Source organism: Tamandua tetradactyla, chromosome 14, assembly GCF_023851605.1.
Source record: "Tamandua tetradactyla isolate mTamTet1 chromosome 14, mTamTet1.pri, whole genome shotgun sequence".
NCBI classification, from domain to species: domain Eukaryota; kingdom Metazoa; phylum Chordata; class Mammalia; order Pilosa; family Myrmecophagidae; genus Tamandua; species Tamandua tetradactyla.
In genome coordinates this window covers 86,343,269-86,415,357 of record NC_135340.1, presented here as the reverse complement: position 1 = coordinate 86,415,357, position 72,089 = coordinate 86,343,269, and the positions used below count along the sequence as shown (strand labels likewise).

Here is a 72,089-nt window from a genome sequence, read left to right as displayed (position 1 = left end):
CTTAGCTCCTGTTCACTGTCAAGCTTGGTCTCATCTTGACATTTACACATCCTGACTCAGCAAAGAGGTTTTATGCTTTAGTCCTCTGTTTCTTGGTTTCAGGAGTGGTCAGCTTCTCATTTGGACTCACAGAGATACAGAACAGATCCATGTTTGTTGGGTCATTCTTCTCCTCTAAGAAGAAACCCTGAAGCTCTCACATCCCCATTTCTGCCATCTTCAAGTCTTCCTCATACGATCTCAGGCTACATTTTACATAGGACAGTCCCCTTGAGCCTCCCCCTTTATTCCAGCACAGGACGTATCTAACTGTGGCAGTCTTTAGAAGTTTGTAGTTCACGGAGTTCTGTCAGTCCCTGGTCATCTCTTGAAATTGAGAGTGACACAGCCTGCATCTTCCTGATTCCTGATCAAGCACAGCATCTGGCTGGTGTGGGAGAGTGGGAACCCAGCTCCCTTGTCTCAAGATAAACAAATTGTGGCGTGAGACTGAGACTAGGACCTCACCTGGAATCACACTCTCACTTGGCTTTTTTCCTCCTTGATTTCTCTGGAGCATCTCTATAGTATCACTCATGCACACTTCCTGTTGCAGGACCCACTTCTAGGAAGCCCCACTTAGGGCAGTATGCCACCAGCTGTGATGAATGAATGAGTGTTCATGCTGATAGACATCTTATGATTCAGTGAACAGGAATGCCATGTGTTTCCAGAATGGGCATTTCTGGAGAGGGAGCTTCTTAGCCACCTTTCCTCATTGCACCTTCATGCAAATCCTATTTGATCTCACAAATTCACGTCTCCTGGGAATTTCCTTTAGAAGGGATTCATGTACTTTTTCAGTCCTTGTTTCAGAGATTGGCCCTGGACTACCTTCCCCTTTCTCATGTCATCATCTCACCCTTCTTATACATCAAAACCTCTTGGGGATATGCCTCTTTCTGGAGAGTGGGGTGAAAGAACATTTACTTATGTAGTTCAAGTTTTGGTCTCTCTGCCACTTGGCTTCTTGGACTCCCTAACCACAGTCAAAAGCTCAGTCACTAGTCATGAAATGCAGATGAGTGACCCAATTCTGGACCACACACAATGATCATATTTAAAGACTGCTGTACAGCAGGAAATTTCCCCAGGGTATGTCATCATTCTACAAGTATTTTTTAAGCAATTGCTATGTGCCAGGCACTCTGATTTGTTTGAATTAGACCAATGAGGTCCTCACCCTCTCAGTTCTTACGTTCTACTATAGGGAGGCACTCATTCACTCAACTTGTACACATTAGATGCCTAATGCATTCCAGGTATTCCCCTAGATGCTAGGAACAAAGCAATGCACCAAACAGGAAAACCCCAATGCCCTTAGGGAGCTCATAACTTAGTAAAACATGAAAGAGTAAACGGTAAACAATATGCTTTCACACAGTGATTAATGCTTTAAAGGAAAAGACTGAATAATACTGTGTGGTTTGGGGAGGAAAATTATTAGATGAAGGGACAAAAAGTCCCTGAAGTGGTGTTTCATCTGAGACCTGTATGATATAAAGCTTGAGTCAGGTGAAGTAATGGAGGATATGGGAAGGGGGTGGCATACCCTTTGAGAGGCAAAGAATGGGCATTGGGACTGGAAAAGGGATGAGGAAAGAGGGAAGAAGACAGATTAGAGGGTGTAGAGTCAGATCACAAGAATCTTGTTGACCTTTAAATGACCATGAAGAGAAAAAATTGTGCAGTCTGTATTTTGGATGAAAATCTAGAAAAAAGGTGGGAGGTCACCAGGCAACAATTTGCTGAACTCCAGGCTCCTTCTCAACTTTGTAGGTCATGAATCTCACTTCTCTGCTCAGCAACATTTGCCAGAAATACACCATAAAACCTGTCCTACAAATTTAGAAGGATTCAAGGCATATAAAGTAACATTGAAGAATAGTAAGTACATATTGGTTTGTTATACTAATTGCTCTGATTTTGTGTATACTTGAAAATTACCAAAATAAAAATGGTTGTATATGCAGAATTATCCTACCTAGATCTGCTCATCTCCCTGGGTTTGATCCTAGATTATTGCAGCAATTTCCAGTAGGAGCCCATATCTTGATGGGATTCTCTCTCCTCCCTATACCTGCTCTGGACCAGCCTTGTTGGGGGCTTTCTCCCACCCATACATAGGTCCATATCCTTATTCTGAGAACTTGTGAATTCATTAACTTCCAAGGGACAAGGAAGAAATCTTTGCATATTTGATTTTGTTAAAGATCTTGAGGTGGGGGGGTTACTGAGGTTACCCAGGTGGGCCCAGTGCAATCACTAAGGTCCTTATAAGAGGGAGGGGCTCAGAGTCAGGTTGGGTGGGGAGTATGAGGACAGAAGCAGAGCTTTGTGTCACGTGCATTAAAGATGGGGGAAGGCAGTAACAAATCAAGGAATATGGCACCTCTGCAAAGCTGGAGAAGCAAATACCTGAGGTCTTCACACAAAAATCCAGAGGGAACCAGTTCTGCTGATACCTTGACCTTAGTCCCTTAAGACTCATTTTATACTTCAGACCCCCAGAAATGTAAGAGAATCAATGCAGGTTGTTTTATTTTGTTATTTTTATTTTTTTGCATGGGCAGGATCCAGGAATCGAACCCAGGTCTTCAGCATGGCAGGTAAGAATTTTGCCACAGAGCCACTGTTGTATTGCCCTCACTGTGGGTTGTTTTAACACACATGTATTGTGGTAATTTGTTACAGCAACTTTAAGAAACTAACAGAATAATTTATTAATATCTTATACAGTTTAAATACAAAAATGGATAGTGACAATGGATTCACAACATTATGAATGCAATTATTACCAACAAATTGCACACTTAAAAGTGATTAAAAGCAGAAATGTTGATTTGTACATATATTACCGTAATAAAAGTTACAAAAAAATTCCCCAGGACAACAACGTATCCATCAAGAAAAGGCAGAAGCCTCACTTCTATGATGGGCATAAGAACCACCTCTAATCAAATCCTGAATAACAATGGGCCTCCCTCTCCCAAAAGTAATTTCCAGGAAGCAATTATTAACTAAAGGCACACATATCTTTGGCAGTGTTGAAGACCCTGTGCACATCCAAATCTAAACTCTATCAGGAGTTTGCACAGAGGGAGAACAAGCTATTGGACACCTACATGGTGCAAAACAATAAACTCCATGAGCCATAATAGCAGTCTCAGAAAAAAATGTCCTATCTTAAATGGGCAATTAAAGAAACCATAATTACAATACAAAGAGGAATTTTATGGAAGGCAAAAGAAAAAACATATAATCTTCAGATGAAAAAAATAAGAAGACTTTCAAATGAGCAAAGAATACACACACAAACACACACACACTCATGATGACACCTCCAGGTCTGCCCGGGAGGAAAGCAGTGGAAATGATCCCATACACGGTTACCTTGGGGTGACCAAACATACTCTTTGATAGACACCCTATATTCCACCCGCACACAGACCACAGTCTAGGACATCCTGGCTGAACCAACATTCCATGTCTGTCTTCCTCAGCCTGCCCCTCCACAAACCTCTTCCTGGTAACCCTGGCCCCAACTTGATGTTCAGAAGGGGTTAGAGGTGAGCATGATAACAATGTGTTCAGCCTGCACTGAGCCCGAACAGCAAAGCCTTAGGCTCTGCAGTGCCTGGTTTTGTAGATATTACAAAATATCTACAAAATATTTTTTGGAGGACTGGTACTTGCCCTGATGCCCAAGGCTCATGCAGTATCTCCATTTGTGCTCATAGGGCTTGCCTCCTCGCCTGAATGCTATAGGGATCAGGATGTGTGCTCTCCTTATGGCTTAGTTGATGAAGCTTCTGGGCCACTTCTATCCCATCATTCTCCAATTTTGTGCCATGAAGTAGATACAAATTGCCTGTGCAGTAGGAGGCCTAAGGGATAGATGGGGAAGCAATGAAGTTTGGTCTATGGGCTAGAGTGTGTCAGGTGTGAGTGGAGGGGGTAGCATTTGGAGTCTGGGCAGAAAAGTCTGCAAGTACAGGACTGACCAGCACTAGATTCACACTGTCAACTGAATATTCATTGTGACATGCCGCCAGAACTGGGCAACTAGGGCAGAGCTCTAGTTGAACAAGGCTCGAATTTGAACAAGTCTCAGTGGCTTGGCCTCTTAAAAGACCTTCTTGGAAGGAGTTAAAGCCACCCTGGTGTTACTGGGGCTGGACATGTTGGGGAGTAACTTCTGGGGCCCATTGGTTGGAGGCAGCTTTTCTCCTTTGACAGGGCGATGGGCACTTCCTAAGAACTTTTCAGCAAGCGCTGTTCCCCAAGTGCTAAACCCTGGGAGAGTCTAGCCCCAGGTAGCAGTGCCCTGACCTTTCCCATAGAATCAGAAGGGCAGACAGTGCCCCTGTCCTTCTCACCTGCATCTCTTTACTGTGGGAGAGGGCCATGGGTTGATTCAGTCTTCAGTGGTTCTCTGTGAGGCCTCAGATCCTAAGTCCCACTTGTTCACCAGCTCTTCTTCTCCTAGAGAATTGTCCTAGGAGCAAGGAAGCACAGATGCTGCCCACCATGATGTCATATACCAGGGAAGCAGAACTTCTTCTAAAAAGACAGAGGAAACCCCACCAGCCTCCTTGTTTCCCAAGGGCTTTCAGGTTTTCCAGGCTGACGTGTGCTTTAACACCTCACATGCAGGCAACTCATGCATTTCCTGCAAGGGAAAGGTTGGAGCAGGGGGGCCGGGGTCTTTCTGTCCTCTCTATCCCCCACATTTGCATCTAGCAAGTCTTTCAATTTTTTGTGTAGATGAGTATTGACTTCCTTCTCCAGACAATTGCTAGCACCTTTTATTTTGGAAAGTATAACGTGGAGGAAAAATGATGTCTAGTTGGAGGTGGTACCAGATATCTTTGTTCTTCTCCACAGATATGAGTTTGGAAATGAGGCAAACTCTGGACCATTTCTTTCAGTCAGGTAGTGCCCAGCTGTTTTGAGAGATGCCACATGCAGTAATTGGCTATGTTTGGGAGGCAGAAAAGTCTGGGCTGAAGGATTTCCTGCAGCACAAGGGAGCAGCCAGGAGGAGAAGAAAGTCTATTTTATGTGGAGTGGAGGATGGCAGTCAAATTCCCACAAAGAGTGGCCTTTTAAAGCCATTTGCAAGCACAGACCCAGGTCTAGAAGTAGGCTCCAGGCAGGCTCAGATAAGGCAGAGAGGACCTTACATCTTAAATTCACCTTGTATGGATCTTTTCTTTCCCTGTACTCAAGTTAAATTTCTTTGTTTTTCTCTTCTATTTTGCTCATGACATTGTTCTGGAAGTTTTTCACCAGTTTTTATTTTTTATTAATATACATTATGTTAATCATCCAAAGTGTACAATCAATGGTTCACAATATCATACAGCTGTGCATTTATCATCACAATTGACTTTTTATTTTTTGTTGTAAAAAATAACATATACACAAAAAAGCAATATACTTCAAAGCACATCGCAACTATTGGTTATAGAACAGATTTCAGAACTTGGTAGGGGATAAAATTCTACAATATTATGTTTTTACTTCTAGCTGCTTTAAGGTACTGGAGACTAAAAGAAATAGCAATGTTAGGATTCAGCAGTCAAACTCATATATCAAACCCCAACTTCTCGGCTTAACTCTACCAACACCTTTGATCTTTCTCCCACTCTTTTGGGGTATTTGGGCTATGCCCATTCTAAATCTTTACTGTTAGAAGGGGCTGACAATAATATGGGATACCACAATGGAATTAGTTGATGTTCTGGAAAGGCGGGAGCTTCTTGCATTTCAGGACTTACGTGGTCCAGGGACCCATCTGGAGGTTTCAGGTTTCTGAAAAGTTACCCTAGTTAATGGAACCTTTGTAGAATCTTATACAATGCCCTGGGTATTTTTTAGGATTGGCATGAATGGTTTTGGTTGGGGTTTGGCAAGCTATGACAAGTAGCAATTCCTAACTGAAACTTGCCTAAAATATAGAGGATTAAAGGCCTTCATTCTCATTCTGGGCCCCCTGGGTTTGGATTGTTTGAATGATCTATCCACATGGGTTGAGTTAGATTATGTGCTACAGAAAATTTTGTTCCTGGACAAAATACATCTTTCTTCCTTTGGTCTCAAAGAGTAGATGAAGTTCTAAATTAAAGACAATGTCTTCCTCAGCCTTGTGTTCTGAGTAACCTTAATCCCAACCTGATTGGCTCCATTATTTTTTCTAAATGCCAGCTTATACATATATAAAACAGTCTCTCAAACTTCAAAAATGACAATTACCTGTCTGTTTTAAATATGACTGCTATAAGAGCTTACAATCTAGGCAGCTGTTTCTTCTAAATAGTTTCTAATTGAAACCATACAATATTTGCTCTTTTGTGTCTTACTCATTTTGCCACACCAAATGTCCCACAGGTTATTTCACAATGTAACATACCTCACAAGTTCATTCCTTTTTGTAGCACCACAATAATCAATTATATGAACACAGCATCGTTCACCAATCTACTTCTCAGTCAGTGCATCATTTAGCCACCTCCATTCATTGGGCATCATGTATAATGTTCAAAGTCAACAGTCCATCAACACGCTCAATTTTAGATCATTTCATTGCACCAATAGAAAGATAATCAATAAACATATCTTCCCCAAATAGAAAATACAAACCTCCCCTTAAACCTTGTCCTTCCCCTCATTATTTAACCTTGATGTTGCTGTGATATTGTAGAGGTCTTCCTGTTAAACATAGCCCATAACATGCAATAACAGTTTTCCCCTTATATCCTGAACTTATGCACTTTTTGTACAAGATTCATACCTTTGCAGTAATTCATGCAATAATTTATTACATTTACAGTGTTAATTGGTGGCCCATATGGGTTTATACAACCCGTTTCCATCATGTTCAGCTTCAATATGGTAATATTACCTATAGACCCACTAGAGAACCTCGTTCGCTTCTATCTATTCCCTTATGTTTATCAACTTTGTTAGCTAACAGTTCACCCATCTCTTACTTCTATATATCTCTACATCCTTTATATTCTGTATTATAAATCTCTGATAGTACCTTTGCCAGAATCATACAGTATCTATCCTTCTGTGTCTGGCTTATTTCATTCAGCATTATGCCTTCAAGGCTTATCCATCTTGTTATGGGCTTCAGGATGTCATTTCATCTTACCACTGCATAATATTCCTTTGTGTGTATACACCACATTTTGTCAGTCCACTCACTTGTTGAAGGCCAATTGTTTTGTTTCCACCTTGTGGCAATTGAGAATAATGTTGCTATGAACATCAGTGTGCAAATGTCTAGTTGTGTCATTGCTCTCAACTCTTCTGGGTATATACAGGGTAGTGGTATACTGGCAGGTTTGTATGTTGTAGATTTCTCAGGATTTTCCAAGTATAGTATCATGTCATCTGCAAATAATGAAAGTTTTAGTTCTTCATTTCTGTATGGATGCCTTTTATTTCTTTTTCCTGCATCTTCTAGTTTACTGGCTGCCAGAATGCAACACATCAGAGACAGATTGGCTTTCAATAAAAGGGGGTTTATTTTGTCAACATATAGTTCTTCAGAGGAAAGGCAGCTAACTTTCAACTGAGGTTCTGTCTTATGTGGGAAGGCACAGGGTGATCTCTGCTGGCCTCTCAGGCCTCTGGTTTCCAACACCTTTCCCTGGGGTGATTCCTTTCTGCATCTACAAAGGCCTGGGCTGAGCTGCAAGTGCTGAGATGAGGTATGCTGAGTTGCTTGGGCTGTGCTATGTTGGGCTCGCTCATTTAAGCACCAACCAATTAAATCAAGCATCATTCATTGCAGCAGACATGCCTCCTAGCTGACTGCAGATGTAATCAGCAACAGATGAGGTTCACATACCATTGTCTCATGTCCGCAGCAATAGAACTAGGCACCTTCACCTGGCCAAGTTGAAAACTGAATCTAACTACCACATTGCCTGATTGCTATAGCTAGAACTTCTAGTACAAGCTTGAATAATAGTGGTAACAAATGGAATCCTTGTCTTGTCTCTGAATGTTGGGGAAAGATTTCAATCTCTCTCCACTGAGTATGATGCTGGTTATTGGTTTTTCATATATGCCCTTTATCATATTGAGGAAGTTACCTTTGATTCCTATCTTCAGATTTGTTAATGTGTTGTATTACATTAATTGATTTTCTTGTGTTGAGCCAGCCTCGCATTCCTGGTATATACCCCACTTAGTTATGGTGTATAATTCTTTTAATGTGTTGTTGGATTCAATTTGCTTGTATTTTGTTGAGAATTTTCATGTCTATGTTCATTAGGGAGATTGGCCTGTAATTTTGCTTTTCTATAGCATCTTTAACCAGCTTTGGTATGAAAATGATATTAGCTTCATAACATGAATTAGGTAGTGTTCGTTTTTCCTCAAAGTTCTGGAAAAGTTTGAGCAGGGTTAGTTCTGTTTGGAATGTTTGATATAATTCCTCTGTGAAAGTGTCTGGCCCTAGGCTTTTCTTTGTAGAAAGATTTTTGATGGCTGATTGAATCTCTGTACTTGTGATTGGTTTGTGAGATCTTCTATTTCTACCTGAGGCAGTGTGGCTTGTTTTGCATTTTGGGGATTTTTTCCATTTCATCTAAGTTGTTGGCATACAGTTTTCATAGTTTTCTGTAATGATTTCTTTTATTTCTTGAGGGTTGTGGTAACGCCCCCCCTTTCATTTCTGTTCTTATTTATTTGCATCATCTCTCAGGTTTTTCTTTATCAGTGTTGCTAGTGGTCCATCGATTTTACTGATTTTCTTGAAGAAACAGCGTTTAGTTTTATTGATTCTTTCTACTGTCCTTTTGTGTTCCTATTCATTAACAATAGGAAAGATTAAGATTAAAAAAAATTAAGATTTTCTTTAATCTTTGTTATTTCTCTTCTTTTTTTTTTTGGTTTAGTGTGCTGTTGTTTCTCAGGTTCCTCTAGGGAGCAGTTAAGTCCTTGATTTTTGCTTTTTCTTCTTCTTGTTGTTTTTTAAATAGGCATTTGGGGCAAATAATTTCCCTCTGAGCACAGCCTTTGCCACATCCCATCAGTTCTTATATGTTGTCTTGTTATTTCCATTCATCACCAGATAGCTACTGAATTCCCTAGCAATCTCTTAAACAAACAACTGGTTGTGAGTTTGTTAGTTAATCTCCGTGTATTTGTGAAAGTTTCTTTGATGGTTGTTGAGATCCAGCTTCATTCCATTGTGATCAAGAAAAGTGCTTTGAAAACTTTCTGCTTTTAAATTTACAAAGAGTTGTTTTGTGCTTCAGCATATGATCTATCCTGGAGAATGTTCCGTGAGAAATAGAGAAGAATGCACATCCTGGTGTTTGGGGTGCAATGACCTATATATGGTTGCTAGGTCTAATTCATTTATCAAGTTGTTTAACTTCTCTATTTCCTAAGCTCTTCTGTCTGGTTGTTCTATCTGTACAGTACAGTGGTGTATTGAAGGCTCCTAATATTATTGTTGAAACATCTATCTGCTCCCTTCACTTTTGCCAATGACTGTCTCATGTTCTTTGGAATTTCTTGATTGGGAGGATAAAAGTATATGATTGTTATTTCTTCTTTGTGAATTGTCCCTTTCATTAACATATAGTGTCCTTCTTTATCTTTATGATGTCTTCACAGTTCAAGTGTATTTTGTCTGATATTAGTAAAGCTACTTTTGTTTTCCTTTGGTTACAACTTGGTGGAACATCATTTTCCATCTTTTCACTTTCAATCTATTTGTCTCCCCTTGTCTAAGATGAGTCTCCTTTAAGCAGTAAATGGCTGATTCTATTTCTTAATACGTTCTTCCAATCTGTAACTTTTAATTGGTAAGTTTAGTCCACTAACATTTAAAATTATTACTGAAAAGGTGTTTCTTGTATCCACCATCTCATTTGGGGGATTTATTTGTTGGATCTAAATACTCTTTTTCCTCTTTCCCTTTTTATCCTTTAAGTAACCCTTATTGGTACTCAAAATTCTGTGCCCTCCCGCAGACCTCCCTCTCCTGTCTATTTTTTTCAACTGGCAGAATTCCCTTTAGTATTTCTTGTAGGGTCAGTCTCTTATTGACAAATTCTTTCAGGATTTGTTCGTCTGTGAAAAATTGAATCTCTCCCTCATTTTTGAAGGACAATTTGGCTGGGTACAGAATGCTTGGCTGGTAGTCTTTCTCTTTCAGGATCTTAAATATATCATACCACTACCTTTTTGCCTCCATATGCCAATTAAGTACTCTGAATTCAGTCTTATGTGGTTTCCCTTGAATATAGTAGGTTGTTTTTCTCTTGCTGCTTTCAGAATTTTCTACTTTTGTTCAACATTTGACAAACTGAATAGTATGTGTCTTGGGGAAGGCTTATTTGCGTTTATTCTATTTGGAGTTTGTTGAGCTTTTTTGACTTGTATATTCATATCTTTTATAAAGTTTGGGTAGTTTTCCCCCATTATATCCTCAAAGAATTTTCCTAGCCCTTTGCTCTCCTCTTCTCCTTCTGGAACACCGATGATTCTTATATTTGGTTTGTTGTGTCCAAATGTGGTTTTTTTGTCCATCATTTTGCTGAGATCCAATTCAAATTTTTCCATCTTTTTTGCCATTTGCTGTTTTGAGTGTTTGAAATTTGTTGTCACTTATTGTTTCTTCTGTTTCTTTAAATCTGCTGTTGTGTGTCTCTAGTATGTTTTTTATTTGGTCCACAGCACCTTTAATCTCTATGATGTCTGCTATTTTTCTATTCTTTCAAATTTCTCTTTATGCTCCTCGAGTGTCTTCTTGATTTCCTTTATGTCAGAAACCATCCCATCTATTTTATTTTATTTCATTAAAAACAAGATTTTTTATTATGAAAAATAACATGCATACAAAAAGTAATAAATTTCAACATATATCATAAGAAGTAGTTATAGAATACATTTCAGAGTTTGGTATGGATTACAGTTCCACCATTTCAAATTTTTCCTCCTGGCTGCTGCAAGGTACTGGAGACTAGAAGAAATATCAGTATAATGACTCAGTACTCATACTCATGTGTTAAATACTATGTTCTCTGTTATAACTCCTCCTTCTCCTTTGATCTTTCTCCCACTTTTTAGGGATATTTGGGTTATGCCCATTCTAACTTTTTCAGGTTGGAAAGGGCTGTCGACAATCTGGGATGGAGGATGGAACTAGCTGATGTTTTCAAGAGGCTGGACCCTCTGTGTTTCAGGATTTAACTGACCTAGGAACCATCTGGAGGTTGTAGGTTTCTGGAAAGTGGTCTTAGTGCGTGGAACCTTTGTAGAATCTCAGAAAGGTTGGCAGAAATTGTTTTGATCAGGGTTTGGCAAACCATGGCAGTTAGCAATATCTAGTTGAAGCTTGCATTACAGTAGCCTCCAGAGTAGCCTCTCGACTCTATTTGAACTCTCTTGGTCACTGATACCTTATTTGTTACAATTCTTTCCCCCTTTTGGTCAGGAAGATATTGCTGAGCAAATGGTGAAGCCAGAGTCATCCTTGTGAGTCATCTCCCCTGCCTCTAGGGCAACTTTCACCCCTGGATGTCCTGTCCAACATGGGGGGGGGCAATGATTTCACTTGCAGAGTTGGGCTTAGAGAAGAGACCACATCTTCACAACAAAAGATGTCCTCCAGAAGTAACTCTTCTGCAAATTTATAGGTAGTCTAAGCTTCTTCATTACCTACATAGGCTTCACAAGAGTAAGCCTTGAGATCAAGGACTTTGCCTATTGATTTGGGTGTCCCTAACGTTTCACACAGTATCAGGGTTTCCCCAGTGGTAAAATTTAATAGTTTCATATTTTTTCTCCCATCCCTGAGGGGACTTTGTTGATACTTTTTTCTTTCTCATGCAAAAACATTTATTCATTTGTACATTTATTCATTATCAGTGTACACTGTAAGTATTCCTAGATTATACCATCTCAGTCTTTATTATCTATCTTTCCTGCTTGTTTTATATGTGCCCCCAGCCCTCCTCCCTCTACCCTTCTCACATTCAGCTTATTTCAGGGTATTAACATTATTGTGCTACAATTACAAAGTATTGTGCTATCCATTCTGAATTTTTATAATCAGCCCTGTTTCACAATCATTATCCCTTCAACTCCAATTACCCAATATCTACCATATTTCTATCTCTTGATGGCCTCTGTTCTTAACTGAAATTCTCCAAGTTCATTCATTAATGTTACTTCATATCAGTGAGATCATACAGTACTTGTCCTTTTGTCTCTGGCTAATCTCACTCAGCATAATGTCCTCAAGGTCCATCCATGTTGTTACCTGCTTCATGACTTTATTCTGCCTTACAGTTCTGTAATATTCCATCATAAATGTATAGCCACTCATCTGTTGATGAACATTTGGGCTGATTTCGTCTCTTGGCAATTGTAAATAATGTTGCTATAAACATTGGTGTGCAAATGTCCATTTGTGTCTTTGCCCTCATGTCCTCTCAGTAGATACTGAGCAATGGTATTGTTGGATCATATGACAATTCTATAATTAGCTTCCTGAGGAACTGTCAAACTGCCTTCCATAGGGATTGTACTATTTTACATTCCCACCAACAGTGAATAAGTGTTCCTCTTTCTCCAAATTCTCTCCAGTACTTGCAATTTTCTGTTTTATTGATAATGGCCATTCTGGTGGGTGTGAGATGATATCTCATTGTGGCTTTGGTTTGCATTTTCCTGATAGCCAGAAAAGTTGAACATCTTTTCTTGCACCTTGTAGCGATTTGTGTTTTCTCTTCTGAGAAGTTTCTGTTCGTATCTTTTGCCTATTTTGTAACTGAGTTGTTTGTCTTTTTGTTGTTGAGTTGAACAATCTCTTTATATATTCTGGATACTAGAACTTTATCTGGTATATCATTTCCAAATACTGACCCCCATTATGTAGGCTGTCTTTTTACTTTCTTCACAGATTCCTTTGATGCACAAAAGTGTTTAATTTTGAGGAGTTCCTATTTATCTATTCCTGTCTTCAAACTCATGCTTTGGGTGTAAGGTCTAGGAAACTGCCTTCTATTACAAGTTTTATAAGATATTTCCCTTCATTTTCTTCTAAAAATTTTATGGTCTTGGATCTAACATTTAGGTCTTTGATTCATTTTGAGTTAATTTTTGTATAGAGTATGACATATGGATCCTCTTTCATTCTTTTGCATGTAGATATCCAGTTCTTCAAACACCATTTATTGAAGAGACTGTTCTATCCCAGATAAGTTGGCTTAACTGCCTTATTAAAGATCAATTGTCCATAGGTGAGATGGACTATATCTGAATACTCTATTCTATTCCATTAGTCAGTATATCTATCTTCATGCCAGTACCACGCTGTTTTGATCACTGTAGCTTTGTAATACAACTTAACAGGTAGTGTGAGACCTCCAACTTCATTTTTCTTTCTCAGGATATTTTTAGCTATTAGGAGCACCCTGCCCTTCCAGATAAATTTGATTATCAGTTTTTCTATTTCTGCAAAGTAAGTTTTAGGATTTTAATTGGTATTGCATAGAATCTATAAATCAATTTAGGCAGAATTGACATCTTAGCTATATTTAGTCTTCCAATCCATGAACACAGTATGCCTTTCCAGTTATTTAGGTCTTATGTGATTTTGTAAAATTGTAGTTTTCTTTGTATATGTCTTTTGTATCCTTAGTTAAATTTGTTCTTAAATATTTTATTATTTGGTTGCAATTGTAAATGGAATTTTTTTCTTGATTCCCCCCTCAGGTTGCTCATTACTAGTGTATAGAAACACTATAGATTTTTGAGTGTTGACCTTGTAACCTGCCACTTTGCTGTACTCATTTATTAGCTTTGCTGTAGATTTTTCGGGTTTTTTATATAGTATCATTTCATTTGCAAACAGTGAAAGTTTTACTTCTTCCTTTCCAATTTTGATGCCTTGTTTTTCTTTTTCTTGTCTAATTGTTCTGGCCAGAACTTCCAACACAATGTTTAATAACAATGGTGATATTGTACATCCTTGTCTTGTTTCTGATCTTAGGGGGAAGGTTTTCTGTTTTTCCTCATTGAGGATAATGCTTGCTGTGGGTTTTTTTTTTATATATATTTCCTTTATCATGTTGAGGAAGTTCCCTCTTATTCCTATCCTTTGAAGTGTTTTAAACAAGAAACGATGTTGAATTTATTCAAATGCCTCTTCTGCATCAATCGAGGTGATTATGTGTTTTTTCTGCTTTGAATTTTTTTTTTTTTTGATGGGGAAGGTAACTTTTTCTTTTTTAATTTTAAACTTTTTATTTTGAAATACTTTCAAACTTATAGGGCAGTTACAAAAATAATTCCCCTTTCCACCTGCGCCTTATGAATTTTTTGATATGGGGTATTACATTAATTGATTTTCCTATGTTGAACCATACTTGCATACCTGGGATGAATCCTACTTGGTCATGGTGTATAATACTTTTAATGCGCTGCTGGATTCCATTTGCAAGAACTTTGTTGGGGGTCTTTGCATCTATATTCATTGGAGAGATTGACCTGTAATTTTATTTTCTTGTAATATTTTTGTCTGGCTTTGGTATAAGGGTGATGTTGGCTTCATAGAATGAGTTAGGTAGCCTTCCCTCCTCTTCAATTTTCTTAACATGTTTGAGCAGGATTGTTATTAATTCTTTCTTGAATGCTTGGTAGAATTCACATGTAAAGCCATCTGATCCTGGGCTTTTCTTTTGGGGGAGCTTCTTATGAGTAATTCAATTTCTTTACTTGTGATTGGTTTGTTGAGGTCATCTGCTTTTTCTCAAGTCAATGATGGTTCTTCATGCCTTCTAGGAAGTTGTCCATTACATCTACATTGTTTAGTTTATTAGCATTAAATTGTTCATAGTATCCTCTTATTGCCACCTTTATTTCCATGGGGTTTATTTATTTCATTTTATTTAGTACAGTTATATGTTCATCTTTGTTTAATTGTTCCAACATCTGTGCCTCCTCTGGTGTTTCAATTTGGTCATTAGGCTGGGCTCTATCTACCTGCATCATGATATGTTTAGTTATCTTCCATTGTCTTCATAGCATGTAATTATCTTGATTGGTTTACTTTGGAAGTTGATTTCCTTCAGTAATCTAAAGCCTTGTATTTGGAGGATGAATGTGGAGCATGATGCAAGGTGCAAGATGGGGCACAACAGTGTGGTGATGCATTGCAGGGCAAGTATAGGTGCATCTGGTGCCTGTGAACATTGGAGCATAGTGGTGGGGAGGATGTGGCTGCCATGATGGATGTGTCTGGGGGACAGGGCCCTGGTGTTCACTCATCTAGGGTGTGAGGTCTTTTGTGCACATGTACAGAGAGAGTTGGCATTGTGTGTGCATGGGCTGAGGACGGATATGGTCCTGCTGTGCAGGCCACACTTGCCCAGAGCTGGGAGGTGTGACTGGGGGCTATGAACATGAGCAGATCTGGGAGGGTTCTATACTTATGTGCATGTATGCAGAGCTCAATGGGGGCAGGGTATAGTTGGACGACTGGATGGGCTCAAGAAAGGTATAGACTGGGTATGGAGGTAAGCACCTGCTGCCTTTATGCACTGGCACATGCCTGCCAGGGATAGGGTGGGGAGGTATGGCTTGGGAGGGTCGGGGTGAGAATGCACTTTTGCAGGAGATGTGGGTTGGGCTAGGATAGGCATGCGCACACTTGGGGTGTGGGTATAGGTGGGTACTCATGCAGGGCATTGGCATGGTGGGGGCATTCAGAGTATGGGGAGGAGGGGGTTGGTGCCAGGATTCAGGTGAATAAGGTGTGAGATGAGCCGCAGGTCATGGGGGTGCACCGGTGAGGGGAACGTATTCAAGGAACATGCTTGGCTAACTTCCTAATTCCCACCTCCCTACCTATGCACTCCTAAGAGCTCCAAAATTCAGTATTAGACTGTTTGCACCAGCTGGACAGCCTCTGGTTCTCTGCTTCTCAGTTCCTCAGTTTTTGCAACCAAGACCCCACTATCTGGTGCAAAACAACCTCTCATGTCACTTATACCCTGGAATCACCTTCTCGGTCACCCTGCTACCCCTTCTCTAGCTGTTCCTTGGAGCAGGGGTTAACTTGACCTATCCTATTCCATTTTTCCCAGAACTCACCAACCAGCTTTTATATAGAGAGTTGCACCTCCTAACTCATTCATATAGAACTGTTCCTCTTTAATTGAATCAAGTTTTTATTTAGTTTTGCAGAAATGAGTGTCTTACTCGTGACTTAGAGGGGTCAAGACAAACAAAGGAGACCATTTTATCCTGAGAGTGTTTTTTATCTTAATATGGACAAAATATCACCCTATTATTATAAATGACATCTATTACTTCTATTGATAAAAACATTTGTCATTAAGACAGAAACTATCAAAATATTTGGCTGCAATATTAATTCTTATGGAATGGATGGCACTAGATTTGAATTTTTTTTTGCTCACTAAAAAAGTCTCCTTGTCTTTAGATCAAGAAAAATAATTAAACCTATCCAGAAGTCTTTCCTAATAATATTATACTCAGAAGATCACATTAACTACTTCAAAAGGGTTTTTCCTCCACAATTCCCAGATTCAGCTTGAGAAGTTTGATAAATAAAATGCCAGCATGGTTTCTTAGCAGTCAGACAGACAGAACTCATTTTTTTTCAAATGTTCATATAAAGCATACCTTTTGCCATCTTAACTATGTTGCAGTGCACAATTCAATGAAATTAATTACATTTATGACACTGTGCCTCTATTAACACAATCTATTCCCAAAACTCTTCCTCTCCCCATACATAAATTCTTTATGCAATAATCAATTACTTCCCATTCTCCTCACCTACCACAGCCATTGGTATTCTGTAGTCATCTTTCTATCTCTATGAATTTCCCTATTTTAAGCATTTTATAAAAGTAGAATAATACCGTATTTGTCCTTACCTGTTTGAGTAATTACATTTAATATAATTTTTTGAGGTTCATCCATATTGCAGCACATGTCAGAACATCATTTCTTTTTTACTTTGAAAAATAACATATATACAGAAAAGCAATAAATTTCAAAGCACATCACAACAATTAGTGATAGAATAGATTTCAGAGTTTGGTATGGGTTAAAACTCTACAATTTTAGGTTTTTCCTTTTGGCTGCTTCTAGACACTGGAGACTAAAATAGACATCATGCTCTTTTGCTAATCCTATCTTCTCTGTTTTAACTTCAGTTTCTCCTTTGATCTTTCTCCCAATCTTTAGGGATATATGAGTTATGCCCATTCTAACTTTTCATATTGGAAAGAACTGTTGATAATATGTGATGGGGGATGGAACTAGTGATGTTCTGGAGAGGCTGGCCCTCTGGGTTTCAGGACTTAACTGGCCTAGGAACCCATATGGAAGTTGTAGGTTTATGGAAAGTAGTTATAGTGCATGGAACCTTTGTAGAATTTCTGATAGAGCCCTAGGTGTTCTTTAGGCTTGGGAGGAATGTTTTTGTTTGAGGCTTGGCAAACCAGGATAAATCGAAAGATCTATCTGAAGGCTACATAGGATTACTCTCTAGAGTAGTCTTTCAACTCTGTTTGAACTCTCTCAGCCACTGATACCTTATTTAGTACAATTATTTCCCCCTTTTTGGTCATAAAAGTATTGTTGATCCCACAGTGCCAGGGCCAGGCTCTTCTGGTCATATCCCACATGCCAGGGAGAATTTCATTCCTGGATGTCATGTCCCACGTAGAGGGGAAGGTAGTGATTTTACTTGTAGACTTGGATTTAGAGAGAGAAAGGCCACACCTCAGCATTAAAAGAGGTCCTTTGGAAGTAACTCAGGCATAACTACGGGTTGGCTTAGGTTCTCTGCTACATAAAGAAGCTTGACAAGAGCAAGACTCAAGATAAAGGCTTGGCAATATATCCCAGAGTAATTTGGGCAGAATAAAATGTATTTGCAAAGTCCCCTTGGGACAGTGGGGAGAAAGGTGGCAATATTCAACTTTCCTAACTGAGGGTTCCTAGTATTCTCACACGCAGTGGGAAGAATCAATTCAATAAGCTGAGCCCTTGATCTTTAGTTTCACCCCTATGGAACTTATTCCTACAAAGAAGAACCTCACCCCACTTATAATTATGCCTGAGGCACCCTCAAAGAACCTCCTTTGTTGCTTAGATGTGACCTTTTTCTTTATGCCAACACACCAGGTGAACTCACTGCCCTCTCCACTACAAGATTACAGTTCAAAACCTATTCAAATGTCCAAACTATTGCATCCAGGGAAGGACATCTTAATTCAAGTAAGGTGGATGCAACCAGAACACATCTGTTTGCTGGATAGTCACGTGGCTGGCATCTGCTAGTGCCTTGCTCTGGGGCTCTATTGCTTTAATTTGCTTCTCCAGGGCTGGCTCCCATCTCTTGACTTCCCTTAGTTCTCCCCAGGTCCTGGCTTGCTTAACAGCTCATGGCAACATCTGCTAGTCTCCAAACATCTATGTCAGCTCTCACTTTGTCAGCTCTGTTGTTTCTGAGGTTTCTCCAAAATGTTTCCCCATTTAACGACTCTTGTAAACTAATCAAGACCCATCTGAAATGGATGGAATCACATCTCCATCTAATCAAAAGGTCACACCCATAGTTGGATGTGTCACATCTCTATGGAAATAATCTAATCAAAAGTTTTAATACTTTTGGGCTGGCCACGGTGGCTCAGCAGGCAAGAATGCTTGCCTGCCATGCCAGAGGACCTGGGTTCAATTCCCAGTGCCTGCCCATGTTAAAAAAAAAAAAAAAAAAAGGTGGAGAAAAAAAAGTTTCAATACTTTTGAAACTACTACAGTATTGAAACAGGACTAAAAGAAATAGCTGCACCCACAAGATTAGATCTGGATTAAAACATAGCTTTTCTGGGGCCACCTATTCCATTCAAACCAGCACAAGGGATAAAGGATAAAAAATTGGGTAGATTGAAATACTAGTAATGAATGTGAGTGAGGGTTAAGGAGTATAGAATGCATGAGTCTCCTTTTTTCTTTTTATTTATTTTTCTGGAGTGATACAAATTTCTGAAGATGATCATACTGATGAACACATAACTAAGTGAGGATATTATGAGCTATTGATTGTATACCATGTATGCATGTGAAGATTTCTCAGCAAAAACTGTATATGTATATATTTTCATGGCATTCCTTTATTTCATAAGTTCATATTTATAACATCTATTACAAAGATTCTTAACAATTAAATGCTTTGCAATTTCAACTCAGAATTCTAGGGTTAAAAATGGCAGTTGCAGACATTTGATCTCAGTACGCAATTCTGCCTTTGCTTGTGACTGCACAGAAACATTTCAGGAGCACAGAAAATTTTAATATCTTAGCTACAGTCATGCTCTTCATTATAAACGTGAGACAATATACACCTAAATACTATCTGATACATTATCACACCTGACATGCTACACTTGCACCTGATCCCACTCAAGCTGACGGTGCAGCAGGATCTTCTGGTCAGCACAAGCGCCTGACCTTGGTTGTCATCTCAGATGCACTACACATGTACAATGTACAATTTTGTATCTTTTGTATGACAAAAAAAATAGGTGTGAACTTAAATTTATAAATACCACAGCATAAATGTATCCTTCCTAGTCAACAACACATTTAGGAGATATCATAGGCACAGAAATGATAAAGGGTCTCTACTGAGATGTGCACAAAAGTATGTTACTGGCTGCACAAGGTCGGGAGTTGGTTAGGGTCTGTCACTGGTTAGGGTCTGTCACTGCAGTGTGTGGATGTCTGACATCCATGCCCTGCTCACTGTCACATGGTCTTTCCTGGTTTCCTAAAACTCAGGGGAAATGTCTTCTAATCCTGCCTGGAGAGGACCTCCTCCTCCTCCTCAGCTGCTTCTTCATCTTTATCAGTGTCAGTAAATGCGATACACCTGGGGTTGGGCTGTCTTCTGGCAAAGAGAGTTTCCTAAGATGTGTTCTGCTGTGAAATGCCCGAGCAATAATTTGATCTCAGTGGGACTGATTCACAGCTTCTCTCTTGACTGCTCCACTCTTTAAGAGTTTCTGTAATAAACACTCCAGCCTTAGCACTTAAACAGATTACACCAGTCTTCTAAGAGCCTCAGTGTCATGGTGCCTAGAAGACTAGACTTACATTCTAATTTGTCTGTGGCATAGATCCCACCACAATTCATCATAATCCCCGCAGTACGTGTTAGGGCAAGTCAAAATCCCTTGTTCCACGAAGCCCTCATCTAGTCATCGATGTCCATCAGCCCAGGGCTGGCCCTACGTTTTCAGGGCAGCCAAATTTGAGAGCTGGAGGGTGGCCTGTGCTCAGATGCCATCTTGGCAGGAATATCATCGGCTCTGCAGAGAGGCGCGAGGAACAACGGAGATTGGGGGAGGTCACACAGCATCTGAGCTGCTCTCAGCAGCAAGGAAGGATAGGGCAATCTGTACAAGAGGAAAGGCCGAACGGGGCCCACATCAAGGAACAGAAAGTTACTGGCACCGCCACAATCTCTACTCTGGTCCCAGTAGGATCTTCTCTGGGTGGGCTGAGGAAGGCAGCGCTGCTGGTCAAGAGGCTCCAGTAAAAATATTTTAAAATTCAAAAATTAATCAAGGGCTTGGCCTATTGACTTTGGAGCCCTAGTGTTTGAGAGAGTATCAGGGGTTTCCCTGGTGGTAAAGTTTCATAATTTCATATTTTTCTCCCATCCTTCAAGAGATTTTGCCAGTGCTTTTTAATTATTTGCTCAACATACACTGGATGTATCCAGACATTACATTAAGCTATGCAGAATTACAAGCCCTCATTCCCATTCTGGGCTCCATGTGCTTGAGTTGTTTAAGTGGTCCAGAATCTGAACAAGAGAGAATTGTCCTTTATTTCACTGAATCTCTCAGATGAGTTTTCCAATAGCCATTTATGTTATTATATTGATAACATTTCTCCTCAATTGATTTTTGGCAAGACTTCCAAGATGATTCAATTGGAAAGAATTGTCTCTTCAATAAATGGATCTGGGACAGCTGGATATCCACACACAAAAGAATGAGGATGGGTCCTATGTCACACCATGTACAAAATTTAACCAAAATGGTTCAAAAGCATACAATTGTAATGGCTAAAACTATAACTCTTAGAATGTAGCACAAGGTTTTCTGCTATTACATTGTACAATGCATGTATAAAGTACAAAATGCCACAGGTACAAAGACAAGAAATTTTCAACACTTGATTTACTTGGGGTTATGCTAGAGGCATGGAATGTATGGATTCATAGCAGGACAAATAGTCAGGGAGCCTTGATCATTGTTGCTTAGAACTGAAGGACAAAAGAATGGGTACAGCGGCTCTGAAGCTGAAATTTTGGTGAATGTAAAAATATGGGACCGTGCAGTAATATCATAAAAAGATAGATTTCCAATATCCATATCGAGGAAAATCCCCACTTGGTATAACCAGGAGTTCACCCTGACTGCAGTTAGTGGCTTAGTGCTGGCTGAGAAACCAATTCCATCTCTCAAACCCACAGTCCAGAAGCCATGCTCTGAAGACCGTAGAATGGTTCCTTGTCGGGGAACAGATTCTTTGCAGACACCCAGATCCCATTCTTTGCTTCTTCCCACATCCACCTCCCAGTAATGCCGACCTGAAGTGAACCGAGAGGAGCCCAGAACACAAATTGCTGGTCTGAATCTCTCAGCACACTCTTTACGATTTTGTTTGTTACGTCCACATTGGACACTCTTCAGGTCATCAGAGAGGATTAGGAAGTCATTGGCTGTGTCAACATCCAAGGTCATATCCACTGTGGAATAAAAAGAAAGGTTATCAAATGGACAGACTATACACCTACTCCACTGAAAGTTACTGAAAATGTGCACATAGATTGTTCAATTAATTTTCTTTAACTCATCTTATTTATTTACTTTTTTTAAATGTGCAGGCACTGGGAAACTCACCTTATTCTTTAAATCAGAATCTACCTGAGAAAATTTACATAGTACTCCTTATAAGGTCAAAATATCCTACATGTGTTTTAGAGCAGCGTGTACCTTTTAGTCATAGCGGGGGTTCTGTTTATATCTGTTTATTAGGCTGTTTGATAATTATTCTCTTTAATACATAGGCTCCATGAAGGACAGCATCACTGTTGTTTGCTCTCAAATTTAATATGTATTTTAGCACACAGCCTATCAAGTGGAGACATATGGATATTTGAAATGAATGAAGATATTCTATTTATTGTAAAATAGTGTTGAAATAATGAACTTTGCTTTTCCTTTGCCATCCATTCCCATTTCATCTTAGTGGTTATGCATTTGCATTGCAGACATTGGCATTCCTACTTTTATGTTAGTAAGAGCTGATGATGAGATCTGAGATAATGGGTCACATCTGGTGTAAAGTTAGGCAACATTTGAAGTACTCAAAATATAGTTGTGGCTACCATTATGGATAATGAAACTCTACGGCAAAACCAAAATATACGTCCTTGCAAATATCCAGTGAATCTTTCCTTTTCACTAAGAAGTTAGAACAATGGTTGATTGTGGCACACAGAAGTTTTAGGTGCCAAAACCGAATTGTTGCCCACATTTAATATTGACCCTATTGAATAGCTGTTTATTTCAAGGCCCTTTGTGGAAAGATATACAGATTCCTTACCTTGGAACTTCAGAATCCTTGGGTCCATCTGTAGGATGGTTTTCAGGTGGGGTTCCAGTTCCTTGACCTTGGAAACCAGCTTCCGCAGCTGATAATTGGGCCTGGCGTCATTCCTCTGAGAGACTACAGGGCAGGAGGGACACAATAAACCCTCTCCACTTGGCTCCTTCTCCAGTGAATTGAGGCAGGGCAGGCAGCAGACATATCCACATTTTAAGTTTACTGGTTTTTCAAGATAAGCCTTGCAGATAGGACATCTACTTGCTTCTTTAAAGTGTTCTGCCATGATCACTGTCTGGGTAAAATGAACATGACAATAGACTTTCCATGAATCAAATAACCTGGGAGCATTCATGTTTGTCTGTATAAAGTCATCATATACCTTGTACATGCAATCACTAGCACGAAGTAATGAACAAACAGTGCACATAGAAATATAAAACCTCATGGCCTCAAACTTCGGATATTTGGAATCTAGTGGGAATCAAGACTGGAATTTCATTATTCAGCTTTGAAGGGTCTAAACCTGGACTATCCAATGTGGTAGGCACAAAACTCATGTGGCTCATGTCACATAAAAACTACTTGATCTAAATTGAGATGTGCAATGAGCGTAAAATATAAATGTCATTTTGAAGAGGTAAGTTCAACAGAGTGTAAGCTATCTCTTTAATAACTGTCTCAAACCAATTATATGTTGAAATAAAAATATTTAGGGTATTAAATTAATTTGACTTGTTTCTTTTCACTTTTTTAATGTGGTAACTAGAAAATGTATAATTACATGTGTGGGTCACACTATTCTATTGGACAGTGCTGCTCCAGAATCAGAGATCTTTGACATCCCCCAACTGGTCTAACTTTTGTGTGGCAAAAACTCAAAGCAGCAGGTCAGAGGTGGAAGAAGACAATGGGAGAACTTCAATTCACTATCTCGTAGAGTTTTCTAAGCTACGCTTTGATTGAGTGAAATGAAGACGATATCATTTCTTCAGCTTGAGTACTGAAAATCTAGGTTTTGCCTAATAGTTCTGGAGCAGTGGGGCCAACAGTTCCCAAATGCACACTGGGTGTGGCATTGAGTTGGCTTCAGACAACACCTGCTGCATGAATAAATGATCCATTGCCTGGTCTTAGCTTTCTCTTTTTTGCCCATTGTAGACATTTCAGAAATAAAATAGAAGTTACATAAGATTTGACTTACCTCTTGTGTTAGTTTGCTAGCTGACAGAATACACTATACCAGAACTGCAACAGCTGTTAAACGGGGGAATTTGCTAAGTTACAAGTTTACAGTATGAAGGAAGTGAAAGTTACAAGTGAAACTAAGGCACCAACAAGAGGTTACCTTTACTCAAGAAAAACCAGTGGGTCAGGCAGTCCTCTGTCTTGGCTCTCTCCAGGTTCTGGCTTGCTTAACATCTCATGGCAATGTCTGCTGTGCTCCAAGAATCTCCAAATATCCGTGTCTCAGTTCTCCACGTGTCCGCAGCTGTGTCAGCTCTGCTGTGAAGTTTCTGTTGGCTCTGAGGCTTCTGTGGTTTCTAACACTTTCCAAAATGTTTCCTCTTTTAAAGGACTCCAGAAATCTAATCAAGACCCACCTGGCAAAGGGTGGAGTCACATCTCCATCTAATAAAGGTCACACCCAATTGTAGAGATAAGGTAATCAGAAGTTTCCAATCTACAGTGCTGAACCAGGATTCAAAGAAACAGCTGCATGCAAAGATTGACTCAGGATAAACATGGCTTTTCCTGGGTATATCATACTTTCTCGGCACGCCTCTCCTCCACTAGGCTCTCCTCTGGCTACAGCTGATTCCACTGTCAGTTCAGTTCTGGAGTGACATCTATTGACAAAGGGCTTGTATTGGTGAGGGACCCGCTTCTCACTTCATATCCTGCCTCTCTTCTTTATTTAATCAAGTTGATTTAATTGTGGCATGATTGGATTTTTACTGATAGCAGAGAGGTTACCACAAAGGAGATAATTTTATCTTGGAAGTTTGTTTTTCCTATTAATATGGGCAAATATTGCCATGTTATCATTCTAGATTGCATATTAAACATTATTTCTGCTGATGTAAGATTTGGAATTAAGACACAAACTTTTAAAACAAAATATTTGGCATTGATATTCATATTTATAAATACAGATAATTTGAAATAAATGTTTTGGTCATAAAATAAAACCTCCTAACATTTAGATCAAGAGAAATTAATTATACTCTTCAGAAGTATTTCCTAAAATCACACACAGTAAACTACAGTCCTTTCTTCAAAAGGCATTTTCCTCTAAGATTGTGAAATTTCACTTTTATAAATTTGGTATATAAAATGCCAAGTTGTCCTTCAAAAATTAGTCAACCTGTCAAGACTGTATTTTATCAAAATATCAAAAATTAAAATATATTTCCTTTTATATTTGTTATACTTATTTTATTTCATAAGAAATATTAGTAAGAATGAGAAACAGTTCACTTTTTCAATGAAGCATTTTTGTTCTCTACAAAAAAAGATTTACCTGATTATAGATGACTCATAAGTAAACATCATTAAGGGTTTAAAGAGAGAGAAAAAAATTTTGGAGATATGGGGGAGGGGAATTAGGTTGCATTTAGCTTATTAAAGTAAAAATGTTTCATTCACAAAGTGAGCATTTCCTGGATTTTGCTGGATACTCATCATCTGAAGTCCAAAGCAGAAACAATCCCAAATCTTAAAATGTATTGCTTTGTTCAGGCCAAATGAAGAACACAAAAGTCTAACAATTATAACTCAATTTTTATTAGAAGTCCTTTCACATTGCATTTCTCCATTGCTTTGGAACTGTAATTATGTTTCATAGGTACTACTACATATACGAAGTTCTTTTTTCCTATCTTTTCACTTTTACAACTTTAATTAATTGATTTGTAGTGACTTTTAGGATATTCTCACATTTTAGGAGCAGCTATTCTTGTGTTTATAGTTTCATTTACTTTTTATCAGTGAAGATAGATCCCTAATGTGATTTACGTATTTTAGTTTGAGTCTGTCATGAGCAGAGCTTACATTTCATTATAGTACCTTGTGGTTACATTTGTGGAAACAACAAATGCCGTGGTTAGATATTTGCTTCTAGCAGGTACCTCCTGTATGTCCTAGTGCCTGGATTTAAATTCACGTTAACTTCTTGGGTTCACAGTTTTGCATTAAGAAGAAGAGTAAATTAAGTTTCCAAGCCAACACAAGGGATTTCAGTTTCCTAAAATAGTTTTATCAAATGGGGCTTTGAACAGAGATGAGCTCACCTACCTTGCTATGGGACAGTGGTGTTGTGACCCAATGGTCAGGTTCACTCTTAAAAGTCCATAACAGACCACTTTAGCCAATGACAAAGGTCAAGAAAGTAAACAATCTTCCCAGAGGCCTAAGAATGTAAATATGGATGCACTGAATGTGTCTTTGTCAAAAATACTAACCTGAGCAAACATCAGCTCTTAAGCCCCTTTCCTGATTACGGTAGAGACCCAATGTCCTCATGCCATATGGATTGCATCTGTTCTGAAATCACACACTATCTTATATTTCTTTTCCATTTGCACAGTGCTAAATATCCCGATGGCCACCACCAGAGATCCTCTCCTATTCATAAGAACCAACAAACTTACTTCTATCTCTGTGCCTGTCATGTTTTTCAGTCTTGCCGGAATTAGGTCTTGGCTGAAATAAGTGGTAAAACATTTTTTGCAGGCTACGATTGGCATTAGTAATTTAAATGTCTTCAAATGAAGTTATTAAATCCTTTTCTAAATGGCTTTTAACTTTCTGATATTTTGTGATGTGGCCAGAAAAAATCATCTGCAATTGTTGCAACTCACTAAACTGTAACCTAGATGGTTTATTTCTTTGATGATGATCCTGTATTTTGTAACTGCATGATCTTTACCCTGTAACTGAACAGTAAAATGACTTGTGGGTGGCTGGACATGTATCCCTATATCTTGTTTGCAACCTTATAGTCTGATACTCTTGGTTTAGTCCCTCAATATATATGAATTAAGTAACATGAGTCAGCCATTCTAGAACTGACCAAACCTGTCTCATCAGAGTTGGCCCACAGCTGACATGCTCAATAGCCTAAACCTTGAACTTCAAATGAGCTAAGCATGTGGTAGTCTGCACACACACAGACATGAGACTATCTCTAACCTCCTCATCTAGACCTGCTTGCATTTGTTTAAATGCTATAAAACACTGACTATTTCTCCAATTAGGGGAGACAAACGGGAGGAACCGCCCTCCTGTCTTCCTGAGGCTAGTCATTGCTAAATAACCTTATTCTTCTCTCCACATCCGGGTGTACTAATTGACCCCAGTGTGCATCCAGCAAGGAAGCATTTGTGAAACGCAACAGAAGGAGGGCGGTGCCGCCCACACAGGAATGCAATCAATTGAGTCTCCCTCTCTGCTTCTCTCGCTCTCCTCTCCCCCCACCCACCTTATCCTCCTAGAAAGCTTGATGGACTCTAGAGATGGAGGAAAACGGGAGAAGGTTCCCGGTTCCCGAGAGACACCTTCCCGGATCAGGTCAAGGAGGTAAATCCACAGGAATAAAGAAGGGCCCACAGCGAGATGTAAGGACACCCGGGAGGGAACCCCTGGCGAGAGGAGGAGCCGACAGGAGGAAACCATTTCCCTTAAGGCTTGTTGCCTGCGGGTGCTCGCGTCAGCAGAGGACGGTAGAAACACGCCCGAGGCAGACCAGGAACCAGCAGTCAGGGGCGCTGCCTTCCCTGCCCTTCTTCCAGGCGGTGGAGGGAGGGCCCTGGTGTGGGTGGGACCTTCTATTCTAAACGGGCGGGGCGGAGCTTTCCTCCCCTCCTGCCCCTCCCTCCGCTGGCCGGAGGCAGACACTTTTTTTTATCTTAATTCCATCCTGAGAGCTAGAAAATTTGATGAGATTATGTCTGCTGAGATGTGACATGCCCAACTGTGGATGTGACCCTTGATTAGAGGGATATGGGACTCCACCATTCAGGTGGGTCTTGAATAGTTCACCGGAATCCTTTAAAAGAGTAAATGTTTTGAAGGGAGTCAGAAATGACAGAGCCAAGGGAAATGATAGAAGCCTCAGAGTTGACAGAAACTTCACAGCAGACCTGACAAATGTGGACACAGGGAAAACAGATGCAGATATTTGGATTTTTCTTGGATCACAACAGACATTGCCATCAGATATAAGCAAGCCAGAGAGAAACCTGGATGAGAGCTACTCTTATGAGCCATCTTCTCTGTAAATGGCATATGGGCTGCCAGCACTTCAATCGGTACATCACACCACAGAGCAGGAGAGTGGGTTTTGCTACCCCCAGTAAATTCCTGACTCCCCTCTGACTGGTTTAACCTATGACATGTGCTTGCGCCCCCATCAGTAACTTGAGCCAGTCAGGGATCTAAATGAGAACTAAGTGTGCAGACAGGATATGGACCAAAGCTGAGCATACAGATGGGATTACACCATACCTGTCCCTGCAGGCAGGGTTTAAACTAGAACCAAGTGTTCAAATAGGGTGTGAACCAGAGCTGAGCGTACAGATGGGATTGCACCATACCTGTCCCTGCAGGCAGAGCTTAAACTAGAGCTGAGCATACAGGTGGGACCCAATCTTGAGCTGATCAGGGAGGCATAGCTTAAGCTAGAGATAGATGTTGTAGTCAGCAATTAATCTATACCTGGGCAAGAAGTAGAGACTGACGCTTGAGCTGAGCATGCTGCAGAGACTTAAACTAGAGCTCATCATGAGGGCAGAGCTCAGCCTCACCTGGGCTCCCTTCAGATTATCCTAAACCAGCAGCCAGAGTAACCTGTCAAACCAAACTCTGATCATATTAGGCAGCTGCATAAAACCATCTAAGACTCTCCCCTGCTCAAAGCAAAGGACAGAATTAGCTCCCATTGTGATCCAGAAAGCACTACAGACTCAGTTTACTCTCAGACCCTGTTCCAGGCTTGGGGCTCCTTGTTCTTCCTGGAACCTTCCAGGCACACTCTAGTGAAACCCTAATTATCCAGGCAGGGGAACAGCATGTGCACAGGCCTCAGAAAGGCACGGCCGAGGCTGGGCTCAACTCTGCTGGTTGGGAAAGCCTCCTTGGCAACTTAGTGATAATTTCAGACCCACCCAACACCTCTTTCCATCCTCCTTCCCTGTTTTCTTTTCTCCACTTCAGCTGATTTTTCTAATTTGCTGTCTGCCTCTCCAACTGGATATGAGTTCCAGTAGGCAGGGTTTTTTCTGTCTTATCCCTTCTGTATTTTCATGGCCAAGAGTAAAACAAGAGTGAGAACTATTAGTTAAATGAATGATAAGAAAATAATGAGAGAGACACTGGTTAAAGTCCTACTGAAATAAGAATACATCTCTGAAATTATAATTCAACCCAAGGGGTCATGGAATTTGATGAACAGATATTTGTTGTTGTTGTTTTTTCCAAATTCAAGTCCATAACTAGTAATGAAAAAGCTGTAAATGTCCACTGTGGTTTCTCTCTCTCTCTCTCTCTCTCTCTCTCTCTCTCTCTCTCTCTCCCCACCCCCCTCCCCCCCCCCACCTCATTGTTAGTAAAATGAAAAGGCCTCCCTTCAGGAATGATCATGGAATGAGATTGCCTCAGGGTGCTGGGGTCCCTGCATGTCACAGATGAAGAGACTGTAGTCTAAGGGACTCTGTGGTTTGCCTGCAGGCACAGCTGTTTGGGCACCACGAAGTCCACTCTGGCTCCTGCCCCTGGCATCCACATCCTGACCTATGCAGAGCCCACCAGGGACAGAGGAGCTGAAGCCAGAACTTGAGTACAACCAGGCCCTGAAGACTTCTGCTGGACAGGGACAGTTTAACCCTCCAAGGAAAATGTTCCATGACAGCTCATTCTGCAAAGAATCCAACGGCTCTGGTTCCCTTTTGGAGTCCAGAAGAAGCAGATCTGGATGCTAACGTAGGTTTAACCACTGTCCATGCAGGTAGGCTTTGGGAAGGGAGTAATAATGATTCTGCTTCTGCTGCCTCCTTGACCTTATACCTGCCCCCAGCCCCTGGCCCATCCTGCTTGATGAATGGTTAAGTGCCTAATTAGCAGCTCCCTCCAAGCTTTGCAGCGTCCAGTCAGTGAGCACAAAGTGGGCTCTTGCTGAGGTCTTGGCTGACAGTGAGGGGCTTTGTCAAGCAATTTGTACCCAGAAGAGCCAGTGGGCAGGAAAGGGCCGACAACCTTGGGAAGTCACTCTTCACCTCTGGGAGGGTGTTGATATTCGTCCACTCGAAGCAGACCTTGAGACAAAAGGACAAGGGTCATGGAGGTGAGACACTGGAAGAGAGAGATCCTGAGGAGCAGGTCACACAGTGGCAACTGAGCTCAGGAATGCTGAGGAGCTGAGACCACCCCCAAGGGAGTCTGGAATAGTCTACCCAGGAAACTGACCCTCCACCCCAGTGAGGGCCGCTTCTAATATGGCCTGCAATCCCTGAAGAGGGGCACTAAATTTGGCCCTTTCCAAGCTGTGCTTGGTGTCAGGTGAGCTTGTACCTATGGTGCTTGGGAAAGCTGGCCAGAAAAGAGCCTGAGAGGTCCAGTTGCTTGGCATTGAAGCTCCCCAACCTGAATGCAGGTAAACTCTTCAGACTCTGCAAGCACCTGGGAAGGGGTACACACAGGTGCCCTGCATCCCTCAGAGGCCTGAACACACCTTAGAGCAGCAGAGGCTAAGCCCAGCATTCAAGAATACGTCTGTGGGAGCTGAACAGGGACTTCGTGGGGTCTTGCACAGGGGAGGCCTGCACAGAGATGGAAGAGACCACTGGTGCTCCTGGAGAGTGGTGATGGCCCTGCTGGCCAGCCCACAGGGCTGCTACTGTCTGCAGTGCCCTAGCAAGCAGAGACTCCAGGTGCAAGATATCAAGACAAGCTGTAAAATTGTAGAGTGCAGTGCAAAGTAAAAATGTGGGGCATCATGTTCACAAAGCAGCTGAAGTGCTATTAAACCTGCTGAAATACAAAGCTTTCTCATTCATCCACAGTCTCACTTGACCTGCCATGGTGCTCTTCATGTACTGTTCAATTTGGGGTCCCCTGGGACACCGCAATGGGTGAGTACAGAACTTCACAGGCACTAGTTTCCCACCCCTGATTCTGAGCATGCATGCACATGGCCCACTAGGGCATCCTGATTGAACCAACATTCCGGATCTGGTTTCCTCAGTATGCGCTTGCCCAAATCTCTTCCTGGGAACCCTGGCCTTCAGAGGGGCCAGACGTGAGCACAGTAGCAATGTGTTCAGCCTGCACTGAGCCTGACCAGCCCAACCTTGGGTTGCAATTGCGGTTATTAGCAGTCTTGTAGTTACCCAATGCTTGTGTGGTCTCCACATGTGTGGTGACAGGACTGGCCTCCATGCCTGGATGCTACAGGGTCATAATATGTGCTTTTGTTATGGCCCAGCTGTGAGGCTTCTGGTCACTTCTTTTGTCCTCCTGGTTGTCTAATTACATGCCATGAAGTTGGTATAAAACACCAGTGCAGTAGGAGGCCATAGGGATAGATGGGGCAGGAATGATGTCTGGTCTATGGGGCAGTGATGGTTTGTCAGGTGGCTCAGATAAGACAGAGAGGACCTTGCACCTCAAATTCCCTTTGTGTGGATCTTTTTATTTTCCCTGCACTCAAGTTAAGTTACTTTGTCCTTCTCTTTTCATTTTACTCAAGACATTGTTCTGGAAAATTTCCCCCCTTTTATCTTTTTATTGTTATACATTATATATTCATAAACCATATGATCATGCATAGTGCACAATCAATAGTTCACAATTTCATATAGCTGTGCATGTCTCATCACAATCAACTTAATTTTCTTTGTCATGAAAAATGACATATATGCAAAAAAGCAATAAACTTCAAAGCACATAACAACAATTAGTTGTAGAACAGATTTCAGAGTTTGGTATGGGTTACAAATCCACAATTTTAGGTTTTGATTTCTAGCTGCTCTAAGACACTAGAGCACTTTGGAGACCAAAAGAGATATCAATATAATGATTCAGCAATCATATTCATTTGTTAAACCCTGCCTTCTCTGTACAACTCTACCATCACCTTTGATCTTTCTCCCACTTTTTAGGGGTAATTGGGCTATACCATTATAAATCTTTGATATTGGAAGGGGCTGTAAATACGTGGGATAGGGGAATAGAATTAGTTGAGTTCTGGAGAGGGTGGCCTCTCTGGCATTTCAGGACTTACATGGTCCAGGGACCCATCTGGAGGTTGCAGTTTCCTGAAAAGATACCCTAGTGCACAGAACCTTTGTTGAATCTTATATAATGCTATAGGTGTTCTTTAAGATTGGCAGGAAATGGTTTTGGTTTTGTTTGGCATGTGTTCTAGTATGCTAGCTGCCAGAATGCAAAATACCAGAGATGGATTGACTTTTAATAAAAGGGGATTTATTTAGTTATAGTTCTTCAGAGGAAAGGCAGCTAACTTTCAACTGAGGTTCTTTCTTACATGGGAATGTACAGGGTGATCTCTGCTGGTCCTTCTCTCTAGGACCCTGGGTTCCAACAAGATCCCCAGGGGCAATTCCTTTCTGCATCTCCAAAGGCCTGAGTGCCAAGATGAGGTATGCTGAGCTGCTTGGGTTGTGCTATGTTGAGCTCTCTCATTTAAGCACCAGCCAATTAAATCAAACATCATTCATTGCAACAGTCATGCTTCTTAGCTGACTGCAGATGTAATCAGGAACAGATGATGTTCACATGCCTTTGGCTCACGTCCACAGCAATAGAACTAGGCACCTCCGCCTAGCCACATTGACACCTGAATCCGACAGGAAGCTACGATAGAGAGCAATGCCTAATTGAAGCTTACATAAGAGTGACCTCCAGAGTGCCCTCTTTACTCTATTTGAACTCTCAACTATTAATTCCTAATTTGTTACACTCCTTTTCTCTCTTTTGGCAGGAAACCATTATTGATCCCATGTGCCGAGACTCACCATTGGGAGTCATCTCCCATTCTGCTTGGGACACTTTCACCCCTAGGTGTCATTTCCCATATAGGGGAAAGGGTAATAATTTCACTTGCAGACTTGGGCTTAGAGAGAGTGAAGCCACATCTGAACAACAAAAGAGGTCCTCTGGATGTAAATCTTAGTCATACCTATAGGTAGACTAAGGTTCTCCTCTATCTACATAAACTTCACAAGAGCAAGCCTCAAGATCAAGGGCTTGGCCTATTGATTTGGGTAACCCTAATGTTTGACACAGTATCAGGGGTTTCCCCAATGGCAAACTTTAATAGTTGCATATTTTTTCTTCCATCCCTCAAGGAACTTTGCCAATACTTTTTTATTATCTGCTTAATATACTCTGGGATTTAGCTTACCATTTGCTTCGCTGTTACATTTCTGTCCACCCAGAACTGTTCATTCCATGGCAGCTTGTCTTTAGGAATAAAACATACTTTCAAAAATATTTTAAATAGAGAGAAAGTTCAGAGAGGGAAAGAGCAGTTCCCTAAATCACAAGCACTGCCTGATAAAAGCAACTGCATTGTGATAAAACAGCACCATCTGCCTGCACTCACCCTTACCTTTGTCACCAAGACCTCTCTTGGGCCCTGCACCCTACATGCTCCTTCCTGTGTGAGCTTGGACTCCCTCCACATGGTCATTTTATCCCTGCTTCTCACTCCGCAGACTCCAGAGCTTCCTACCAACCCTCAATCTGACCTGATGACCTTGTTTCCTTCTGTGTAAAAACAGTTTATTTCAGACATAAATGGCACATTGCAAGCTGTCCAGGTTTAGATGATACAGGTGTTAAGGTTGGATGTATTGACACATGTTCTCACCTGTGAAGCCAAGGTTGCAGTAAGGAACACCATCACCACACAGATTTCCCTCCTGCCCATTTGCCTTACCCCCACCTCCCTCTGTCCCCATCGTCATGGAACACTGAAGTTGCCTTACCCCCACCTCCCTCTGTCCCCATCGTCATGGAACACTGAAGTACTTTCTGTCACTATGGATTTGTTTGCAGTTTTCAGAATTCCATATGAATGGAGCACACATTAACTCTCTTCCTCTGTCTCCTTTGTTTTGGTGTCTTTAAATTGGCATCATTGTGGGGCGTTTCATCCGTGTGGATGTAACCACAATGCATTTGTGTTTATTGCTGAGGAGGGTTCCATGGTGCAGATGGTTCACAGATTGCACATGCCCTCTCCCACTGATGGCAATCAGGGTTGTTTCCTCTTTGGGCCTTTGCAGATAAATCTGCTATGAGTCTTCAGGGACACAACTCCTCTTTGCATTACATTTGCCTTCATTTCTCAGGAGTAAATGCCTAGAAACAACAGAATAACAGGCTGCCCCAGTTTTTCCTATTAGGTCTAGTGACCCCTTCTCTGCTGTCACACCCCAGGCATGCTCTGACCACAGGGACTCCTGAGTCCTTCCTGTTTCTGCCCACAGAACCCTTTCTCAATGAGGGCCCACTCTGTCACCCTATCTGAAATTGCCCTGTATGTCCCCTACATATTGGGGTGCCCCTGTGCTCTGTGTGGGCAAACTTCTACCTCTCTGACCTTCTGCCCACCACCATCCTCCTCCTCCCACCAGCACCTGTGAGGGCGCAGGGATTTGTTCTGATGGATAGCAAGTGTTTGGATGCTTCCTGTTTGTAGAAAGCACTCACTGGTGACTGTTGTTATCTCGGGTGCCTTGGGCTCTTGGGAGAGATCCTCTCCTGACACCCCATAATGTTTCCAGCCTCCCAGAACTGATACAGAACTCACCATCCTTCTCCAGCCCCATCTCCTCCATGGAGCTGAACCAGCATCTGAATGACATGAGCCAAGATGAACTACGTGGAGGAGAGGACTGAGGGCCTGGAGGGGAATTGGTCACATAACCCAGGGAAGTTACTCCCAAGCCAAAGGTTTCAGAGGTCAGGAGATTGGCAAGGAGGGTCCTGAAGACTGGCTGTTGAGTGTGACACCTGGTTCTCCAGGTGCTGTAGCTGGACGTCAGGCCACCAGTGATGCCTTCAGGGAGTGCAGATGTTCTTTGAGTTTTCAGGGGGCATTTCAGCCAGGGCTTCCTGTACCACTGGCAGCACCCCAGGGGGCAAGAGAGGGTTGACTGGCTGTTCAAGATGACAAGTTACAGAGCTATATCCTGAATTAAAGAAGGAGGTCCTCGAAGTTCCTCTGATAGCTCTAAGGATTCTTTAGCCTACTGCAGTGTTTGAGTGGTTTACTTGGCTGCTCTTTATGAGTAGAAAAAGCATTTGAGAGCTCTCCATGAGATTAGGAGCCCAAGGAAGTCTGTTCCTGCCTAGGCAACAATATATGAGGAAGAGGGGAGCTCCTGGCACGAACCCTGTGCAGGTCAGGCCTTTCTAGACAGAGGAGAATGTGCTGCTGCTTGCATCTGAGTCCTGAAGCAGGAGGTACAACTCCCCCTCCCCCCAGCTACCTTACTTCATATCCTTGATATCTCTCCATGTCAAAATTTATCGATTAGAGCTTACCTTTGCATCCCTGGATGGCATTTCATGATGTGGATGTGAATTCACTGAAGTGTTAGTGTCTGACTGGTGGAAACTTAGATGGATTCCCTTTTATGAGCCACATTATAGAAGATATCGCTGTCCTTTACCCCTTTCCTGACTATTTCATTGAGATGAATTCCTGTAAGTGGAATTTCTGGGTCAGTCCTGGGAACACGAGGGGTGGACTCAGGATTACAGACATGTCTTAGTGATGCATCTGTGCCTCTGCTCACCTTTCCATATGCTCACTTGTTGGGCTGGACTGGAGAATTGCCAGATCCAAAGCTCTTGGTGCTGGGAGTCAGGGAAATCAGAGAAATCAGCCCCTGACCCTGTCACTAGAAGCCCCCAAGCTCTACAGGCCTTCCTTCTTGTGGGATCATGTTAGGTAGAAGCTGAGACTGGGAGAGCAGCCATGGAATGGGCCTTCATGCTCACTGGGATGGGGTCTGGGAAGAACAGGAGAATCTTCACCAAGACTAGAGAAGGGCATTGGGGTGGTCAGGGAGGATGGTGTGAGTACAGCAAAGGCAAAAACAGTGAGAAGAACAAAGATGTGAGATGTTTCACTGGGGTTAGGTGTAGATGTTCCAAGCCCACTAGGTCTGTGGGGGTGATGCCATCTCTGGCCCCCTTCTTACCCCAAGCCTTTCACAAGGATGAATGAGGAACTTCAGCTGCAGGAATCATCCCTCCTCCATCTCTCACATTCTCTCCATCATCAGTACTCACTGAGCAGCAGGCCAGCAGGGGGAACAGGAATAAGCCAGAAATCCTTATGGAAGCATGGGTCTGATGAGATGGGAACCATTCCTGTAGTAGTTGGTGGCAGCTGCACCTCTGAGAGCTCTGTCTATCAGCACAATTCAAGGAGTGCTCCCAGCTATCCAACTTCCACCCACTTCCACTCTGCAGAATTGGGCCCTTAACTCAGGCTCACTGTCAGTCACATCAACCTTCATTTGGTAAAACTCTGCATGATCAAGTTGTGGCCATATATAGCCCTGTAGTAGTTAGGTTCAGGTATCAACTTGGTCAGGTGATGGTGTCTGGTTCTGTTGCTATGGACTTGAATCATTAGCATGAGAAAATCATCTATAGCTGATTATATCTGCAGTTGGCTAAGGGAAGTGACTTCTGCAATGAGTGATGTTTAATTTAGTCAGTGGGAGGCTTAAAAGAGCGAGGTCAGAAAGCTCAATGCCACACAGCTCAAGCTGCTCAGCACATCTCATCTCAGCACTCAGAGCTCAGCCCAGATATTTGGAGATGTAGAAAGGAATCACCCCGGGAAAAGCTGCCTTTTCTTTGAAGAACAATAAGTTCTGAACTGAATAAATCCCCTTCTATCAAAAGCCAATCCATCTCTGGTGTGTTGCAAACGGCAGCTTTGGCAGACTAAAACAATCATTAATGATATGCACCTCAACTTATCCAGTGACACATTCTGCATTCTTTGAAAACATGTTTCTGGTGCAGTTAATCTTGAAATTACCAGAAACTTACTTGACATTCACCAATAGAGTACAAAGGACTTTTTCTTTCCCTTGAATGATTTATTGGCGTAATACCCCAGTTGCCTCCCCAGTACTCATATGTGCATCTCCTTCAAATAAGGAATTTGACATAGCTATATTACAGACCTTGGTATTGGGAAATCAACACTGAAACATGACTCCCATGTAATCATCAGTGTCCGTTAAAGTTTAATCATTTGTTCCAATAATGTCCATGATAGAAAAAATAGCCAGTCCACTGTCACGTTAGCCTTTCGTTCATGTGTTACCTTTAGTTGGCGTGTTTTAATGCCTTTCCATCTGGAACAGTTGAATAGTTTTCCTTGACTTTTATGGTCTTGATGCTTTTGACTATTGGTGGTCAGTTTTTTCCATAGAGAATCTGCTTCTGTGGTTGTGCATCTTTGAGAAGAATATCATGGAAGTGATGCCAGGTTCTCCTGATTTCTGTCATTCCATTACTGGTGGTGTTTATCAGATCACTTGATTAGCCTGGTCGGCCAAGCTTCCCCTATATAGTTACCCTTTTCCTCTGTGTATTTTTGGTCTGGATTTATAACTGTGTAAATATCCTGTTTATCATTAAACTGTATGTGTGTATGTATGTTATGTATGTAGATATTTGTTTCAACATGGACTCACCCTGGCTGATCTAATTCAATAGGTTATAATCCATTTGCTTTTGTCTGCCAACACTGCCAGAATGTAATACACCAGGTTGCCAGGTTGAGATTTTAGTTTAGGTTGTAAATCTGCTACTTGTGCAATGAGGCTTTGTGTCTGGGTTTCAGAGATCTCAAGTCTGGGACCACAGGAAATAAGATTTTTTTTCAGGGCACGCATGGAAACTTTTACATCATTCATTCAGCACTTAAGGTACAAAATTGAAGCTTTCAGCTCATCCCTTTCCCTCCTCAATGTATCCAGCATATCTAACAACAACAGCCAACATCATTATACCACTTAATTCCAAAAAACTCTGTAAAAGTATCCAAAACATTGTCACTCAAAGTCTTGCCACATAAAAGTGTACAAATAGCAGAATCTAATGGTGATATTTTGAGCATCTCTTTTGCCAATTCACTCCGTAGACTTTCAGTGCCAACTTGATTATTGGAAGCAGAGTCATTAGTGCCTCTAAGTCAAGTCAGAGTAGAAAACCAAATGTAAAACCCATTTTTAAAATTCTGTTTCTCAAGGACCTCTCCTGGTACCAATCTGTGTTAGTCAGGGTTCCTTAGAGAAACAGAACCAGAAGAAGAGATGTGTACATATGAGATTTATAAAGGTGTCTCACACAACTGTTGGAAAAGAAGAGTCCAAAATCACAGGGCAGGCCATAAAGCTGGTGACTCTGATGAAGAGTCTGGACAAAGTACACAGGAGAGGCTCACTGGCTGAAGAAGCTGTGAAAGAGTCTCTCTTCCTCCTTCAAAGCCTGCAACTGATTGAATTATCTCATGTGGGAGGCATGCCTTAGTTGATCACAGATGTAATCAGCCACAGATGCAATCAACTGACTGATGATTTAATATACCAATCTTCTGATTTATCAACCAGCTCTGAAATATCCTTGCAGCAACAGTCAGGTGAGTGCTTCCCTGATCAGACAGCTAGGCACAATCACTTGGGCATGTTGACACCAGAACCTAACCACCACACCATTAATATTACTTATTCCAATTTTCCTTGATTTGGTCAGTGGGGGCCTGTAAGCTGATGTCTCTGTCCTTATGTTAGATCCCCTTGATTCATTGAATCTTTCCTTACTTCTAGGAATAAGATGTTGTAAGCTCATCTTGCACTTTTCCTGCTGTAGCTTTGGAATCAGCCATTTCTCTAAGAAGCCCCAGATCAAAGATCTTGTTACTCCTTGCTGCTGGCTGGTGATGGCTCCAGGTCCTCCAAGGAGGTACTGGCCACTGGGGTGGGAGCAGCCTTAAGGAGCAACTGTCCTACCTCTGGCCTACCTGAGGGGGGCATAAAATAATCATTCCAGAAGTGCACATGGTGACTCCAAGAGAAGAGTTTCCTGAAGACTCTGTTTTTTTCAAATTTTTATTTTGAAAAGCTTTCAAGCTCATAAAACAGTTGCAAAAATAATAATAAAAAAAAAACCATAGAGAATGCCAATAAACCACCCACAACATTACCCAGATCCACCAACATTTAACATTTTGCCACACTGGCCTTATCCTATTTTCTAAGCATTGAGAGGAAGTTATATACATGTCCAGGCATGAGGGCCTGAAGCTGAGCCCACAGCCTAAGGTGCTGCATGTATGTGAGTGGGCGTCTGTGTGTGTGCGTTGGGGGTGATTTCCCTGGGCCTGGCCCTCATGCCAATATGTGTCATAATCTTAGAGTCTCACAATCCCACTTGCAAGGTCTGCTCTGATGCTATCAACACCTGTCTCAAGCAAACACCAAACGCATGCACACATTTTGCAAAAACCAAATGAAACCATAGAGAAATCACACTAAAAAACAAAAATCAAGTTTTCCAAGAGTCACACATCACATCCAAGAGGTCATCCATCCTTAGGGACAAATTTTGAAAAGAAGAAACATGGAAGGCAAAGTGAAAACCTTCCTGTGAACACACTTTAGCCTTACACGTAAGGGTCAAGATACCTAAAAATTGAATGATGTTCAAACACCTCACCAAGCTGCCACAATATGTAAAAGGCTGTGTGCTCTTGAATCTCCTTTGCCCTCTTGCCCACAGTTGAACCTCTCATCTAATCACACTCATTATCAGGAACAGGAAATTTACATTTGTTCAATATTAACTAAACTATGGCCCTCATCAGAACTCAGCAGCTTTCTCTTGAATGCCCTTTTATGATTCAGGGTCCACTGCACATGAGCTGTTATTTCACATAGTCTTATCCAGCCCTTAAATTTAATCCATCTTTCTTTATCTTTCATGACCTAAATGTGTGTTACTGTTGCAGGAATCTTAGGTGGAAATTCTCCCTGTTAAACTATGCAAGAATTCTTAGTTGCCATGTAAATTGTTCTTTACCCATCAACCTAGTGTCTTTCTGATGGGTCATATGCTATTTTCATGTACTTTTTGGAATACAGACTGAATACCTTTTTAAGGACGTTGTTTTATTGAAATATATTCACATACAGTACAACCCATCAAAAATGTATACTCCAGTGGCATTTAGTATAATCACAGAGTTGAGCACACTATCACAATCAATTTTAGAACATTTTCATTACTTCAAAAAGATAAGCACCATACTTCTTAGCAGTCACGTTATGGTCCCTCCGTCCTTCCCCAGTGCTACATAACCACTGCTATAATTTTCTCTATGGATGCAGTTATATTTACCTATTATCAAATGAAATCATACTGTAAGCAGTACTTTGTGTTTAATTTTTTTTCACCTAGCATGATGGTTTTAAATAATATTAGTTTTTCTTGTAATTAGAGAAGTTGTAAGCTTTCGTGAAAGTCACGTAAAAATACAACATTCCCATATATCCCCCCATTGTTGGCGCCTTGGATTGGTATGGTACCTTTGTTAAAAATGATGAGAGAATATTAAAATATTACTGATAAGTACAGTTCACTGTTTGCATTGTATTCTCTCCTATTTACCACCCTATTATTAACACCTTGTAATAGTGATATATATTTGTTATATTTCATGAAAGAACTTCTTATATATACATACCATTAACCATAATTATAGTCCCACAACAGGGTTCATTGTGTTTTTTATCCTTGAATTCTAGCTATCATACAGGACCCAAAACTTTGCCTTTCAATTACATTCACTTACATAATTCAGTGCTGTCAGTTACACTCACAATTATTTGCTACCATCACCTCCATCCATTTTCAAACATTTACAATGATCATAAATAAAAATTAAGCACAAATTAAGCATCAGCTCAGCATTCTCTAACCCCATTCTAGCTCATGGTAGCCTATAATCTAGTCTTCACTCTATGAATTTGCTTATTATTATTAGTTCATATCACTGTTATCATACGGTACTTGCCCTTCTGTGTTTGGCTTATTTCACTCAACATAATGTCCTCAAGGATCATCCAAGTTGTTGTATTCATCATCATACACCATTCCCATTCCGTATTAGAGCTGAATAGTATTCCACTATATGTATATATCACCTTTTGTTTATCCATTGATTGGTTGATAGCCACTTGGGTTTTTTCATCTTTTAGCAATTGCGAATAATGCTGCTATGGACATTGGTGTGCAAATATATACTCAAGTCCCTGCTTTCAGTTCTAGGTATAGACCTAGTAGCAGGATTGTCAGATCATACTGAAATTCTATATTTCATTTCCTGGAGAACAGCCGAATTTTCTCCCACAATGAATGCACCATTTTACATTCCCACCAACGCAACTTTGGATTTAAAAATGGATTCTACTATGTGACAAAAACATGAACAACAAAACAAAAACCATACTGGAGTTCATCAAAATTAAAAATTTTGGGGCATCAAAATACATTACAAGATAGTGAAAAAAAGAACTACAGATAGGAATAAAAGATTTTCCCATCACATATCTCATAATGTGTAAATGTCTAGAATATATAAAGTACACTCTTATGACTGAGTAACAATAAGACAAACTACACAATTAGAAAATGGAAAATAAATTAAACAAACATTTTGTGAAAGAAATATTTACAAATGCCAAATGAACATATAAAAGATATTCAACTTTACTAGTCACTGAGAAATGCAAACCAAAAGCACAAGGAGATATCTATTGATATTCACTGAGATGGTAAAGATAAAGATTAAAAATAGAGTGTAACTTGTTGAAGGTGTGGAGAAATTGGAACCCTCAACCATTACTGTTAGGAATTAAATATAGTGCAGCCAATATGGAAAACAAGTTTGCTGTTACTCAGAAAATGAAACATACACCATGAAAATCACAGTAGAATGAAGCTAGAAATGAATAACAGATGGCTACCTTGAAAATTAACAAATATATGCAAATTGAACAAAGTATTCATATGCAAACAATAGGTCAAAAATGAAAGTACAAGGGAAATTGGGAAACATCTAGAAGCAAATGCAAATGAAAATTCAACATATTAACATATGGATAGAGCAAAGGCAGAGCTAAGAGGGAAATTCTTAGCTCTAAATACCTCACATTAACAAGAAGATCTCAAAGCAGAGAGTCAACCTCACAACTGGAAAATCTAGAAAAAGAAAAATAAACTAAATGTAAAGCTAGCAGAAGGATGGAACTAAAAGTTAGAATCTGGATAAATGGATAAATGAAATAGAGAATAAAAATCAAAATATTGAATCAATGAAACCAAAAGCTGGTTCTTTGAAAAGATCGATAATACTGACAAATCTTCAGATTTTTACTGACAAAGAAAAAAAGAGAACTGACACAAATAAGTAAAATCAGAAATGAAAGGGTTGATATTACAACTGAACCAGCAGAAATTAAAAGAATCATATGAGGATTCTATTTAAAGAAAAACTGTATGCCAAAAATTATATAACCTGGACAAAATTGAAAAATTCTAGAAACAAACTCCCTATAACAGCTTAAAACTAGACCATCTCTGCAGGAAAATAAAAAGAAAAATGATTGAATCTGTAATAAAAAATCCATTAAAAAGAAAAGCCCAGGACCGGATGGATTCACTGGTGGATTTTACCACACATTCCAATAATAATTAACACCACAAAATTGAAGAATATATAACACTCCATAACTCATTCTATGAGGCCATCATCACCCTAAAACCTAAACCAGATAATGATAGCACAAGAAAAGAAAGTTGCAGGCCAATATCCCTTATGAATATGTGTGCAAAAATCATCAGTGAAATATTAGCAAAATGCTCACATGGGATTTATCCCAGGAATGCAATTGTGATTCAACACAAGAAAATCAGTATGTGTAATAGATCACATTAACAAAACAAAGAAAAAAAGAAACTACATAATCATCTTGATTGATGCAGAAAAGATATTTGACAAGACCCACACCTCTTCTTGTTAGAAACACTTAAACTAGGAATAAAAAGAAACTTCTTCAAAATGATCAAGGAGTATATGAAAAACTGACAACCACAATCATATTCTAAGACAGAAACAAGACAGAATTTCCATTGTCACCACTGTTATTAAAATTTTACTGAATTAGCCTGAGCAATCAGGCAAGAGAAAGAAATGAAAGGTATCTAACTTGGAATGGAAGAAGTGAAACTTTCCCTATTTTCAAATGATATAATCCTATGTACTGAAAATCCTGAAAAATCCACAACAAAGCTTCTAGGACTAATAAACTCAGAAAAGTGGTGGGTTACAAGAGCAACATGCAAGATATTTTTTCTATATACTAGTAATGAACGATATGAAGAGGAAATCGAGAAAAAATTGCTTTACATTGGCAAGAAATAAGATAAAATATCCAGGAACAAATCTAAACATATGTAAAGGACTTGTACACAGAAAACTACAAAATATTGCAAAAAGAAATCAAAGAAGACCTAAACAAATTGAAGGGCATTCCATACTAATGGATCAGAAGACTGCATACCATTAGGATATAAATTCTAGACAAATAAATTTAGAGATTCGATGCAGTCCTAATCAAAATTCCACCAACCACCTTTGCAGAAATGGAAAAGCCAATCATCAAATTTATATAGAAGCATTATGGACACAGAATAGCTAAAGCTATTTTGAAAAAGAAAAAAAAATGGAGGAGTCACAGTTTCCAATCTTCAAATTCATATGAAATCCACAGTAATAAAAACAGTGTGATACTGGCACAAGGACAGATAAGTACCAATGATACCACATCTGGAATAGTAGCTGTAACTGGGGTCACCACCTGGCTAACTTTATGATAATACACTGTCATCACCCAAGATCCATTCATTTTCTGCATTATCCAAATAGGACAACTTAATGGGCATGTGGTGGGAATTACCACTTCTACCCCCTTTAAGTCCTTGGCAGTGGCACAATTCTCTACAATTCCTCCAGGAATGGTGTATTGCTTATTTGTGTGGTATTGTATTTAGTTTACTATTTTTCTATCTGATGGTGGTTCCATTGACTTCCTTTTAGCCTCTCCTATCAAAATGATCTTCATTCAACAGGTAAGTCAGTAAAACAATGTGTGGATTTTGCTATTTGCTGAATATGTCTATTCCAGTTATGCATTCTGAAACTGGGGTAGTAACGACAGAGTTGGTTTGGGTACCCACTGGCCCCACTATGAGATGAAATTGAGGTAAAACTCCATTAATCATTTGACCTCCATAAACACTACTCTGACTGATGGAACACAGTGACATTTTATGGTTCCTGGAATTAGTGTCACTTCAGAACCATTTTCCAGGTATCACTGAAAAGCCTAATCAGTTCCTTTTCCTCAGAGCACAGTCACTTTGGTGAAAGGCAATAGGTTCCTTTGGGAAAGGCTGGAAGGAAGACTAATAGGACACAATCTTCATCAGGATCACCACACCCTCCAGGGGAAGGGGATGCTTTGGCCACAAAGTTAGACAACACCCAATAGAGCCACATGGTAAGCAAGCTGCTGCATTCCCTCATTCATTCATTCACTCATTCATTCCATCATTGATCATTGATCAAGCACCAGGACATAAAAAACAGACACACTCTGTCCCTGTAAGCTTACATTTCTGTAGGACAGACAGACAATACACCAAAAGCAAATGAATGTTCATTCAGATGATGAAAGGTACAGTGAAGGAAAAGCAAGCAGTGAGAAGAAAGAATGCATGAGAGCAGGGGACTGGTCACTTTGGATGGAGTCAGGAGCAGATATTTGAGGAGGTGAAATGGATGGGAGACTGGGAATTTTATCCTAATGGGAACGCTAATTGTCACAATTATTGGTGGTCAAAGGCCTGAAACCTGCTGCTACTTGTGACCTTCTGCTCAGGCCAAACTGATACTGGTTATTTTCCTGGGGCCACTATCTCCCAAGCTCTCCTCCTGATGTTCGGGTTCTGGCTGACTGAGACAGTGCTGAGCCCTCCTGCTCCCTGCACAAAACCACAGATATGCTAAGACTGCACTGGCCTTCACTATGGGAGCTCACAGTGAGCAGAGGAGTTGAAGAGGAAGTGCCGTGGTGTGGAAGAGTGTTGGCACCACGAAGCACTGGGATGGGAAGGGACTCCCAGATGAACTAGACTGGAGCATGTGTATAGGAGAAGAAAAACATTTGCAGTTGAGGTGGAAGAGGGCAATATCAATCAGACACAAGGTCAGAAGACAATTCAAGTCTCAGAGGGGGCTGGGTGAACCACGTGTGGGCTGAGGGACCATGTTCAAGCTTCCTAACCTGGATGCAGCAGTCATAGTTGAGGGTACACCTGGCCACCTGAGAGCACAGCATGCTTCCAGCTTAGACTCCAAAATGTCGGGTCCCCTCTCCAACTCGCTGCTGATGTTACCAACACTACAGAGTTTTACCTGGTGCTGTGGCAGTACACACACCCACATGGTCTTCCTGTCTCTTTCTCAGCTCACAGAGGTGGGAACATTGGTTGACAGTGGCATTAATCTCTTGTTGATTCTTTAGATCAAGCACTTCACTGAAAGGGAAACCAGGCAGGCCCAGTTCCTTACAGGATTGGGCAAAGCTCAAAACTCACAGAAATAGACCATAAAATCTATGGTCAACTGATTTTTGTCTAGGCTCCCAATGGGACAAAATAGTCTTTTCAATAAATGGGCTTTGTAGAATTGGATATCAATAGCCAAAAGAATGAAAGAAGACCCTTACCTTACACCTATGCAAAATTTACTTACACACCCTATATAAAAATTAACTCAAAGTGGATCAAACTCCTAAATATAAGAACCAGTGCCATAAACCTTCTAAAGGAAAATGTAGGGAAACATCTTCAAGACCTAGTAATAAGAGGTAGCTTCCTAAACCTTATACCCAAAGCACAAGCAACAAAAGAAAAAATAGATAATGCAAACTCCTCAAAATTAAATGCTTTTCTGCCTCAAAAGACTGTCAAAAAGGTGAAGAGGCAGCCAACTCAATGGGAAGAAATATATGGAAATCACACATTGAACAAAGGTTTGATATCCTGTATACATAAAGAAATCATACAACTTAACAACAAAAGAACAAATAACCCAATTACAAAATAGGCTAAAGATATGAATAGGCATTTTTCTGAAGAGCAAATACAGATGGTTCAAAAGCACATGAAGAAATGCTCATTCTCATTAGCTATAAAGGAAATGCAGATCAAGACTACAATGTGATACCACCTCACACCTATAAGAATGGCTGCTATTAAACAAACAGGAAACCACAAATGCTGGAGAAGATGTGGAGAAACTGGGCACTGCTAGTGGAAATTATAATGGTACAGCCACTGTACAGTTTGGCAGTCCCTTAGGAAACTAAATATCAAGTTGCCCTATGACTCAATGCACTAGCTAGGGTTTTCTAGAGAGACAGAATCAGCAAGGGATATCTGTAGATATAAAATTTATAAAAGTGTCTCACATAACCATGGGAATGTCGAGTCCAAGGTCTGTAGGGCAGGCTGTGAGCTGGCAGCTCCAATGAAGGTCCTCAATGAACTCTTAGGGGAGGCTGACTGGCAACCATGGGAATGTAAGGGTCCAAGGTCTGTAGGGCAGGCCACAAGCTGGCAACTCTGATGAAGTCCCTCAACAAACTCTCATGAGAGGCTGCTCGGACTACTGTGGGAATGGAAGAGTCCAAAATCTACAGGGCAGACCATGAAGCTTGTGACTCTGATGAAGGTTCTGAATGAACTCCACAGAAGAGGCTCGCCAGCTAAAGCAGAAAGAGTGACTGTCTCTTCTGAATCCTAAGGCCTTCCAGTGATTAGATTAAGCATCACTCAGTGCAGAAGACACTCCCTTTAGCTGATTACAAATGCAATCATCTGTGGATGCAGCCAACATAATCATGATTTAAGTCCGTGAAATGTCTTCCTAGCAACAGACAGGCCAGCGCTTGCCCAACCAGATGACTGGAAACCACCGCCTGGCCAAGTTGACCCATGAACCTGACCATGACACCCAGCAATAGCACTACTTGGTATATACCCAGAAGAGCTGAAAGCAGTGAAACAAACAGACATTTGGACCCTAATGTTCATAGAAGCATTATTCACAATCACCAAAAGATGAAAACAATACAAATGCCCATAAACAGATGAGTGGATTAACAAAATGTGGTATATACATGTGATGGAATATTGTGCAGCAATAAGATGAAATGATGTCCTGAAGTACATGACTAAGATGGATAAGCCTTGAGGACATAATGCTGAGTGAAATAAACCAGACACAAAAGGACAGATACTGTATGACTCCACTTTTATGACCATTTTAAAGATAAAGCTTATAATACAGAATATAGGGAACTTAGAGATACATAGAAGCTAGAGATTGGTGAGTGGCTTTTAATGAGGTTGAATTTAAATGTAAGGGAATAGATAGAAGTGAAGGCAGTTCTCCAGTGGGTCTACAAATAATGTTACCATATTGAAGGTAAACATGATTGAAAGGGTTTACATAGACCTAAATTCTGAATTACCTTAATCCTAACTTGAGTGGTTTTGTTCTTATCTCTAAATACCTGTTTTATATATATATAAAACAGCAGCTCAAAATCCAGAAATAGTAATTACCACTCTGGACTAAATGTGGCTGCAGTAAGAGCTTACAATCTAAGTCCCTGTTTTCTTATAAGCATTTTCTAAAGGAGACCATACAATAATTGCTCTTTTGTTTCTGGCTTATTTTGTCTTATCCAGTGTTCCACAGGTTTCATTCAAAATGTTGCATGCCTCACAACTTCATTCCTTTTTGTAACAGCACAGTATTCGAGGATATGTATACACTATTGCTTCCTTCTCAGACAGTGCTGCCTTCAGTCACCTGCATTCATTAGGTATCATGTACAATGTCCAAATTCCACAGTCCATTAACATTGTCAATTTTGGATAACCAATAAGCACACCCTCACCAAATAGGAAATCTAAACCTCCCCTTAACTCTTCTCCTTCCCCCATTAATTAACCCTTGTGTTGCTGTGCTACTGCTGATGTTTTCCTGTTAACATAGCCCATAGCATGCAATAGCAGTTTTCCCCTTGTAACCTGAACTTAACCACTCTTTGTACATGAATCATACCTTTGAAGTAATTCATGCAAGAATTTATTTATATTGTAGTGTTGATTAGGGGGACACAAAGGTCTGTACAACCCAGGGATAAGGAAGACATTGTCTACATTTTATAACCTCACCAACTCTGTGAGACCAAAGGAAGAAAGGTTTATTTTGTCTGGAAACTAAATTTTCTGTATAATATAATCTAAGTCAACCTGTCTGGGTAGCTCATTTATATAATCAAAACACAGGGAGGCCAGAATAAGAGTGAGGGCCTTTAACCCTGAACAGCTTAATGTAGTGCCTGGATACATTCTAGAATATATTAAGCAGATAATCAGAAAGTATTGGCAAAGTCCAATGAGGAATGGGAAAAAACATATGGAACTATTAAACTTTAACACTGGGGAAACCTCTGATACTGTGTCAAACATTCAGGGCACCCAAATCAATAGGCCAAGGCCTTGATCTTGAGCGTTGCTCTTGTGAAGCTTATGAGGGTAGCAGAAAAGCTTATCCTACCTATAGGTATGCCACCAACAAAATGTAACGACAAGCCTCAGAGGAGAGAAGATATTCACATTCCTCATGTAGTTTATTCTAGAAAAATTAGGGTCCAGAACTTTCTAACACCCTTATGATCACTGGATAATGGTTAGCAGCACAGCCTGGGACAGCCAGCCAGTCCCGGAGGGGGAGCAAGGGCAACAGAGCAGCAGAGACCAAGGATGTGCACAGGCAACACCTGGGAAGGAAACAGAATGGCCAACCAGCAAGAGATGGTGCCAAATTTTATGGCTGAAAAGGAAAACTAAATTAAATATGAAGTGGAAAATAGGTTATCATAAATTGATAACATATTTGGCAATAGATCTGATCTTACCAAATACTGATGAGTATAGGGAGAAACAAATTGTTATTCATTGTTATGTTAATAATTTAATGAACTTCATCAAGGTGTCATTTATGTGCAATAAACTAGTCTAAAGTGTACCATTCAATGTGATCTCAATGGTAAATTAAATATAAGTCAGCATAACTACTCTAGGAAGCAGTTTGACAATATTTAGTAAAATATGCACATATTGCATCCTACCACTTCAATTCTGTTCTAGTTTGCTGGCTGCCGGAATGCAACACACCAGAGATGGATTGGCTTTTAATAAAAGGGGATTTATTTTGTTGGTTCTTCAGAGGAAAGGCAGCTAACTTTCCACTCGCGGAAGGCACAAGAATGGTCTCTGCTGGTCTTCTCTCCAGGCCCCTGGGTTCCAACAACTTTCCCCGGGGTGACTTCTTTCTGTATCTCCAAAGGCCTGGGCTGAGCTGCAAGTGCTGAGATGAGGAATGCCGAGCTGCTTAAACTGTGCTACATTGTGATCTCTCATTTAAGCACCAGTCAATTAAGTCAAACATCACTCATTGCAGCAGACACGCCTCCCAGCCGACTGTAGATGTAATTAGCAACAGATGAGGTTCACATACCATTGGCTTATGTTCGCAGCAACAAGACTAGGTATACTCACCTGGCCAAGTTGACAACTGAATCTAACACATGTCCACCCCTTGTCAACTTGGCAACTTCAAGCGTCACCTTACACAGATGTAAAAAATTCTCTTGCTGTGGACCTGTGAATCTCAAAACAAGTCTGGTGCCAATAAGCAAAGGAGGATATTCACAGTATACAGATTGTCATTTCCATAGGGAGAAATTGGAAGAAACACAGATGTAAAACCTGCAGGGCAAGCGCCGTGGGATCTCAAAGTCTGAAAGTCATTTATCCTTCGGCTTTAGAAAGTGGCAGTCCCACCCCTTCCAAGGGCCTATGCAGTGGCCCGCCTCTTTCCAAATCAACCTCGGGGAACATCGAGGAGACCACCTCTGGGCTCCACTCTCTCCAGGCATCAGGGCCACCCCTGAGCTGTCTGCCATTTCTGGGGCACACGCTCAACCCCTCCACATGCTGGCAGCCAGGCTCTCCCAGTCCCCCAAGGAGCGTGCTACACCTTTTGCAAGGCCCGAGGATGCACAACTATTCCACTGCAATGAGAGAGGAGACTCATCCTCCCCCTTCAGGGTAAACTCACCCTCTCCCTGTATATGGGTGGGTCCACTCTCCTGGCTGAGGTTTCTTGGCTTCAGACCTGAGCTTCCATGGTTCTCACTCTGCAAACTCCAATTTTCTCCCTTTTGTGTCCTCCTCTGTCAAGATTGGTAGTAGTTCCATTTACGCCAACAGTCTCTTCAAACCCTCCAGGACTTCTCCATCATTCTCTTCACAGTTCCTCCAAAATCTTCCCTTTAGCCATCCAAAAACTGTTCCAACATATCTGGTATTTGCAAACTGCAGCAGCACCCCACTCTCCGGTACCAAATCTGTTCTAGTTTGCTGGCTGCCAGAATGCAACACACCAGAGACGGATTGGCTTTTAATAAAAGGGGATTTATTTTGTTGGTTCTTCAGAGGAATGGCAGCTAACTTTCCACTGAGGTTCTTTCTTATGTGGAAGGCACAGGGTGGTCTCTGCTGGTCTTCTCTCCAGGCCCCTGGGTTCCAACAACTTTCCCTGGGGTGACTTCTTTCTGTATCTCCAAAGGCCTGGGCTGAGCTGCAAGTGCTGAGATGAGGAATGCCGAGCTGCTTAAACTGTGCTACATTGCGTTCTCTCATTTAAGCACCAGCCAATTAAGTCAAACATCACTTATTGCAGCAGACATGCCTCCTAGCCAACTGCAGATGTAATTAGCAACAGATGAGGTTCACGTACCATTGGCTTTTGTCCACAGCAACAAGACTAGGTATGCTCACCTGGCCAAGTTGACAACTGAATCTAACTAACACAAATTCCTAGATATATACCATACAGAAATCCTTAAACATGGACACAAGGATAAATTTAGGATGGTTGTTACTGTGCAAGGGAGGGTGATGCATGTGGACACACAGGAGACATCAATTGCCTTGACAACACTGATAAAGAAGGCAAAATACAGTTCCTTGGCTGTGTGTGTCATTGTCTTATTGCTTATACATTTTAAACAAAAGAATGATCTTATAACAATAATAAAATGCCTGGAAAAGATGAACACCAAATCAAAGAGAATGGTTAGCTCAGTGATTGAAGGGGGAAATGGGGTCATCTATGGTATATAGAGAGATTTATTTCTCTAAAAATAGTGGAACCAAATTTGAAAATATGATGAGATCTTTGTAGGGAGATTGTGATTTGTTTTAGTTTCTTAAGCTGCTCAAGATGGATACCATAAATGGTTTGGCTTAAACAAGGAGAATTCATTAGCTTATATTTTGAGGCCAGAGAGTGCCCCAATCAAAGCATCATCAAGGTAGTCCTTTCTTCCCACTTGGCAAGGCACATGGTGGTGCTTGATTTTCTCTCCCTTCTCTTCTGGGTCACTTGCTTTCACCTTCTTATACTGTTGCTTTTTTCTTTTTCCCTGTATTCATTCTGTGTATGAAGGACTCTAATCGTTCTGTGAGTAATAGGATTAAGAATCATCCTGATTGAGAAGAGTCACACCTTAAGTGAAGAACCTTCATCAAAAGGTTCTACTTAATGGGTTCATGCCCAAAGGAATGGATTAACTGTAAAACATGTTTTTCTGGGGTATACACAGGATTCTGTGGGGTACTCATAGGATCATAATTTGCTTTTTATTATGCTCTACATTTTTCAGTGTTTTGAAACATGTATACATTATTATATGACATTAGTCTCCAGGATGAGTATGATCAGAGTTTTGGAGAAGATGAGAGAGGAAAAGGTGTTGAGGTCAGTGCCTAAGACTTTCCCAGGATGAAGAAAGACTGAGTGTCCTCAGGGAGCCTAGCATGACAGAGAAAATGCCACCACATGGGGAGGCATATGTAAAACTACATACAAAAAAAATACACACATATTCTCCAAGAGAGTGATTCAAGCCTTCCCACAAAAATTGCTCAAGAGAGCAGGGCTTCTCCCAAAATATCTCCCACCCCCAAAGGTCTCAGCACTAAAAAAGTGCAAAAAGAAATGAATCATACTCTCATGGTAACTCTGCTTGAAGTATCTTTGCAACCTGTCAATGAAACAGAAATTGTGATTACCTATGAGGACTAATGCAGGACTACTATGAAACTAATACATAAATGTATACCATAATAGAATAGCTGGAAGCAAATTAACAGGCTGGAGGAAAAGTTTGGGGAAATTGCAGTGAGACAGACAAACAATAAAGCCAAACAAATTAGAGCAATTGCAGAAAAGACACTTGGCAATAGGACAAAGCCATCTGACATATGAAGAATTGGGTATCTCTGAAGTAGAGGAACCATAAGTGAAGTGGGGAATTTATTTCACAGATGAAGCACTGCAATTGTCCTTACAGGAAAGGGCTGTGTGTTCACAGTGCCCACAGTGTTCTTTGGAAACTTGAAGGGTGAATGGCTATCCCAGTCTGCCCTGGTCAAATGACTCAGCTTCTCAGAGAAATAGGTACAAGGTCAGGCTCACAGGACAGTAATAAAATCATACAGGAGTCAGGGGACTGTTAGGGGGCCTTATCTTCAGTGAGGTCCAGATAAGAGGAAATTTATGTTTCATTGAAAAGTAGCATATATCTCACAACAGCATTTTACACAGATATATTTGCTCAGCTCAGCAGCTGGCCATTGCTATATCCATCTACCTTAACCTTTCCAAATACCCATTCTATCTCTCAGCTTTCTATTCTTCCATCTCCGTACAAGGGCAGGAGGATGGCTGGTTGGTGGTTCCTGTGATTAATGCCGAAAATGGAATCTTTCCAGTTTGTGCAAAGATCGGTGGGTTATGTTTTTCTCTTTTATGTTTTCTTGATTGGATTATATATAACACGCCCCCATAATTTTCAAAAGAAAAGGAGTCAATATAGGAAGGAAGGTAAGGAAGGATGAGAGAAGGGAGAGATGGGTCTTTGAGAAATGGTAGCTCTGCCTGACTCTTCATGGTGCAAATATCAGAAAGGACTTTGTGCATGCACTCAGGACCCCTCAGGTGGAGACAGTGAAGGAAATTTCACTGCTAATTTATAGGATTTGTCACTTTGTTAATGAATAACTGACAATTCTCAGTCACAGAATTTTACATCTCCCAATTTACATAATGAGTTAAGTAATTGTCACAATTGGATCAATTTTATCAGTTTAATCAAATATTTTTAAATTTGAGAAGTAGGGAAGAATATACTTGTTAAATAAGCACCCCTTCTCCCCCATATGCCATCTAACTCTGCAGGGCATGTCCTCCCACTGGGATTTGTTCACATGGGCCTGGATCCAGGACCTTCAGGTTGGGTCAGAGGTGGGGCTATTGTGGCTAGTCACCCCAACCCTTGACTTCTTACCTGGGGTGATATCCTGGATGCACAGCAAGAGGGAAATTCACTGCCCCTTCTTTGGGGCTGACCCAAAGTGTTACAGTCAGCCCCAGTCATGCTTGAAGGCAAAGGACATTGGTCAGAGTCTGGACTACAGAGGCTCAGGGTCACCCCACCTTCCACTCTACCCAGCACTGCTCTGTAGTCTCCACATCCAGACTGCCACTCAGAGTTGTAAGGAGAGGGACCCACCCCATTCCTCCCAAGAACGGTACCAAGGGCCAGCCTGAGTAGGGGTCCTCAGGAACCCTGAGAGCAGAGAGCTGACCCTGATCCTCCCTCACCACTCAACCTGGTCCCTTCCCCCCTCAGAAACTCAGTTTCACTACCTGTAAATGACAGCCTAGGGCCCTGCATTACAATATTTTGGGAAATGGAATAGAATCCAAAGAGGCCATTGGTTCATTCACCATCTCTGGCCTAAAATATTCTTCTATAAGCCAGGGCATCCTCTGTAAAGCAGCTTAAGTAGAACAAGTTAATATCTGACAGAGGGACCCCAGAAGGAGTGGGGCTCATGGACTCCAGACAATTCACTAGAGGAAGAAACACCCACCATCCCCACGTCTCTGCCAGGCCACAGCTCAGCACACTGCATTCACTCAGCACTTAAGAGAGCAGGGTCAGTAATTCTGGACAAAATTCACTGTGTTCAATAGGAAACCCTTTGAGTGTCATCCTTTCCTTTTTTTTCCATGAATTTATTGTAAAAATAGTGTAAACTACTTCTAAACCTAGTGAGCTGTAAAACAAATTTGAAAGGACCCAGCTAAGCAGAAACATAACAACAGATGCTCAGTATCTCAGTCTTTAGCTTTCTTCACCAGTTTATCTTCTGTCAATCAAGACCACTCTCTGTGAGTTCAGTTCAGGGCGAGGACTGGGGAATGAGGAAATTTGAAGACAGGCTCTTCAGAGTGACCACGGTGGCTGGGCTGCCCGATGTCCCCAATGTTTATAGGGTCATGCTGCATACTCAGTGGTAATTTTGTGAGGTCAGTGTTGGAAACACTGAAATGCATTGATTTTAAAGTTTTAATTTAGAAATGTTATCTAACTTCTTGATGGCATGGAGAAAATTAAGAAAGCAGCATGAACAGAAAGGATTTGAGCATTATTGTCTGCTTCTAAACAGTATCCTTTTCCTCAGGTCTATTTGGGTAAAGTGTAATATAGGGTAATCTTTGAACCACATACTGCAGTAAGTTAAAAATATATATATACCATATTCTTACAAGAATAACTGTAAAATTTCTTTTAAAGATCTATTTGGATCCAGAAAGCATGTATCTAACCAAATGATAAAGGCTCAACAATGTGCTACCTGTAAAAGCTTAAGAAACAAAATGCAGCATATTCGGGTTCTTTTTCTTGAGTTAGCAATACGTGCTTATTCACCTGCCCCAGAGTTATCCTGTGTTCTAGTTTGCTAGCTGCTGGAATGCAATATACCAGAAACAGAATGGCTTTTAACAAGGGAAATTTAATGAGTTGCTAGTTTACAGTTCTAAGGCTGAGAAAATGCCCCAATTAAAACAAGTCTATAGAAATGTCCAATCAAAGGTATCCAGGGAAAGATACCTTGGTTTAAGAAGGCCAATGAAGTTAGGGTTTCTCTCTCAAGAGAGAAGGCACATGGCGAGCACAGTCAGGGCTTCTCTCTTGCCTGGAAGGGCACATGGCAAATACGGCAACATCTGCTAGCTTCCTCTCCTGGCTTCCAGTTTCATGAAGCTCCCCAGGAGGCGTTTTCCTTCTTCATCTTCAAAGATCGCTGGCTGGTGGACTCTCTGCTTTGTAGTGCTGCAGCATTCTCTGCTTTCTCTGAATCTCTCTCTCCAAAATGTTTCCTCTTTTATAGGACTCCAGTAAACTAATCAAAACCCACTCAAATGGGTGGAGACATGTCATCCCCTAATCCAGTTTAACAACCATTCTTGACTAAATCACATCAACCAGGGAGATGATCTCATTACAGTTTCAAATATACAATATTGAGTAGGGATTATTCTACCTTTATGAAATGGGATTTATATCAAAACATGGATTTTCTTAGGGGGCAAACTTCCTTTCAAACCAGCACATTCCGCCCTCTGGCCCCTAAAAAAGACATGTTTTATCCATATACAAAATACATTAATTTCATAACAACATCAGAATCCTTAAACCTTTCAGTAGCAATACAACGAAGTACAAAATTAGAGACAGTATAAAATCTCATCAAGTCAGTTACAGGCATGGTCTGTCCTAAGGCAAAATTCTCTCCATTTGCTCTGGACCTTTGAAAACTCGTAACAAGTTATTTGCTGCCAACATACAAAGGAGGAACATTCATACAATACATATACACATTTCCATACGGAGGAAGGAACACAGGGATCACTGGACCCATACAATTTCAAAAACCTGCAGGGCAAAGTCCATTAGATTTCAAAGTCTGAGAGTCATTTATCCTCAGGGCTTTAGAAAGTGGCAGTCCCACCCTTTCCAAGGGCCTATGCAGAGGCCTGCCTCTCTCTGAATACAACCTTGGGCAATATTGGGGGGACACCTTTTTCTAGGCTCCACCTTCTCCAAGCATCGGGGCTGCACCGTGGCTCTCTGCCATCTCCAGGGCACACACTCAACCCCTCCATGTGGTGGCAGCCAGGCTCTCCCCAAACCCCGAGGAATGTGCTTCACCCTCTCCAAGGCCTGAGGCGGCATGACTCTTCCACTGCAACGAGGTGGAAAGCCCATCCTCTGCCTTTGGGGCAAACTCACCCTCTCCACGGGCTTGGGTGGGTCCACTCTCCTGGCCTGAGGCTTTTTGACTTCAGACTCCAGCCTCCATGGTTTTGCCTCTAAAGTTATTTTTCCTCCAATGTGTCCCTTCTCTGAACCCCCCAGTCCAGCCTGGCAGCAGCTCTGTTTATACAGGTCCCACAGCACTCTCGTTGGCTTTCTATGGAGTAGCCTTGGATCATGCCCATCAGACATAAGGAGTTTCCACAAATCCTTCCTGGATAACTCCATGTCCAATCCTGGCTTTCTCTGAAATGGCTGACAGGTTTCACATTTGGTTAAATCCTCACACAGGGCTCTACTCTCTGGGATCTCCCTTTCTGGAGGCCCAGAATTTTTCAGGACCTCAATTTCTGGTTTCTTTTTACTCAAGAGTTCAGTTTTCAGCTTATCTCTCTCCTGTCGCATTTCACTGTAAGCTGTAAGGAGAAACCAGGCTACACTTTCAACATTTAATTTGCAGATCTCTTCTGCTAAATATCCAAGTTCATGGCTTTTACAATCTGTCTTCTAGCCAAAGCCCCTAGTCAACTTTGCCAGATTATTTGCCATTTTAAAACAAGGATCGCCTTCCTTCCAGATTGCAATAACATGTGCCTCATTTCTGTCTAAGGCCTCATCAGAGGTATCTTCAGAGTCTACATTTCTACCAACCGTCTCTTCAAAGCATTCTAGGCCTTCTCTATCAAGCTTCTCATAACTCTTCCAGAATCTTCCCCTAATCCATTTAAAAAGCCGTTCCAACATGTTTGGTATTTGCAAACTGCAGCAGCAGCACCCCATTCCTGGTACCAAATCTGTTCTAGTTTGCTAGCTGCCGGAATGCAACACACCAGAGACGGATTGGCTTTTAATAAAAGGGGATTTATTTTGTTGGTTCTTCAGAGGAAAGGCAGCTAACTTTCCACTGAGGTTCTTTCTTATGTGGAAGGCACAGGGTGGTCTCTGCTGGCCTTCTCTCCAGGCCCCTGGTTCCAACAACTTTCCCCAGGGTGACTTCTTTCTGCATCTCCAAAGGCCTGTGCTGAGCTGCAAGTGCTGAGATGAGGAATGCTGAGCTGCTTAGGCTGTGCTACATTGCGTTCTCTCATTTAAGCACCAGCCAATTAAGTAAAATGTCACTCATTGCAGCAGACACGCCTCCTAGTCGACTGCAGATGTAATTGGCAACAGATGACGTTCACGTACCATTGGCTTATGTCTGCAGCAACAAGATTAGGTATGCTCACCTGGCCAAGTTGACAACTGAATCTAACTAACACATCCTGTTAGGTTGAAAACAATGCTTCATGATAAGTCAAATATAGGACATTTATTATGCTGAGAGAGTGCAACGACACTGATCTTTATTTGCAGCAAACTTTCCTTTTGACTGTGGTAGTAGCAAGCAACATGGATTTTAGGACTATATTTCTCTGACATATGATTTGATGGATCACATTACAAGCATTTATTTCAAAGTCCATGAACAAGTAATAAAGTCAGTCTTATTCCAAAAAAATTACCAATATCTTCTCTCCAAATTATATCAACTTTAATAAAGTTATTTTTTTGGAAGACTTAGCCCAATTGGTCAAAGCTTAGATCCCAATTTAATCTCATTTACAATCAGCTCAGCATTTCCAAAACACTAATGGGGACTTATTGCTCTTGTCTTTTGTATAAAATATGCAAGAAGCACAGTTCCTTCACTTGGTTACCCAAGGAATCAGCACGTTAGGACACCTGATATTTGGTGGGTGAGTTAGCAGTCACAGTGCAGTGCACTGGAGTAGGACTATGGCATTCTTGAGCCTAACGCCAATGAGGATGCTGAGGCCCAGAAAGGAGCAGGGACCTACCCAGTAACACACAGCTTATAGTGCCTCTACAATGCTTTGTACCAGTCATCTCCTGATGATGGTCACCCCAACATCCTCCTGATGCATCCATGTGTGAACTCCATAGATCTCCAGGCCCTGCTTCCTGCCTAGGACCCCAGGCAGGGGTCCACTCCGTCTTCTGCACTCTGTGATCTATCAAGAGAAAGTCTTCTCAGGGGACCTGCCATGTGGGAAATCAACCCACCAGAACCCCTTCCACAGTGAGGGAGCTGAAGCCCCGCAAGCCTCCCCGATGCTCAGAGTAGCTCTGGGGTTGACAGGATGTGAGCCAAGTCCCTCACCTCTGGGCCTGCCCTTCTCCTTATACCATGCAAACACTTTTAAATATTCCATGTCCTTTGTGACTCAATATAGTTGCCACCTGCCTCAGAATCCTACACTCTACAGCTAGACAGGGGTGAGTACTGCTATATGTTCTTCTCCAGTGAACAGTGTGTCTGTGAAGATAGCACCCCTCTTAGGACATCTCATCATAAACTTCTGAGAACGTCCCTCTCTCCCTGATAACCTGTGGACTCTGGATTCCAGAGCTTTTGTTCCCCTCTGTTATGGATTGAATCATGTCTACATAAAGACATGTTTCAGTTCTAATCCTTAGGGCCAGGGTTGTGAACCCAAATGTAAATAGGATTTTTGAATATATTATTAGTTAAAATGAGGTCAACCCAGATTAGGGTCATCTTATTGTGATTCAACTGGTGTCCTTATAAGTAGAGGACATTTGGATGCAGTGATATGGGTGAGGAGGAGAAAGGAGACAGAGGGAAATGTGATGGAGGCAAAGATTAAAGTACAGATTGCCAGCAAGCCAACTCCAGAAGTCTGCACACTTCAGAGAAATATTGCTTGCTGATACCTTGATTTGGACTTCTAGCCTCTGAAACTGTGAGATAATAAATGCTTGTTGTTTAAGCCAAGCAGACTCTGGTTCCTTGTCATAGCAGAAATGGCAAACTGAGTCATTCCACTTTCTTCTCCTGCCATCCTCTGGTCAACCATGAATCTACTCTCTGTTTCTTTGGATTTGTCCCTCCTGGACATTTCCTCTAAATGGAGCCATGCCACGGGTGCATTTTGTATCTGGTACCCACCCACCCTCTCTTGCTGGTCTTTCCTGTGACACACAAAGAACAATTCACAGAAAAGGATCAGGATCAGTGTTAGTCATGGAGAGCGTGGCCACTGGTGACAGAATGAACCAACAGCTTTCCTCATCGCACTTCTGGGGTGGTCCCTCTGCACATTGGGGTGCCCTCTGTGTTTGGGAGGAGCCCCATCTTTCTTCCATAAATAGGCAGAAATAAACATCAAAATGGATTACATAAATATCACAGGCTTTGCTGAATGCTGAATTGGGAAAGTGCACTTTTAAATGGAAACTACCTCTATCTTTTTTTGCTTCTATACCACAGACACATAGCACAGTTTTGGAATTTTAGCTCCTGCCAAGATTTCTGACTCTTGAACAAATAACAACAGGGATACTAAGTTTAAGAACTTCTGACGGCTGGCAGTCACCTATGGGGTGTTCAAAAGGGAAAACTGTCCTCCCACCGAATCAACAAGGAGACAATTCGGTGATGAAGCACCTTAGATAGCCAAAATAAGTTCCACCTCCTTACCAGAAAAATACACATTTCAAACACAATAGCAGAGCCACAAAATGTAAAAGTGGTAAAACTCCAAGCACTGGAGCAGGTGAGGAGGAAGAGAGCTGTCCTATGATGTGGTGGGGAGGTGACAGCGCTGTGGCCTCTTAGAGAGAGGTCTGCCCCCTCCCAACCCAGTGTAATTGGGGATGTGCGTACACAGACCCAGCAACCTCCCCCAGGGGTCTGCCCCGGGACACTCAGCATATACGCCCACAAGAAGACCTGCACCAGTGCAGCATAGGCAGAACTTTTACAAATAGCAAAAAATTTATGATAAGCTAAATGTGAACCAAACTTTCACTTTAAATTCCATTTAATCCAGTGGATAGCCCGAACACTGTCCATGGGAGCAGACGGAGGCCCAGTGGGAGGCCTTCACATACCCCCAACACAGAATATCTCCTGTTGGGGCAGAGCATGTCCTGTTGGGTCCCATCCAGTGGGGATGTCACAACCAGCATGACGACACCTGTGTTGCTTCACCAGTGAGCCACAGATGGTGTTTCTCTCTTCACTTTCAGAGAAATGGACACACAGCCAGGATTCAAGGGAGCCCAGAACCCAAGAGGAGGCAGGCCAGAGGCCCAGACAGAAGCTGTCACCTTCCTAGGTCTGCCATAATAAAGCACCACCACCCCAGCAGTTCAAAGTAATAGAAATGTATTTGCTCACTCTGGAAGCCAGAAGTCCAAAGTTAAGGTGTCACTTGACCCAGTCATCCTCCCTGTAAAGACCCCTTGCAGGATCTTTTCTGGCCTCTTCCAGAACCTGCTGGCCTCAGGCATTCCTTGGCTTGTAGCCATAGTACTTCAATCTCTGTCTCCATGTTCTTGTGGACTTTGTCTCTATGAGTGTCTCAAATCTCCCTCTGCCTCTCTCTCATAAGGACACCTCTATTTGATTTACCTCATCTTTACTAATTCCACCTGCAATGATCTTATTTCCAAATAAGTTCAAGATCTGATCTAATGAGGTTTATGGTTTCAGCATACCTTTTTGGGAGATGCTGTACAAACCTCAAAAGCAACAGAAACATATGTGGACAAACATCCCATCCCTCTCTCCTGTTTGACTTAGTCTTGGCTCTTTTTTCCTTTACTTTCTTTTTCTTCTAATGCTCATTACTAAATGCAGATGCCCAGCTGAGAAGACAGAAAGCTAATGAAATTATACAAAATGCTTTATGGAGTTCAATTTCATGTCACAACTCCTTAAATTTAAATAGCAGAGATACCTGAGCACCGTGCAGTACAAGTAAGGAGAGGTTTCTGGACAGGGCAGAGGCTTTGGGAGCCTTGGAGCCTCAGGTGCTCCAATAAGCCCATGACAGGGTTATTGGATGTGCAGGGCCCTTCCAAGGTGGTATGTCCTCCTCTCACTGTTTTCCTAGTTCAGAAGGCACCTCCATTCCTGTTCCTCCATTCTGTGGGACCACATAGCACACCTTCTGATTTTAGCTACATCAGATCTTTGGTGCTGGCACGTGCTCACTGGGCACTCACCCTCAGGTTTTCAGATGTGGGGTGCCACAATCCAATGTCTGGATTAAATCCCACCCTCCCTGCTGACAACCTTGTCTAAAATTGCCCTTGCTTCCATTTCTCAGTTTTATTTTCTCTATATCCAGTATTTCTTGCTTATAATCTCTTTTTATTTTCCTTATAGAAGGTGAGCTCATCTGTATAGGTAGCAATGCCTGTAAAATCTTGGCAGCCAGGTGGGAATAACATAGTTCCCTCCTCCTGCAGCTTTTGCGGACATTAAATGAGAGCCCTGATCCACACCCACATTCCTGTGGGGGTGAATCTCTCAGACTTGGGACATGGTGTGGCACATTGTAAGCATCTTCATTGTCACAGTGCATACCTGTATGTGCTTCTGTAGGCCCAGAGGCCTGCACAGCACCCACACACAGGGGTCCCAGTTAGACACTTGTTGAATTAATGAATGAGTGAGTGATGGCATGAACATTGGCACCCTGGATGGAGAGCTTTCTTTACATACCTCCTGAAGGTTCTGCCCATCAAGATAGGCCCTGGGTTCTCAAGACCCCTACATGCCTAATGCACTATAGTTCATTTTTTTTTCAAGCTCCCAAAGTGAATGGTAGATACACGATCAATCAGAGTCCTCAGAAACACTCCCTGGAGAGACCCTCCATTCACTTCTCATTTTATACAATGTGACTCATAGAAATGGCAACTTGCACACACCCCAAAGACCTCAGGGCTACAATAAAATGGGGAAGCAGCTGTGGAAACACTGGGAAGGTGGCAGCACAGGGAAGAGCAGGGAGAAGTGGGTGCTTCTGGAGAAGGCAGGGGTACTTTCTGAGAGAGGCAATGCTGTTCTGGGTCTTATGGAGATGCCACAATTTTCTCAGATGTAGATGGTCTAGAAGAGGACAGCTTTAAAGGAGGGGCCCTTGGACTCAGGGAGGAGGTGGTCCTTGATGGGGGCAGGTGACTCCCAGCAGCATGGCCTGGATGCAATGAGGGTCTGTGTTCATGATTTTTCTGGAAAGATGGCCCAGAATGGACTTTTCTGGAATATTCAAGGACATTTGTGACCTAAAATATTTGAGAAATCGTGAGTGCTCCACTGCCATGGGTTATTGTGGGTTCTATCAGTCCCCTGGAATGTCTTGTGGACAATGTTGGACAGCAGTGGACAGGCATTAGTGCCATGTTTAAGGGCCTATCCTTGAGAGGCAGGGAGCTGAGTTTGAATCTCACTCCATTGTAAACATTCCTTTAAGCCTCAGGTTCTTTCCACTGTAAAATGGGAAGAATAAGCCCTGTCTTGTGGGGTCTTATGAAGTTTAAGTCTCTGTTCATGAAAATCTTACTGCAGTGCAAAGACATCATCACAGCTTAACAGATGGGAGACTCAATGACTAGCCTCACCTTCTCTCTAATAGTCCTGAAGTTGTTCAGGAGATGTATGCTGGCCAGGAAAGAAACACTGTACTGTCCATTATGCTCATTGAAACCACAGTGAAACTCACTATGCCCATTTAGAAGAAATCTCTGCCATCTTGAGAAATAGAAATAAACAGCCCATTAAAAAGTAAAATTCTTTACAGCCATATCAGATGACCAGCTTTTCTGGGTTAATGAGCATTTCTGTGTGTATCACTTCAGCCTTAGGTCTGTGGGAAGTATGGAACTGACAGTCTCTGCCATCCATGTTCCAACACTCTTGTGTGTGTGCAAAGCCAGTTATTGGGATAAATTTGGTTCCATTCAGAGGAGCTAGAGAGAGGGGTTGAGGGGCCTCATCTCCCGAGACACTACACCCTCTCATCACAGGTCTCAGGTATGAAAATGGGTTGGGAACATCCCACCACTACCACCCAGCCCTTCTGCTCTGGGCTTCTCTTTGCCTTGTCTGGTCATGGATAAGGGCTTCCAAGTGAGTGCCCTCATGGAGATGGGAGTGAATCCAAGTGACTTTGACGAAAACCCCACCAATTCAGCCATGTTATGACATTCTTAAATCTAGACTCAGGTCTGGAGTCCCAAGAAGGAGAAATATCATGTCAACATGGACTTTCTCAATGTGGAGCTTCCTGATTTTCACATTTTCTACTACAATGTTGATGGGATTCTGACCTCAGCAGTAGCTCATCCAAGTATGTAAATGAGAACTACTCTCAGCCCCCTGGGCTCACAAACTGGCCACTCCACAGTGTCTGGGATTTGACAGCCAGGAAGTTTGTCCCTTTCTATCATTCCTTGCCTGAATCAAACCTTGGATGTCCTTGACCCAACTATTTCTGTAACTCCATTAAGTTCTCCTCTTGTGAGCTCCTAGTACACATCTCCCTGATCCTGTTCAGGTATCTGATCTTGTTGTAGATGCCAATCATAGACGATAACTAAGGTCCATCTCGACCTACCTATGAATTGTTGACCAGGTAAATTATCCTGGAATGTTGTCTTTTTCAAACCATGTTTGAAAGAACATGAGCTGTTTAATGGAAAAGAGTTACAATGGCAAATAAATGTTGAACATTCTGCCAACTCTACCACCACCATGGAACTTCACAACTCACAATTTTACATTAAAGGATCCAGTAATTCTTGCAGTAATCAATCATTTGACCCAGGTTTTTCTGAACTTCTTTATTATAGAAAGCATTTTTACTGAAATAGTTATTAACAGTCCTTAAAGCACTGGTGATCAACAGACCATAACATGGGAATTGTGTATCTAGTATCTGGACTAAGGAAACCAGAACTGCAAAGGAGGAAAGCAGCTCTCTGGTTCATACACTGAGACAGGTGCAGAGCAGAGTCCCATGTTTAGGTCTGTGCCATACTTACAGCATTTCCCTTCCTCCTTTTCCACTCAACATCTCTTCTCTAAATCCGTCAGTTTGTGTCCACAAGTTGACTTTGTGTGGCAAAGAACATAAAGTATCAGAACACTTATCCTCTACCCTTGCAAAAGTCTCAATCTACTTTGTGGGTGTGTGCTACATGTGAGTGCGAATGTATGCTGCATACATCTGTATGTGACTGTGTGAATGTGAGTGTTGTGCAAAGTGTTTTAAGCATGTGTATGAGTGTCTGTTTTGTGCATATGTGCATGCAGATATGTATTTTGTGTATATTTATTACATGTATGCTGCATAAGAGTTTTGTACGCATGTATGAGTGAGAATGTATCTGTTGGTGTGAATGTGTCACATCATGTGAATATGTGTGTGAGAGGAGGAGCCAATCATGCGACTAAAACATTCAACAGACAGCTATAAAAGATGAGGTTGAAGTGACTGCTGGGTCAGGGGAATTCTTGAGGTTGGAGAGGTAAGCTGAGGATATCAAGAATTCTTCCTGGAAGAGGTGTTTGCAAGGAGCCTTGAAGGAAAGGCATGAGTAACCTCTAGTTTGTCGCACTTTGCAGGAGACTGGAATCCTTAATTGAGAGCCTCCTTTCCAAAAGGACTGATGTGGGTAAATTTGACCCATTAGCCATGCAGGAAAGCTCCATTACTGGGCAAGATGGAGTCAGCCCACCCCATTCTGTATCCCACTAAATGAAACTCTATAAACACCGGACAGAGCACATGGGGCAGCTCTCTGTTTTTTGAAAGTTAAACAGTAGCAGGCAGACTGAGGAAGGAAACCAAAATTTGAGGTACCACTTAACCTGTCCTTCACGCAAACGATATTGCTGGCCTGGATAAAAGACCCCTGAAATCTGCAAGTGAGCATCAGTTGTGAACAGAGAGTTCCAAGAGAAGCCTTTTCATATTGGTCCATGGCATGAGGAAGGTGTCCTGAAGGAGAGTGGGGTGAAACCACATTTATCTTCTGTTTTTTCCATTTCTCTGCACCTGCCCCCAAGCACCTATTTGTTTGGGTTCTTAGAATTGCAATTTGGGGAGCATAGATTTAGGTAGCAATCCAAACTGTGCCCTAAACTTGGGGCTTCAAAGCAAAGGTTTTTTTTTAAAAAAAAGAAGACCACGTAAGTATTTCATGAAGAATTATGCTTGTTGGCTATTTGGGCCTTTCCAAATGTTCTCCAAGTTAGATAGTTTGCTAATTTCTTTATCTTGCAGTTGACTCATGGTGTTCAGATGTTCCCAGAAACATTTTTGCTTTGGGTTTGCACACTTTGGCAGTTCATGATATCTGCCTGAGATGTACATAACAGCAACTTCCTGAACGATCTCCTGACTACATTTTAACTCTCTTAGCCTTAGTCACTCCATTTTGTTTTCCTTTTTTTTCAGAGCTCAGCACTAAGAGACTGAACAGATCTTAGATTGGCCAATGAGACTGCATAGGCATTGAGAACTGAACTCTCCTGGAAGATGGACTTGGGCTTGGGCCTGACTCTAAACAAACCAAATGTCTGCTAAAACAAATAAATGATGACATTTCTCCTTGTGAGCCACTGTAACACAAATGAAGAATGCCTTTGATGTTCTCATCAGTAGATTGGAAATAACTGAGGAAAGATATCTCAGTAGCAACTTCCTAAACTGAAATACTGAGGAAAGATATATTAGTGGAAACTTCCTGAACTTAAATGCAAAGAGGAAAAAAAGAAAGGGAAAAAAAAGCATAGAGGAAAAAAGAAAGCAAAAAAAAAAAGCAACTTTTTGGTGTGGGGCAACAAAAAGAGGGGTGATGCGATATGAGTCAGAAAGTACTTCCCACCAACAGTTGTCCCCTGAACTCTTCCACTGATATTGACTCATGATCTAAGCTGAATGGTTGCCCCATGTCCTTGTCACTTCTGAATGAGCAGCAGTCTTCAAACCACAGATGTCTTTCTTCCATTTTCTGTATAGAGAAAAAATAATGGGGCATAGTCCCTTCCTTGTACTGCTTTCTTGAAAGCATCTGCAGGGAGTGGCACTGGCACCACTTGCTCCCTCATAAATTTCACTTTGTCCATAGTCTGCTCCTGTGCTGGCTGAGTCTATCCTCAGGGGCTGAGACTACTCAGGGATGAGTACTCTGTGGAGTGCAGAGGGCTCTGCCCACTGGAGGTGTTCACATTGCTCCTTTATGCTCTGAAGAAGGGACACTAAAGCCCTTGAAAATGGGTTGTGTGAAATGGAGTTCCCTCTGCCACTCTCCCTGAAGGCCTGTCCCTGGCTTAATTGTCTACCCCTTCTCTGGAGAAGGAGAATGGGAGTGTGAATATATACTTTCCCACCTCTCAGGAATTCCTCCAGTGACTCCCAGCTTACTTTCCTCTGTGCAGGGCATTTGGAAACACAAGCAATTCCAGGAGACCTCAAGTACAATGAACTGGGGCCAGGGCTCCCAACCTTGACAGTTAGAGCTGCAAGGAGCATCATACCCACTTTCATAGTGAAAAATAGCTGAATCAGCTTCAAAGTCAGGAATTTTTTTTAAGCCCGTGGATAGATGATGTAGCTCAACAAAGAAGTGCCCAAAAACCTAAGAGGAGATATGTTTGCACACACTTATGGTAATGTGACTGGTTAGGGGTAAGGTATCCTGAGGGAAGGACCACAAAGGTTGTGAATCCTTCTCTTAAGGACTGAGCAAGGCCTTCTTATAATTGGAGAAGCCAAAGGGGCCATTCTTGGGGCCTCAGTGAAAAGTCGCTGTTGCTCAGAAAAATGTGCAGGGAACAAGTCACACTCCCAACCAGAGAGGGATGGGAGAACCAAAAGGACCATCACTAGGACTGAAGGCTACAATGCATGGCCAAGGATGAAAGCTTCTTCAGACACATCACACCAAGAGTTTATCTCTTTCAGCAAATCAGCAGCTGAGGATCAGCATTTGTGCCCATTCTGGGGTCCCAAAACCCACAGGGACACATGAAGAGGGTCAGGACTCATCCAACATGTAGACTTGGGAAAAGAGAGGAGGCCCGGACTTAGGGATTCTGACTCTTTATGATCACCAGTAAGCTGCCTGCCCTTTGCCCTGCAAGGATCCATCACCATGTAAGGTGAATAATTACATTATTTTAATTGCATGATAAAAATAATGTGAAAATAAATATATAAAATGTGGTTGGTTACAATAAAAAGTAAGCAAGTGGAAGGGGACAGAGAGCAAAGCAGGTTGCATTTCAGGCAGGGTGGTCCAGGATCTTGTCAAATGAGGTGCTGGAGGAAGATATGGGTGGGTTCCTGGCCTCTCTTGGGAAGCACATCTTGGGCAACAAGAAGCTCAATTACAGGCCTACAGGGGTTGGAGGTGGACACTTGGAGAGCTGCAGGGACAGGGAAGAGTCCAGGTGTCTAGAACTGAAGAAAAAGGCACACATGGGAAATGGTATCAGGCACACTATCCCTCTGATTTTGAGGCATACACAGCTTTGCCAGATATATGAGGGTATTTTGGTTCTCCATTTTCTTCCTTGGGTCTGCACAGTAATTTTCTGTTGTTGGCAGAGCATTCTACTTTATGGATCTGAAGTTGACACCTGCATTTGAAAGGAGATTAGCAATGGAAATGCTTTCTACATCACTGAGTAAATGGCTCCTTTCTGCAGTCTCCCTTTTCTTTAAAAAATGATCATGGGAATTTGATTACTTGCCTCATGCCTCAGACTTATCTCAGGTGGGATGTTGTCACCAGGCAGCCACAACCTGGAACCCAAGATGTGTCAATAGGGAAACATGAGCAAGATGAAAAATTCTCGGAGACCAAGGTGACAGAAGGAGAGGCTGTTGTGAGGAGCAGCTGGGCTTGAGAAGCCACGAAACAGGAGATGCTATATAACAGAAGGGAGACCCCAGGGTTGGGTTGGGAAAACTGCTCCACCTCAGCACCCCCACCCCACCCCTTTGCCTGTCCCTAAGCCTACAGGAAGATGCCTCAGATTCTGCAGGAATGAAGAGTCAAGAAGCCCCCTGATATTCCAGAGCAGAGAGAAGGCCTGAGTGACGTAGTAAAGAACGGCCTGGAAAATGCACTACGTGGCTGAATGGGGAGAAGGGGCAAGACAGGAAAGGAACCTTATCTGAAAACAGAACCGACTCAGGGATGAGAAGGGAATGACTCACCATGTCTTCACAAACATAGCAGATTTTCATAAGAACATGAACTTGGTAAAACACACTTGCAAAGCTGAGGTGACAGCAAAGAGTAGCAGGTGATTAAAAGTGTGGCTGCAGACCCAAGGAAGAAAATGGAGAACCAAAATACCCTCATATATCTGGCAAAGCTGTGTATGCCTCAAAATCAGAGGGATAGTGTGCCTGATACCATTTCCCATGTGTGCCTTTTTCTTCAGTTCTAGACACCTGGACTCTTCCCTGTCCCTGCAGCTCTCCAAGTGTCCACCTCCAACCCCTGTAGGCCTGTAATTGAGCTTCTTGTTGCCCAAGATGTGCTTCCCAAGAGAGGCCAGGAACCCACCCATATCTTCCTCCAGCACCTCATTTGACAAGATCCAAAGCTGGGTGCCACATGGAGGGTAAAGCTGGAGATTCCCCATGAAGAGTGGTGGAGAGAGGTTCTTATTTCCTGCTTTTGAAAAGGATTGACAGATAAGCTAAGAGGCAGTGACATATGGAGCTGAGCCCCAGAAAGATCTGGTAGGGATGTTGAGTCCCGTGATGCAGCCCCTCTGTCTGGATTCTTTTCCCCAGTTTCTCCACTGCTTAAATGCTCCCTCTTCAGTGAGTCCTCCCCTGACCTGTCTTCCTGCGAGAGACTCTTTTCCTGCAACCATTACCCATTGCTCCTGCCCTCCCCTGCCCATTCTTCATCACCTTCTCCTCTCCTGATGTCCTGTATATTCTCTTTAATTTTCTTGTTTAGTATTTTCCCTGCCTTTTACCCCCAAATATCAGCTCCATGAGAAAAGGACCTTCTCATTTTCACTGTTCTGCCCCAGCCACAGCCAAGTTTGCTTTCTCTCTTTCAAGGAGGAATCATTTACCTTCTCATGAGGCTTTCTCTGACATTCATCTTACACAACGGGGCCCCTTGCAGCTCAGCATGTCACTTGCTGCTTTCCTTCCACTGTCATTAATAACCTCAAAGTTGAGCTTATTACCCACCATGGGAATGTCATTTGTAACTAAAATGACTTACTCTGGGGTTGCCAACTGTTTCCCTGGGAAAGTAACCCTTGCTGCTCCCTCAGCATTTTTTTTTCTTTCTTTACTCTTTTAAAAATTTTACTGTGGATACATATTTACAACATACAATTTACAATTTTAACCACTTTTAAGTATACAATTCATGGCATTAATTGCATTTACGGTGGTGTGCTGCCCTCATTACTATCCATTTTCACAATCTTTCAATCACTCCAAGCAGAAACCCTGTATCCCTTAAGCACTAACTCCCCATTGCCCTCCCTTGGCTCCTGGGACCCTCTATTCCTGTCCTTAAGAATCTGCTTATTCTTGGTATTTCATGGAAGTACAATCATACAAGATTATGTTCTTTGAGCTCTGGGTTATTTCACTCAGCATGTTTCAAGGTTCATCCACTTTGTCATGTGTATCAGAACACCATTCCTTTTTATGGCCAAATAATATTCCATTGCATAGACAGACCACATTTTATCCATTCATCTGTTGATAAACACTTGGGTTGTTTCTAACATTTTGGCAATTGCAGATAATGCCGTGATGCACACTCACATATAAACAATGGTTTTAGTCCCTGTTTTCACTTATTTGGGGTATATAGCTAAAAGTGGAATAGCCAGCTCACATGATGATTCTCTGTTTAATTTTTTGAGGAACCACCAAACCATTTTCCACACCAGTTGCATTGTTGACGTTCCTCCCTGCAATGTATGAGGGCTCCAGCTTATCCACATCTTTGCCAACATTTGTTGTTTTCCTTGTTTTTAATAATAGCCCTCCTGGAAGTGTTTTGAAGTGGTATTTCATTGTAGTTTTGATTTGGATTTCCCTAATAATTAATGATGTTGAGCATCTTTCCCTGTGCTTATTGGTCATTTGTATATATTTTTTGAGAGATACCTATTCTAATCCTTTGCCCATAAATTGTTTTTGTTGTAGTTATTGTTGAGTTGTAGGACTTATTTATATATCTTGATAATAAACCCCTATCAGATGTATGATTTGCAGCTACTTTCTCCCATTCTGTAGATTATAATTTCACTTTCTGCATAACATCCTTTAAGAAACAAACATGTTTAATATGGGTGAATCACATCATATCTAAGAAGCCATTGTCAAATCCCAGATCATAAAGGTTTGCCCCTATGTGATCTTCTATGGTTTCAGCTCTTCTCTTTAGGGAGTTGATCCATGTTTAGTTAAATTTTGTATATGGCATGAGACAGGGGTCCAACTTCATTCTTGTGCACATGAAAATCCAGTTTTCCCAGCACCATCCATTAGTGATTTCTAGTGCGATTCTATTGTGATCAGAGGAGAGACTGATCACATTCTATTGTGATCAGAGGAGAGACTGTGTATGATTGCAATCTTTGTAAATTCATTGATGCTTGTTTTGAGACTTAATATGCTCTATCCTGGAGAATGACCCATGTGCACTAGAGAAGAATGTGTTGTTGGGTGGAGTGTTGTAGATTTATCTGGCAGGCATATCTGTGTGCCCTGTGTTCCCTTACTGTACTTTGCTCTCAATGGTCTCTTCATTACTGGGAATGGTGTCCCAAGGGCTCCAGCTGTGATTGTAGAGCTGCATTTCTCCCTTCAGACTGTCAATCTCCGCACCATAAATTTTGGAGCTCTGCTGTTAGGTGTCTGTGTGTAAATTGTCATAACTTCTTGATTAGTTGACCCTTTATCAATATATAATGCTCTTCTTTGTCTCTTGTAAAGCTTTTTACTTAAAGTCTGTTATGTCTGCTGTTAGTAAAGCCACCCCAGCACTCTTTTGGTTTGTACTTGCATGGAATATTTCTTCTATTCTTTCACTTCCAACCCATTGATGTCTTTGGTTTAAGGTGAACATCTTGTAAACAGAATATAGTTTGATCATGCTCTTTAATCCATTCTGCCTTTTGACTGGAAAGTTTGATCCATGTGCACTGAAGTAGGACTGATAAGGCAGGACTTCCTTCTGCCACAAATTACATCTTTATACATTGTGTGCCCCATAAATATAAATTTATATTTTCCTTTCATATTTGTGTTTTTAAACATGTGAGAGATCAAATGTGTAACTACAGGCAACAGTACAACAGTCCTGGCATTCACACCTTTACCTGAAATCTTTATTTCTTCCAATGAATTCAAGTTGCTGACCAGTGTCCTTTCCTTTCAAGCTGACACCTCCCTTCAGCATTTCTTATAGGGCAGGACTAGTGACAACTCCCTCAGCTTTTGTTTCACTGGGGACGTCTTAATTTTTCCTTCATTTTGCTGGATGTGGAATTCTTGGTTGACAGTGCTTTTCTTTGATCACTCCAAAGGTGTCATTCCACTGCCTTCAGGCACCTAGCTGTGAAATTGACTGTTAATCTAATCAAGGCTCCTGGTACATGGTGAGCCACTTCTCTCACTGCTTTCAGGATTCTCTCTTTGACTTTGCCATTTTTATTATAATGTCTCAATGTGAATTTCTTTGGAGTGTGTTGAATTCTTGGATGTGTATGTTCACATCTTTAATCAGATCTGGGAGGTTTTTAGCCACTATTTCCTCAGGAGGACTTCTTCTGGCTCAGAAAACTCATACTGCAGCACTTGTTTAGTGGAAGGAAAACATCTCCCTACAGATTTATCACTGTTAAAATAAAATTAACTTTAATTATTTTGCCATATACTATAAAATTACATATATATATATGATATACACATATTCTTTTTTTCATATTTTTAAATTTTTCAACTAATTCATATTTAGGTATAAAGT

The 72,089-nt window shown here is 41.4% G+C and overlaps 1 protein-coding gene across 6 annotated transcripts; it reads right to left on the bottom strand.

Moving 5' to 3' along the window:
• Positions 1–21,305: 21,305 nt before the first annotated feature.
• On the bottom strand, positions 21,306–58,696 carry LOC143655216 (ret finger protein-like 3). 6 transcript variants are annotated; one of them, XM_077126657.1, is made up of 7 exons: positions 35,976–36,074; positions 35,568–35,628; positions 35,314–35,473; positions 33,756–34,125; positions 33,632–33,706; positions 22,741–23,035; positions 21,306–21,880 (listed from the first exon to the last, which is right to left on the bottom strand). In XM_077126657.1, exons 5-7 carry the CDS (start codon positions 33,689–33,691, stop codon positions 21,324–21,326), a joined length of 912 nt encoding a protein of 303 aa, XP_076982772.1. In that variant the 5' UTR covers positions 33,692–33,706; positions 33,756–34,125; positions 35,314–35,473; positions 35,568–35,628; positions 35,976–36,074; the 3' UTR covers positions 21,306–21,323. The 6 variants fall into 6 exon arrangements, with proteins under 6 accessions (XP_076982772.1, XP_076982774.1, XP_076982773.1 ...); XM_077126659.1 differs by lacking the exon at positions 35,568–35,628; XM_077126658.1 differs by lacking the exons at positions 35,314–35,473; positions 35,568–35,628.
• Positions 58,697–72,089: the final 13,393 nt, after the last annotated feature.

Bases quoted from the DNA above. Each gene is read 5' to 3' on its own strand.
- LOC143655216 (XM_077126657.1), bottom strand. From the start codon at position 33,691: ATGGGCAGGAGGGAAATCTGTGTGGTGATGGTGTTCCTTACTGCAACC. The intron at 23,036-33,631 runs GTGAGAACATGT...CATTTTACCCAG, and splicing joins CTGCAACCTTGGCTTCACAG to ACAGTGATCATGGCAGAACA. The intron at 21,881-22,740 runs GTAAGGAATCTG...TTTATTCCACAG, and splicing joins AAGGATTCTGAAGTTCCAAG to TGGATATGACCTTGGATGTT.